The sequence below is a fragment of the Populus nigra genome, chromosome 16, assembly GCF_951802175.1.
Source record: "Populus nigra chromosome 16, ddPopNigr1.1, whole genome shotgun sequence".
Classification (NCBI taxonomy): domain Eukaryota; kingdom Viridiplantae; phylum Streptophyta; class Magnoliopsida; order Malpighiales; family Salicaceae; genus Populus; species Populus nigra.
In genome coordinates this window covers 10,422,598-10,484,011 of record NC_084867.1, presented here as the reverse complement: position 1 = coordinate 10,484,011, position 61,414 = coordinate 10,422,598, and the positions used below count along the sequence as shown (strand labels likewise).

At 36.1% G+C, this 61,414-nt stretch overlaps 3 protein-coding genes across 3 annotated transcripts; all 3 read right to left on the bottom strand.

Annotated features, from left to right (window-relative positions):
- Positions 1–38,029: 38,029 nt before the first annotated feature.
- LOC133676079 (sesquiterpene synthase 2-like) lies at positions 38,030–40,468 on the bottom strand. The gene is made up of 6 exons (XM_062097650.1): positions 40,201–40,468; positions 39,735–40,101; positions 39,338–39,556; positions 39,079–39,217; positions 38,718–38,966; positions 38,030–38,323 (listed from the first exon to the last, which is right to left on the bottom strand). Exons 1-6 carry the CDS (start codon positions 40,466–40,468, stop codon positions 38,030–38,032), a joined length of 1,536 nt encoding a protein of 511 aa, XP_061953634.1.
- Positions 40,469–48,942: 8,474 nt separating this feature from the next.
- LOC133675215 (sesquiterpene synthase 2-like) lies at positions 48,943–51,621 on the bottom strand. Its single transcript, XM_062096521.1, has 7 exons — positions 51,508–51,621; positions 51,100–51,367; positions 50,634–51,000; positions 50,238–50,456; positions 49,986–50,124; positions 49,608–49,856; positions 48,943–49,236 (listed from the first exon to the last, which is right to left on the bottom strand). Exons 1-7 carry the CDS (start codon positions 51,619–51,621, stop codon positions 48,943–48,945), a joined length of 1,650 nt encoding a protein of 549 aa, XP_061952505.1.
- Positions 51,622–54,624: 3,003 nt separating this feature from the next.
- On the bottom strand, positions 54,625–60,641 carry LOC133676078 (lysM domain receptor-like kinase 4). Its single transcript, XM_062097649.1, has 5 exons — positions 59,043–60,641; positions 58,137–58,271; positions 57,985–58,049; positions 54,933–55,126; positions 54,625–54,806 (listed from the first exon to the last, which is right to left on the bottom strand). Exons 1-5 carry the CDS (start codon positions 60,639–60,641, stop codon positions 54,625–54,627), a joined length of 2,175 nt encoding a protein of 724 aa, XP_061953633.1.
- Between the last annotated feature and the right edge of the window lie 773 nt (positions 60,642–61,414).

The window sequence follows — 61,414 nt, the reverse complement described above, 5'->3', positions numbered from 1 at the left end:
CAGTCCGGTTGTTAAGCTTGCAACTGTGAGGTTAGTACTTACTATTATTGTGTCCCGTGGGTGGTTTATTCATCAACTTGTTGTTCACAATGCTTTCTTAAATGAGATTCTTCAAGAAGAGGTGTATATAGAGCAACCACCTGGTTTTTCTCACCCTACTTTATCATCTCATGCTTGTCACTTGCATAAGTCTATCTATGGTTTAAAATAAGCTCCCCGGGCATGGTATACCAGACTCAGTGACTATCTCATTTCTCTTGGTTTTCATGCCTCTAATGCTGACACCTCTCTGTTTATTTACTCTGATGGCCATGATCTCATTTACTTGCTTGTGTATGTGGATGACCTTCTGCTTACTGGAACAATTCAACTCTACTATGCCACTTGATTACCTTACTGAATTCAGAATTCAAAATTAGGGATTTAAGCTTTGTGCATTATTTCTTGGGGATTGAAGTCACCAAGACTGCCATGGGACTTATGCTCTCACAACATAAATATACTCTCGATATCATTCAGCAAGTTCGTATGTCTTCGTGTAAAGTTGTCGACACGCCTGCTTCATCCTCATCTAAGATATTGTTGACCTCGGATACTCAGTATTCTGATCCTACCTGTTATCGATAGATTGTTGGTGCTTTACATTATCTCACTTTTACTCGCCCAAATATTTGTTATGCTGTTAATAAAGTCTGTCAATTTATGCACTCGCCTACCAATGGCCATTGGTCTCTTGTCAAAAGAATTGTCTGGTACCTCCAAGGAATGGCATCTTATGGTTTGCACATTACTTAGGGTTCCTCTCTTTCCTTACATGATTTTACAGATGCTGATTGGGCTGGTAGTCTTGATGACATAAAATCCACTGATGGCTACTTGGTATATCTCGGCTGAACACCTATTTCTTGGAAGTCTGGAAAACAACACACAGTGGCTCGTTCATCGACTGAAGCCGAATATAAGGCTCTTGCGGATGGTATTGCTGAGATTTTATGGATTCGGGCTCTGTTGTCAGATCTTTATTTTTCCTCTGATCCTATGAATATCCTTTGATGTGATAATTTGGGTGCTATCTACTTGTCTGTCAATCCTATCTTTCATGCTTGCACTATGCAAGCTGAAGTCGATTATCACTGTTGTTACTCAATTTTTGACCCACCTTTTTGATAAAATTTTCGGAAAATCCAAAAATAGCGAAAAACAATGAAAATCTAAAAAAATACATTTTTAATATATTTGCATCGTTTTTAGCATTTTCAACGTCGTCTAAAAAAGAATTTAAGTTTTCAAAGGTTTTTTGAATGCGTTCGACTTTTCACGCGTCATTTTTAAAATCATTGATTTTCCTCATTTAAGTCGACGTTGATATTGCTCGTTTTAAAAAAAATACAAAAAAATAAGAAAAATTAAAATTTACAAAAAAAAGAGAGAGTTGAGGACCAATTTTGAGGCCCAAGCAACATTTTGCCTATAAATAGCTGCCTTCAACACAAACCTAAAGGAGGGGGGTAATTTGGAATTTTAGGGGAGGCAACAGAAAGGGAGCAAACCCTAAAAAACTGAACATGACTGCTCCCTTACGAAAAGCAGGAGCCGCCAGCCCCCCACCATTTGATTTTTTCTCTTCTCCCTCAACTGGCCGCCAGCCCCCCCAACCCCCGTGGGTCTGATTTTTTTTCTCTTCTTCCTTCCCCCTCAGCCACGACCTCTCCCCTTTTCCAGCACCAGCTCCATTTTCCTTCTCCGACAACACACCCGAACACCCCCCCTCCAGAATTTTTCTTCTCTTCCCCTTTCAACCGCTGCTCCTTCTCACACCCACAGCCACAGCCCCCCGAGAGCCCCTCTCCCTCAAGCTCTCCGATTTCCCTCCATCAAGCCACACAGCAGCAGCAGGAGTCCCGTTCATAGCCTCCTCCCACCGAAGGATCCAGGGGCGGCTGATAGCAGCAGCATCCCCCACGGACCTAGATCGATCTGCCGCTCCTTCCTCCTCTACTCCTCCAGCCACTCACTGCACAGACCCGACGATCTCCTCCCAATCAGCACAAAACCCGCCAACCAGACAGCCTTCCCCAAGGGCAGCTTCAGCTGCCATGGATGACAGCACCACCGGCCGGATCTGCGACCAGCAGAGGGAAACAAACTAAAAGGAAGAAATAAAACAGAGGATAATCAGATCTAGAGAGGAAAGAAAAATTTGAACTGACTGCCTTGTGTGTATTTTTTGGGTTTTTGCAGGTGACAGTGACTCCACCGCCGGCGTGGGAAGACGGAGGGGAAGAGGACATTGTCGATCCCCTGTTCGTTTGAGCTTCTAGTGGCGGCGCGTGAGCCCACGCGCCGCTAGTGGCGCGTGGAAGGACGCGCCACCACTGTTCTTGCACTTGCAGAAGGGCTTCCCTGCAATTTCTGGAGTTTTAGGGACTGTTTTGTAATTTTTAGATTATGTTATTGTAATATTATTGTAATTTTTGTTTAGTTTGTTTAGAAATTGTATTTTGTATTGTGGATGTAAAAAAAAAAGAAAAGAAAGAGAAAATAATAATAGAAAAAAGATGTGTGTGTTTGTGTATTTTTTTATGTATGTTATTGAATCAAAAGAAAAAAAATAAATTTAATATTTTAATTTATATGCACAAATATCTAAAGGACAGATAAAAATTATGTTGTATTTTCCATAAAAATATAGAACATGTATCTACATATATTTTGGGAACTAATAACTGATTTATCAAAGCCTTAGAATTGGGCTAAAACTTTAATTTTTTAACACATCAAGTTCACGAAGCAGCTTACCTCAGGTAAGGTGCGTTAGGGGTGCTAATACCTTTCCTAACCACAACCAGTCCCTTACCCGTGAATTTCTGACAAGACCAGTACATCCGGTTTTCTAGTAGCCTTCAATTAAATACTAGGTGGCGACTCCCAACGATGTAATCAAAGCAAGAAAGAAACGAGAAATGGAAAAATCGCCAACCGATGCCGCGCGGATTTTAACGTGCGACAGAATGACGACTCCACTAGGGAAGGTATTGTTTTCAACATTATTGGACTAAGGTTTGTATATTTGATGTGTTTATGTTTTTGAATTGTTTTTTTATCCATTCATTTTGTAGAATTGTCTCATGCATCACATAGTGTAATTTTTTAAAAGCACACACAAGCTTCAGGTTAGGAGGGGGACTAGCAGCTTACTTTACGACTTTTAGTTAAGGTTTAAGTTTGTGTAAACCCCAACTCTTCGTTGAGTGCTTAGACTGGTAACAATTGGTACATGTGCCATCTCATTACCTACTGGGCCCCTATATTGCCTTCAAAAGGGTGATCACTGGGACAACAAGAGATCCTTTTTAGAGACCAAGTAGTAAACCTACCTTTTGTCTCACTTAAAAAGAGTAGAACCTGCCTTTAGGATTTGTGCTCCGTATACATTGTTTTGCATCAAGGCAAACTCTTCTTGAAGCATCTTGAACTCAAGACTTGTGGGTGACCCAATGGCTGTCACTCAGAAAATTATCATTGTAGAGTTTGGGCAAGAATCAAGATTCTTGTTTCATCATACAAGAGTTACGACCATATGTCACCCCTCAAAGGGCGAGTTCATCATATAGTTTACATGTTAATACATTTATCATACAAGTACCGGGTTGAAAGATAGGTTCCCCCACATAAGTTGTGCTACATGTGATTAAAAAAAACAAGATAATGGAAATGAAGAAAGATGTCAGATAGAGGCTCATTATCAAAATGAAGTTGAGAGCATCAAAGATGAAGTAGCCAGACTCAGATCTACTTGAACAAGTGTTGAGCATCAAATTGAAGTCTGCACAGTCTTCTGTGGGAACACTGTTTGTCCACGTCCGATGGAAGTTACACCTCCTCTTTTCAGTCATGAATAACTGCAGCAATGCCTTCAGTCATCAGCTAATGACAACCTTTGTTCTTGTTCAGTTGCACTGATAATTATTCATCGCCTCTGTATCTTCTAATGGAACCAAATAACTGCTAGCCTTTTGTGCATGGTGCATTAGCCTTCTTTGAGGTTACCCTTACTGTGAGCTTAATTCCAGTTCAGCAGCAAAAAAAAAAAACCATGATTAGACGCTGAACTTCAATGTGGCAGAGCTCTCTCTAAAAAACCCCGTTTATGGCTCTACAAGTGGAGAATGCATGAGGGGATGTAGTACTTTCATACGCTACAAAACTTTACCCCACCAGTTTCAGCACCGAAACATTGTAGTAGGCAGAAAAGCCAGGCCTGAGCTAGAAAACAAGAGCAGATATAGAACTTCACCGTGGCAGAGCTCTCTCTACAGAAATCTGTTTGTGGCTCTGCAAGTGGAGAATCCAAGAAGGAATGGAGTAGTTTCAGATCATCTGCAATTTTCTCCTACCAGTGTCAGCGTGAAAACGCAGAAGTAGAGAAAAGAGACATGTCTGGGCTGAAAAATGGAAAAAAACTGTAACTTCAACCGAGCAGAAATCCCCCCTATAGGTGTTTGTCTGCTGCATCGTCAGTGAGAAATCAAAGAGAAGACAAAAGGAGTTTTAGATTCATTAGGTTCTCTTCCAGTTGAGACAACGAGTGGTTTCACACATCGGTAGTGGCGGTGCTGCATGTTTCTGTGTGCTGCCAAGATTACCTAGATGTTGGAAGGTTTCCAACAATCCTAAAACAACAACCACAACATTGAAGGATTGACATGATGTTGTGAGGATTGCTGAAAGAACTAAACAAGCTAGAAAGAAGGGAAAGATTGAAGGTTCTGGCACGAATTCCAGAACAATGATGAGAGATGAATCAGATGATGACTTTGAAGGTGGGAAACCTTACTTATGAGGTCCAGTCAGATCTCGTTGTAGCATCAAGTGCTCAAGTACCTTTGTCAGGATTGACTTCCCTCTACCATTTGAGTTTATTTACCAGCATCTGCCAGATTCCAGACTTTTTGCCTGACTCCGTTAAATCCCACGCAACCACTGTTTCCTATGTGATATAATCCAAACAGGAGATTTGAATATCACGGGGGGGATTTCAGGCCATTCAGTTGAACAATTGCAAGAATCGAGTCTGGAAGTTGGTGAGCAAAAGACGAGAGGAATCTGTGAAGGAGGTTGTCATTGGCTATATTGTCCCTCGAACACCTTCAGAATGACATGTGATCGAAAGTGCTTGGAAAAACACAGATATTGCCAGAAAAGCTGATTCAAGAATGGTGATGAACTGTCAATCATATTGTTATGGAATTCTGCATTTTGTTTTGGGATCACATCTCATCCTTTACCGAAACATGTCTAATTTTTGTCTCTTTGTTGTTTTGAAATCCAAAGATGTTTAGCATTTCATTCTGACAAAATATTTTGATCAAACTCCAACATGCGATAAAGATTAATCAATCCTGAAGATTAGAGGTGTTTTGATTACAGAAATGACTCGATGATTGTTGAAATGACATGATAAACAACAAGAGGGGACCGAACAAATTTTGAGCTCACACACAAAATTGAACCACACATCATATAGCTAAGTTTTTAGCAGTATGCATAATGACATGTAATGGATTCAGTAGTTATGGACTCGTGAATCATGATTCTTACAAGCCCAAATCATTACACTGGACGAGGTCAAAATTTATCGTATCTAACCGACCTTGCTTGAAATGAGAAAAGGCCATCTTTGATATCCCTTCACTTTCTAAAAATTATATCCCTTGCAGTCCTATTTTGAGCTGGATAGAATATTTTTTTCATATAAAAAAACCTGACTAGGATCACACCCCACACTGGGGGAAAATGAGAGATATTTTGAAGACATTAATGGATAAAGGGAAGGCTTAGAACAAAAGTCCAATGATTGAGAGAAGGCTACAAGAAAACACATAGACTGGGGGCATATAAGAAAATTTTGAGGAAGGCTATAAGAAAGCAAAAAAAAAAAAAAGAACAGAAAGATTGAAAAAAGAAGATGAAATTGCCTTCACTTAAAGACAAGTCAAAGATAAAGAAAGGAGATCGCCTATCAAGTCTATGAAGAGCAAAAGAAATTTCAATCAAGGAAAGGCACAACAAAAGTCAAATAGCAGAAAAAGGACTAAGCTATAAACGTGACTTTTGGTATCCATTATAAAGCCTCTGATGTTATCAGGTGATTAAGGTTGGTTATTCATCAAGGAAAGTTGGATTTGCATTATAATCTATGTTAAGAGAATTCTGATCTTTGATATTAATAAGGTTATATGTCACTTTCTCTATAATGACAACAAGAGAAAGACAGTTGATGAATAATTGATGTTGATCCTACGTCTTTAAAACCCTCAAACACCTTTTGAGCCTGTGAATTTCCTTTCTTTCATAAGTCATGAACCATAGCCTGCATTACGTGCTTTTAAAAGCCCTTTTTAATCAAGTAAGCAAGCTGAACCGATAAATGGCGCTCTCAAAACTTGAAGAGCTTTTCCATAAGGGTCGTGACTTCATGAAATAAGCTATTGGTTATTATGCATGCTGATAAAATAAGTGCTAAGAAGAGAAACAATCTTTCTTGATAAAGCCAGAGTTTTGACTTGAGCATCTTGTTTTTTTTTTTGAAATTCACAAAAAAGGTCACCTCATCACAGACCATCAAAAGATATGCTCAAAATCAGAGTCTAAAATGGATACAATGAACCATGAAAAAAGAAAAGAAAAAAGCCATTTTAGTCTTACAACGGGTCAATTTCTGTTTTTAAAATACTTGATAATCAAAGGACTGTATATTTCGAAAAAAATGTGTGTTGGGTCTTTGATCAAAAAGCTTGATTTTCAAAAGGTCTTTTCAAAAAAAGACATCTCTGATTTCATTTCAACAAACTAGACTTTGAATAGACATGATCTTTGAAGTATGAGAGTTGATTCCAGAACAAAAAGATTGTCAAACAAGAAGAATATCGATCGAATTTGTAAAATCCTTGACAAGAATGACTTCAATACTTCTTGACACTCCTTGAAAAGTTGACCACCAAGGGCAATACAGTGGACCCTGAGAAGGAAAGCAAAAGGTATTCAGATCAGCTGGGGGCAAAGAAAGAATCGAACGATGAGTTGGCGAAGTCCATTAAAGTCATTCCTGGTGATCATAAAAACCATTTGGTTATAGATAGAAGAATGAGCATGTTCAGATCATACTGGGGGCAATGTGGTTCAAAGACAGTCCATGATCTAGTGAACCCCGTCAACAATCGAGAAAACAAAGATGTACTTGAAAGACATCTTCATACCGTCATCTTTTGAAACATGGCTAGCGATCGATGAGGATACACGAATGAATGTAATTGAATGGAAAAAGATGCACACCACCAAGAATGATTGTGGAACAATGCTGCACTTGAAGGACAATCTCATATTGTCATCCTTTGAAACATGGTTATCGACAGATGTTATCACACAACTGTATTGAATGAAGGTTGGAAAGGGCACCCACCACGAAGACTGATTGTGGGACAATTTGTTTTGAAGCTAAATGTGCACTTCATCGCATGAGTATGGGTGATAAAAGCAACATCATTGATGAGGCCAAGACATCTCTTTTCACAATCTGATTAGAAGAGCTGAGGTGAATCTACTGAGAATAACACTGAGCATACAACCATGAGCCTTTATACTGCAAGCTATGTGATGCATGTCTGGATGATTGGATAGTTTCCAAGAAGACTAATGATAACATATACTTGAAAAGTATTGTTTTTAACTGGAGGCAAGTTCATGACTGATTAACAATTTTGATGGATGTTGGCATGATGCACACAATCAATCAGAGGATAATTCTCAGAAGAATCCAGGAGAGAAAATCCTTTATGATGAATCAAGCAACACCACACTTGGGGGTAGAGTCAAGCTTGATAAACGAGAGTAGTAACCGTCGAAGACAGCCTAAGATAGGCACTGCATTTACAACTGAGTGGAAGGCTAGCACGCAAATGAGCCAATGCATCGAAAGAACAAAGAAAGCTTTGGAATGCAAATAAAGGCACCCTATGACGATGGATCATCAAAGAGGGGGGGACCTATATTTCAAATCAGGTAAGGATGCATGCATGTCATCTAACCTCAAAGCACTGCACATACTTGTGATTGTTACAGGAAGATCCTCAATGAAGTCCAGCAAGATTGTGGACAAAGAAAGAATCATTGAGTTGATGATAACAAAGAACCGATTTAGATCCTGGAACGAGAAGAGAATGGGATGAACCCTGCTAGTAGGAGAATCTCAAAGAAACGAGAAGATCAACCCTGTCATTAAGATGAGTCTTCAAGTCAACCCTGCAATCAGGAAGAGCTGTTTGTCAGCCTTATCCTGTCAGGACTTCGCCTGCCAAGTCTTTTTGCCACGTAAGTCATATTTTTCCATCTGGGTAGGTCACCCATCATAATGAGACCATCATCTTCCATTTGGGTAGGTCACCCATCATAATCAGACCATCATTTTTCATTTGGGTAGGTCACCCATAACAATGAGACCACTTCATTTTTTTTCTACCGGGTAGGTCACCCATCACAATGAGACCATCATTTTTTCCACTTGGGTAGGTCACCCATCATAATGAGACCATTTTTAACATTCTTTCATCTGGGTAGGTCACCCATTACAATGAGACCACTTTTTACATTTTTTGGTTTTGGTTAAAGGAGGTCGCTAGATGGGATCTCACGTAGCTTTGGTTAAAGGGAATCGCCAGATGGGATTTCAGGTTGACCGAGCTACATACACAGATTTTGGTTATGGTTAGAGGGGATTGGCGAAAGGAATCTCAGTCTATCCTAACCATACAAGAGTTTCGGTTCTGGTTAGAGGGGATTGGCGAAAGGAATCTCAGTCTATCCTAACCGCATACAGGAGTTTTGGTTTTGGTTGAAGGGGATCGGCGAAGGGGTCTCAGTTCAGCCCAACCACACAGATTTTGGTTCTGGTTAGAGGGGATTGGCGAAAGGAATCTTAGTCTATCCTAAACATAAAGGAGTTTCGATTCTGGTTAGAGGGGATTGGCGAAAGGAATCTCAGTCTATCCTAACCGCACACAGGAGTTTTGGTTCTGGTTGAAGGGGATCAACGAAGGGGTCTCGGTTCAGCCCAACCACAGATTTTGGTTCTGGTTTGAGGGGATTGGCGAAAAGAATCTCAGTCTATCCTAACCATAAAGGAGTTTCGGTTCTGGTTAGAGGGGATTGGCGAAAGGAATCTCAGTATATCCTAACCGCACACAGGAGTTTTGGTTCTGGTTGAAGGGGATTGGCGAAGGGGTCTCAGTTCAGCCTAACCACACAGATTTTGGTTCTGGTTAGAGGGGATTGACGAAAGGAATCTCAGTCTATCCTAACCATACAGGAGTTTTGGTTCTGGTTAGAGGGGATTGACGAAAGGAATCTCAGTCTATCCTAACCGCACAAGGAGTTTTGGTTCTGGTTGAAGGGGATCGGCGAAGGGGTCTCAGTTCAGCCCAACCACACAGATTTTGGTTCTAGTTAGAGGGATTGGCGAAAGGAATCTCAGTCTATCCTAACCATACAAGAGTTTCGATTCTGGTTAGAGGGGATTGGCGAAAGGAATCTCAGTCTATCCTAACCGCACACAGGAGTTTTGGTTCTGGTTGAAGGGGATCAGCGAAGGGGTCTCGGTTCAGCCCAACCACACAGATTTTGGTTCTGGTTAGAGGGGATTGACGAAAGGAATCTCAGTCTATCCTAACCGTACACATGATTTTGGTTCTGGTTAAAGGGGATCGGCAAAGGGATCTCAGTTTAGCCTAACCACGCAGAATTTAGCTTTGGTTAAAGGGAATTGCTAGATGGGATTTCAGGTTGACTGAACTGCACACCGATTTTGGTTGTTAGATCGCCAGATGGGATCTCATGTAAACCAAATCAAAAGGGCAGGTCGCCCTTGAAAATAGACCACTTGGAGTATGTGTGGGCAGGTCGCCCGTGAAAATAGACCAGTGTGAGTGTGTGGGTAGGTCACCCGTGAAAATAGACCACTTTGAGTATGTGTGGGCTGGCCGCCCTTGAAAATAGACCACTGTGAGCGTGTGTGGGCAGGTCGCCCTTGAAATCATCCAAGATAATGAGATTATTTTCGTTTTGTTTTCTTTACAAAGCTTACTATGCGAAACATCGAGGAGTTTTGCTTCGTAAGCATTGTAAAGAGGGGGCATCTGTTGTTACCCAATTTTTGACCCACCTTTTTGATAAAAATTTCGGAAAATTCAAAAATAGCGAAAAACAACGAAAATCCAAAAAAATACGTTTTTAATATATTTGCATCGTTTTTAGCATTTTCAACGTCGTCTAAAAAAGAATTTAAGTTTTCAAAGGTTTTTTGAACGCGTTCGACTTTTCACGCGTCATTTTTAAAATCATTGATTTTCCTTATTTAAGTCGACGTTGATATTGCTCGTTTTAAAAAAAATACAAAAAGATAAGAAAAATCAAAATTTACAAAAAAAAGAGAGAGTTGAGGGACCAATTTTGAGGCCCAAGCAACATTTTGCCTATAAATAGCTGCCTTCAACACAAACCTAAAGGAGGGGGGTAATTTGGAATTTTTGGGGAGGCAACAGAAAGGGAGCAAACCTTAAAAAACTGAACATGGCTGCTCCCTTACGAAAAGCAGGAGCTGCCAGCCCCCCAACATTTGATTTTTTCTCTTCTCCCTCAATTAGCCGCCAGCCCCCCCAGCCCCCGTGGGTCTGATTTTTTTTCTCTTCTTCCTTCCCCCTCAGCCACGGCCTCTCCCCTTTTCCAGCACCAGCTCCATTTTCCTTCTCCGGCAACACACCCGAACACCCCCCCTCCAGAATTTTTCTTCTCTTCCCCTTTCAACCGCTGCTCCTTCTCACACCCACAGCCACAGCCCCCCGAGAGCCCCTCTCCCTCAAGCTCTCCGATTTCCCTCCATCAAGCCACACAGCAGCAGCACGAGTCCCGTTCATAGCCTCCTCCCACTGAAGGATCCAGCGGCGGCCGACAGCAGCAGCATCCCCCACGGACCCAGATCAGACAGCCTTCCCCAAGGGCAGCTTCAGCTGCCATGGATGACAGCACCACCGGCCGGATCTGCGACCAGCAGAGGGAAACAAACTAAAAGGAAGAAATAAAACAGAGGATAATCAGATATGGAGAGGAAAGAAAAATTTGCACCGACTTCCTTGTGTGTATTTTTTGGGTTTTTGCAGGTGACGGTGACTCCACCGTCGGCGTGGGAAGACGGAGGGGAAGAGGACATTGCCGATCCCCTGTTCGTTTGAGCTTCCAGCGGCGGCGCGTGAGCCCACGCGCCGCTAGTGGCGGTGGCGCGTGGAAGGACGCGCCACCACTGTTCCTGCGCTAGCAAAAGGGCTTCCCTGCAATTTCTGGAGTTTTAGGGACTGTTTTGTAATTTTTAGATTATGTTATTGTAATATTATTGTAATTTTTGTTTAGTTTGTTTTGGAAATTGTATTTTGTATTGTGGATGTAAAAAGAAAAGAAAAGAAAAGAAAGAGAAAATAATAATAGAAAAAAGATGTGTGTGTTTGTGTATTTTTTTTATGCATGTTATTGAATCAAAAGAAAAAAAATGAATTTAATATTTTAATTTATATGCACAAATATCTAAAGGACAGATAAAAATCATATTGTATTTTCCATAAAAATGTAGAACATGTATCTACATATATTTTGAGAACTAATAACTGATTTATCAAAGCCTTAGAATTGGGCTAAAACTTTATTTTTTTTACACATCAAGTTCACGAAGCAGCTTACCTCAGGTAGGGTGCGTTAGGGGTGCTAATACCTTTCCTAACCACAACCAGTCCCTTACCCGTGAATTTCTGACAAGACCAGTACATCCGGTTTCCTAGTAGCTTTCAATTAAATACTAGGTGGCGACTCCTAACGATGTAATCAAAGCAAGAAAGAAACGAGAAATGGAAAAATCGCCAACCGATGCCGCGCGGATTTTGACGTGCGACAATCACTTCGTTCGTGATCGAGTTTCTAAAAAGTAAATTGCAATTTTGTTCATCTCCTCCAAGGATCAACTTGTTGATGTTCTTACTAAACCTCTTCCTCATGTGTCCTTCATTTATTTTCAGTCCAATTTTCATGTGGATTCTGCTAATCCTTCAGCTTGAGGGAGCATATTATAGTATGTTTATTATGTATATTTATATTTATTTTGTATTTATCTTATATAGGTTTCTGATGATATGTAATATACTACATGATTAGTATTATGTACAACCCTATTATGCCAGTGTGTGTGTGTGTGTGTTTTGGTGAACAGAAGATATTAATTTGCCAAATTTATTGGTTGTAATATAATTTACTTTTCCTTCCAATGCAAGTAACCGATCTAGCCTAATATTTAATATCATTTACTTTTCCTGGCCTAATATAATTTACTTTTCCTTCCAATGCTAGTAACCGATCTAGCCTAATATTTAGTATCATTTACTTTTCCTGGCCTAATATAATTTACTTTTCCTTCCAATGCTAGTAACTGATCTAGCCTAATATTTAATATCATTTACTTTTCCTGGCCTAATATAATTTACTTTTCCTTCCAATGCTAGTAACCGATCTAGCCTAATATTTATTTAATACATCAGCATTATTTAATATCATTATTGGGACCATTGTTTGTTTAGCTGCGATATCAGTACCTGCGATGATTTTTAACTTTAATTATTTCACTCATGAGTTTACTTTCTTTTTTAATTTTCAGGTCTTAAAAAGTTTTGAAATACTCTAACGCTAATACCATAAAAACAAGTGTAATTTTAGATTTAATTGTTGAATTAGGCTGAAATTTTATCAAATTATTCTAATTACTTATTTATTAATTTTGGGGCAACTAGCTTGCCATTTGTTTTCCTTTACATGCATAAATTAGGTCCGAAGCTGCTACTATTTCAAAATCATCTTTATTTTCCTTGTTTTTGGATTTTTTTTCTTATTTATATTAGAATTTTTAATTTAATTAATATTCTTCTAATTAGAATGCTTTTCTTATATATATTTAAATAGCCTTGGAGGCTACATCTTAGAAGAGAATTAATGAAAAAAACTTTTATAAATATACTAGAGTTCTCTTTATAATTTTCTCTATAATTAAGGGTTGTTATCTTAAACTTGAGTACTGTCATAACCTAATTTTTGACCATTTTATTTTAATTATTATTATTATTAGTTTATTTACTGAAAAGGATAAAAAAATGATGAAAAAACAAGTAAAATAAAATAAATGAAGAATGAATTAAATTTTGGGTTAAAGGCAACATGATTGGAAGTTTTGGGGTTTAATTAAACTTTGGAATTAATCTAATTAATCCAATCAAGTGTTTAATTGGAGAATTGATAAGTTTTGAGACTTAATTAAGCTTGGAATTAATTTAATTAATCCAATTAAGGGTTTAATTGGAGAATTGATAAGTTTTGAGACTTAATTGGACTTGGATTTAATTAAATTAATGAAATCAGGGACTTAATTGCAGAAATAGCAAAGTTTGGGGTTTAATTGGGGTCCAAATTGCAAAAATTAAAATCCAAGGACCGACTTGAAAATCGCGCAGAAATGTAAGGATCCAATTATATTTTAAGCAGGGGTTTGATTGCAAAATTAGAAAAATCACAAGGACCAAATTCGTAGCCAGCAAAACGGGGTCGTTTTGCAACGACTGTTCACCGTCTCTCTACTCTGCAACGGCTCTGCCATTAAAGGCAGAGGCGCTTCGTCCGTTGGCAATGATGGCAGACGTTTTCTTCATTCAAATGCGTTGGTTACGGATCATTTAGGAGGGGGGCAGCCGTTACCACCGAGGCTGCCGCTGGTTCTATAAAAGCGGAGCAAAGGCGACCTCGCGAAAGGGGACCAAAACAAAAAGAGAGAAGAAAAACCCAGAAAACAAAGCAGACACAGGGGACGAAAACGATCACCAAAGGAAGAAAAACTGAGGCCAAGGGGGGAAGGAACCACAGAACCGGGAGAGACTAGAGAAAAAAACGGACTTTCATTCCTCTGTTTCTTCTCAAAGAAACAGAGGAGGCTAAAGAAAAAAGCCACGAACAGGAGGAAGAAAAACTGGGGAAAAAGGGTAGAACCGAGGGGAACTGAAAAAAAAAAAACCGAGGAGCAGAGACGAAGAACCAGAAAAAAGAGCAAAAAATATACACAGTAATATAGGAGAAAAAACAGAAAAAACCGGGGTGAAGACCAGAGAACGACAAGAACGAACTCAGAGGAACAAAACACAGACGCAAACGGGAGGGCTTGGAAGCTGAGAGAAGTCAGAAGCAAACACAAAAAAAACCAGCGAGGGACAGAAGACAGAGAGAAAAGAAACCAAGACCAGGAGAAAAAGCAAAGGAAGACAGAAGGAAGGAACGAGGCGTTGCCTAACCAGTGCACTAATCACCCGCAGCTTCGTCTTCGTGGTCAAGCACGCCAGACCAGGTAAGTCCATCCTTTCCCATGCTGCAATTTAATTCACTTGACACTGTGGCTTTGCATTGTAATTAACCTTCACTGTACCGCACGTGGCATGCGTGCTGTGATTTTGCCCAGCCGGGTCACTGGCTTGAGCCAGTGACCGGGCCGGGCTGGCTGGGTCCAGCCCAGCCCAAAAAATAAAAAAAATAAAATAAAAAATAAAAAAATAGAAAAGTAAAAAAAATAAAAAAATGTGTATGCATAAATAAAAATAATATAAATTTATTGGTTTATTCACTGACGTAAGAATCAGGAATAAAAAATATCGGTTTAAATTTATATTATTTTTATTCATTGTATTTTATTTTATTTAGCTAGAAAAATAAAAAAATATGTGCATGTGTAAAAAAAAATTTATGTGAATATTCACCAACGCCAGAGTCAGGAATATTATAAGCAAATTATCATAGCATAAACTAATATTTGACCTGAATTTTCAACACCTTTTGTGTTAAACAAGGTTGCTGATGTTGTTGTATTGAAAAACATTTTAAATTGCAAAATATCGACCACATATTTTGTTGATATTTTCCAATGCCAACAGAATAATGTTATTGAAAATTTGTTTTCAATTATGTGGGCAATGAAAAGAATATTCCATTAGCAACGTCAATAAAAGATAAATTCACAATCTAAAAATATCATGACATAAATGATAAACACAAATGAAATTGACAAAAAAACTCAAGCCTAAAAAAAATATTATGCAAGGCCAAACACATCAGCAATATTATTTAAAAATAAATATTTTTTATTTTTAAAAATAAACTGTATTTGTATAAAACACAAAAAAATTGTTATAACATCTTAAAAAAACATATTTAAAAAAACAATATTAAAAAAAATGCAAAGCGATAAGATCATATGAAGCAAAATCTCTAAGAAATCATATGTCAAAAGATGAAATCAATAAAAAAAAAATGAATTACACAAAATGATCTAAAAAATAAGAGAAAAAAAACATTAATTAGAGGGCAACTAAAAATTTGATTTGATATGCTCTTCGTAGCGGGTCGTAATTTTTCTTTCTCAAAAACAACTTGAGTATATAGACTATTTTGTTATGTTTTTCTTATTTAATATAAATTATAAGTGTAAATCGAAAAGTTTATCAAAACATCTAACAATCATCTCTATAAATAAATAAATAAAATTTGTTAATAATGACTAAAAGATAAAGTGATAAAAATGAGAGATGGACGTTATTAAACCTTCCTTTTATGTTCAATATATCAACACATAGTTATAGGGCTTTACTTGGAAGAAAACAAAATTTTGTTCTAATGTTTAAGGTTAACTTCCTTAAGTTTGGATTATTATCTTTCTTTTTTCTTTTTTCTTTCTTTTTTTCAATATATATAGATATAACTTAAAACACAATGCATCTTTAGCCAATGTAATGAGCTTTAGGCTAATGAATTCCAGACCAGTTGGTCTTAAGGCATTAGATGTTGAGACACCCCTTAGAGCTTAGTAACTCGGATTGCAGATACTGATACGTAAATAGAGCAATGATTGATTCCCTTAAACTTTTCTCCCCAACCCATGTAATAAGCACTGAGCCAATAGCTCCCAAGTCAGTTGACTTTAGGGTATTAGGTGTTAAAACACCCCTTCGGGCTTAATTGCTTAGGTTAGGGAGGCTACGAAACCAAACTTATCTACGTTTTTATTATCATCAATATTATCAATTTGTTTTTGTTTTTGTTTTTTGTTTTTGTTTTTAAAATTATATACTATCTATTTCCCTTAGTTGTTACCTTTAACAAAAGAACATAAATAATGTAATAATCCAATGTGCAACCCTTAATCATATGTTAAAGTGTGTATGTGTGAAAATGAAGATTTAAGAATACTTGTTCAATGAGAATATGAGCAGAATCAAGTGATAACAATGCGAGAATTTGTAAACTTGAATATTTCAAGAAGTGTTATGATAGACCTTGATAAGAATGTTTACTAAGATGCGTCTCAAGAGTCAATAAACTTCTTTCTTACTCTGTCATCCTAATAACAGTTTTGTCAAATGGTTTTAATAATAGTAAAAACAGTTAGTTAGTTTTTTTTAATGTCAACTACTATCCCCTCGCCCCAACCAAAACAAGACATTATCCTCAATGTCCTAAGATAGAAGGATAGAGTATAGAAGACATCACCTGAAACAACGAACACTGACAAACCTGAAACACACTTAAACAAATAAAAGAAATAACAAAACAACATAATATGCTATTAATAAAACCAAAAGACACCAGGTTTCACAAACAAATGATTAAATCCAATCTAAGCTTTTTACGGTTATCTATGGTTGACCAGTTTATGCGACTCATGGAAGGATCAATTATAGGGATGAAAAACTATAGTTGATCAATCAATTGTTCAGCAGTAGCAGCAGAGATTATGATTTGTCATGCCAGAGATGTTAAAAATTTATGTTCCACAGCATGATCAAGAAAAGACAACAAATTATCATAAAAACCGTTAACATTTAACAAACCTATAGGTTTATGGTGAATGTGAAGTTGGGCCCAAAAGAAAATATGAAACATATCTTCCAATGTGCCCAGAACACCTGGTGTCGATACACGGCGTCACGCGACGGCTCCACTTTTGTTATTTAACAAAATGATTACTCAATTGGGGGAAATGAAGATTTTATTGGAGTTGTCATCTAGTAATTTGAGGGAACTAGAAATCCCAAATTAGACACTGGTCCCAAAGATTTAGGAACGGAGTTAGTTATGATTAAGGGAAGGTAGTCACCACCCTTGTCGCACGTCGTAAAATCCGCGCGGCGTCGGCTGGCGATTTTTCGTTTCTCGTTTGATTTGATTTGTTCATTGGAGTCGCCACCTAGTAATTGATTGTGGGCTACTAGGAAACCGGATATACTGGTCTTGTCAGAGATTCATAGGTAAGGGACTGGTTGTGGTTAGGAAAGGTATTAGCACCCCTAGCACACCCTACCTGAGGTAAGCTGCTTCATGGACTTAATGTGTTTTTAAAAATAAAAATTTTAGCCCAATTCTAAGGCTTTGATAAATCAGTTATTAGTTCCCAAAATATATGTAGATACATGTTCTACATTTTCATGGAAAATACAACATGATTTTATCTGTCCTTTAGATATTTATGCATATAAATTAAAATATTAAATTCATTTTTTTTATTCAATAACATACATAAAAAAAAAAACAAACACACACATTAACTTTCACTATATTTTTCTTTTTCTTTTCTTTTGTTTTTTTTTCATCCACACTACAAATGATAAAAATTCAATACTAAAAATAAAAATTACATCAAACAATTTAAAATTACAAAACAACCCCTAAAACAGAATCAGGAATAGTGTAGCCACGGGTGAACAGTGCCGGAGGCTTCTGGGAGCCGGAATAGTGGCGGCGCGTCTCCTCCATGTGCCTCAGCCACTGGAGGTGCGTGGGTTCACGCGTCGCCGTGAAAACACAACAGCGAAACAGGGGGTTTGTAACAGCCTCCTCCCCTCTTCCCTTCCCTGCCGGCGGTGACACCCACCGTCACCTGCAAAAAGCCAAACACAAGCAGTCGTTTTCAATTTTTTTACTTCCACATCTGTTTTTTCTTCTTCTTTAGATCTGCTTCTTTCTTGGTTTCGCCTTCTTCTTCGTTTCAGGCGGGTCCGTTTGGTATGGGTTTCGTCTTTTTCTCCTCTGCTTCAGGTGGCGGATTAGGCGGTACTACAGTGTGCAGAGGGCGACGGCGCTGCACGGGGAGAGGGATGTCGTGGTTGGTCCGTCGTTGAGGTCGACGATGAGGGAATAGACGAAGTCCGTAAGCTACTGGGTCTCCAGTGATGGCAGCGTTGTTGTGGTTGTTGCTTTGGCCGCTGTTACTGGAGGCCGACTGGAGGGAGGACCTGGTTCGGTCGCTGATGGAGAAGAAAAGGTTGAAGTCAGTGGGGACGGCCGACCTGGTTTATGTGACAGGGAGCTACTGCGGCTGTTGTTGAAGATCAGAGGAAAGGGAGGGGGGGCTGCCCCGGTTTGGTTTTGAAAGAGAGGGAGTTGTCCCTTGTTGCCGGCTGTTGAGGAAGGAAGCAAAAAATCCCAGGAGAGGGGGGTGGTTGTTTGGGTTCCTTCTGTGTTTTGGCCAAAGAGTGAGCAAAGACGGTGGGGGAGTGTTGGCTTTTTGAGTGAGGGAGAGGAAGACTTGCCCGGCTGAAGGGAGAAGAAACTGAAAATCAGGACCCCCTTCAGCCAGGGGTTTCTCTGGTTTTGGTCCCCAAGGCCAAAAATGGGGAAGGTGGCGGCTTGTCTTGGTTTCAAGGGTGGCCGCTGCAGAGAAGATGAAAGCTTGGTTTTTTTACCTTTTTGGGTGGCTGCAGGGGGAGAAGTGAGGCTTGTGTGCCAGGGGAAGGAAGAGGGACAGGAGACCGTGGGTCTCTGCCCACTGCTGTGGGGAAGAAGCAAATGGAAAATCCCCCCTCTCTGGTGTAGCTGGGGATGAGAAGAAATAGGGGTTCTCCCTCGTGAGGAGCCTCCATTGTCGGCTGGAAAAAAAAGAAGTGGGGGGCTGAGTTCCTGATTTTCAGTCGAAAGAGAGGGATCAAATGGTCTTGGGCCAGGGGGAGCGGCTGCTTTCGGGTGAAGAAAAAAAGTTTTTAGGTTTCCTCTTTCTTTGTGTTGTCTCTCCCTCCAACATTCAAAATTCCCTATGCATAGGCAAAATATTGTTTGAGCCTCAAAATTGATTCCTCAATTTTCTTTTTTTTGTAAATTTGATTTTTCTTAATTTTTTTGTATTTTTGAAAACGAGCAATATCAACGTCGACTCAATGAGGAAAATCAATGATTTTAAAATTAACGCGTTAAAAGTTGAACGCGTTCGAAAGACCTTTGAAAATTTAAATTCTTTTTAGACGACGCTGAAAATGCTAAAAACGATGCAAATGTATTAAAAATGTATTTTTTGGGTTTTCAATGCTTTTCGCTATTTTTGGATTTTTTCTGAAAATTTATTAAAACATGGGTCAAAAATTGGGTAGCAACAGATGCCCCCTCTTTACAATGCTTACGAAGCAAAACTCCTCAATGTTTTGCGTAGTAAGCTTTGTAAAGAAAAAACTTGTCTTTCTGTCTGCTTAACTTGCTCAATATCCACTCATTTAAAGACCTTGCTCCTTTTTTTTTCTGTTCTCTCTTCCTTCTCTTTTCTTCCTCTTCTTTCTTTCTTTCTTTCTTTCTTTATCTCTCTTTTTTTTTCTTTTTTTTCCGTTAACCTGAGATCCCATCTAGCGACCTCATTCAACTGGAACTTAAAAATGTGTGTAGCTCGGTCAACCTGAAATCCCATCTGGTGATTCCCTTTAACCAAAGCTACATGAGATCCCATCTGGCGACCTCATTCAATTGGAACTTAAAAAAAATGTGTAGCTCGGTCAACCTGAAATCCCATCTGGCAATTCCTTTTAACCAAAGCTACATGAGATCCCATCTGGCAACCTCATTCAACTAGAACTAAAAAAAGTGTACCTCAGTCAACCTGAAATCTCATCTGGCGATTCCCTTTAACCAAAGCTACATGAGATCCCATCTAGCGACCTCATTCAACTGGAACTTAAAAATGTGTGTAGCTCGGTCAACCTGAAATCCCATCTGGTGATTCCCTTTAACCAAAGCTACATGAGATCCCATCTGGCGACCTCATTCAACTGGAACTTAAAAAAAATGTGTAGCTCGGTCAACCTGAAATCCCATCTGGCGATTCCCTTTAACCAAAGCTACATGAGATCCCATCTAGCGACCTCATTAAACTGGAACTAAAAAAAAAGTGTGTAGCTCGGTCAACCTGAAATCCCATCTGGCGATTCCCTTTAACCAAAGCTACATGAGATCCCATCTGGCGACCTCATTAAACTGGAACTAAAAAAATGTGTGTAGCTCGGTCAACCTGAAATCCCATCTGGCGATTCCCTTTAACCAAAGCTACATGAGATGCCATCTGGCAACCTCATTCAACTGGAACTTAAATAATATGTGTAGCTCGGTCAACCTGAAATCCCATCTGACGATTCCCTTTAACCAAAGCTACATGAGATCCCATCTGGCGACCTCATTAAATCAAAACTAAAAAATGTGTGTAACAAATGGTCTCATTGTAATGAGTGACCTACCCAGGTGGAAAGAATGTGGAAAACGGTCTCATTATGATGGGTGACCTACCCAAATGGAAAGAATGTGAAGTGCGGTCTCATTATAATGGGTGACCTACCCAGGTGGAAGATAGAAAAAATATGAAGTGGTCGCGTTATAATGGGTGACCTACCCAGGTGGAAGATAGAAAAAATGTGAAGTGGTCTCATTGTAATGGGTGACCTACCCAAATGGAAGATGATGGTCTCATTGTGATGGGTGACCTACCCAGAAAAAATGATGTTTTTTTTGTTTTTGTTTTTTTTTGTTGTTTTTTTTTCAAAAAAAAATGATCTCATTGTTACGGGTGACCTACCCAAAAAATAAAATAAAATAAAATAATGGTCTCATTGTTACGGGTGACCTACCCAAAGAAAAAAGAAAGAGTGGTTTCCTTGTAATGGGTGACCTACCCAAGTGGAAGAATGGCCTCATTGTAATGGGTAACCTACCCAGATAAAAAAAACATGGAGAATGGTCTCATTGTAATGGGTGACCTATCCAAATGAAAGATGTGATGTGACAAGTGTGAAAAATGGGACTTACCTGGCGAAGTCCTGAAGGGATGATAAAAGAAGGCCCGAAAAACTTGGTGCTTCTTGATAATTCCTGATCGCAGGACTTCGAAAACTCAATGCTTCCTGATTGCATAATTGATCTTTTCATTTCTTTGAGATTTTCCTAACAGTAAGGTTTATCTCCTTTTCTTCCCGTTCCAAGGTCACAACCATGATTCTCTGTTATTATCAGCTCAATGATTTCCCTTTTTTTTTTCTTTTGTTCCCCAATCTTGCTAAACTACATTGAGGATTTTTCCCGCAACAAAATAAATAAAAAATATGTACAATGTTTTAACGTTAGCTGACATGCATGTATCTTTACCTGATTCGAAATATAGGTCCCCCCTCTTCAATGTTCCATCATCACAGGGTGCCTTTGTTTGCATTCCCAAGCTTTCTTTGTTCTTTCGATGCATTGGCTTATTCATGTGCTAGCCATCCACTCAGCTGTAAGTGCAGCGCCCATCCTAGGTTGTCCATGACGATTACTGCTCTCGATGTTTATCAAGCTTGACTCTGCCCCCTAGTGTGGTGTTGCTTGATTCATTATGAAGATCTTAATAGATCATTCATCCTCTGTATTATCCTGAGAATTGTTCTCTCATTGATTGTGCGCATCGTGCCAACACCATCTCGATTATCAATCAGTCATAAACTTGCCTCAAGCTAAAACAAATACTCTTCAAGTTTATGTTATCACTAGTCTTCATGGAAATCATCCAGTTGTCCAGACATGCATCTCATAGCTTGTAGTGAAAGACTAATTGTTATATGCTCAATGTTCTTTCTCATGGATTCCTCTCAGCTTGTCAAATCAGATAATGGAAAGAAATGTCTTGACATCATCAATGATGTTCATGTTATCACCCATATTCATACGGTGAAGTGCACATTTGAGCTTCAAAACAAATTGTCCCACGGTCAGTCTTCAGGGTGGGTGCCGTTTCCGACATTCATTCAATGCAGTTATGTGATAACATCTGTTGATAACCATGTTTCAAAAGATGACAATATGAGATTGTCCTTTAAGTGCAGCTTTGATCCACCATCAGTCTTGGTGGTGTGCACATCTTTTCAATATTCATTCAAATACAACTGTATGCCCACATCGGTCGATAGCCATGTTTCAAAAGATGACGATATAAAGATGTCCTTTAGATGCATCTTTGGTCCATCGTTAGTCTTGGTGGTGTGCAGATGTTAGATGTTCATTCAAATGCACTCACTTGATAACATTTGTCAGGACTCATAACCATGTTTTAAAGGGTAACCCAAGCGATGGTATGAAAATGTCCTTCAGGTACATCTTTACTCCCAATTGCTGTCGGGGTTTACAGACTATTCTTAAACATCATTGCCCTTAACTGCTCTGAGTGCGTTTGTTCACTGATTCATCATTTGATCATCTTTCTTTGCCCCCAGATGATCTGAATACTGTTTGTTTTCCTACTGAGGATCCACTGTATTGCCCCCAGGTGGTCAACTTTTCAAGGAGTGTCGAGAAATGTTGATGTCATTCTTGTTCTGGAATCAAATCTCATATTTCAACGGTCATGTTAATTCAAGTCTAATTATTGAAATGAAATCAAAGAGATATCAGTTTTGGAAAAGATCTTTTGAAAATCAAGCTTTTTGGTCAAAGACCCAACACACACTATTCAATATAGTCCTTTGATTGTCTTGTATTTTGAAAACAGAAATGACCCATTGTAAGTTTAAAATGACTCTTTTCATGGTTCTTTATGTCAGTTTTAATCTTTGATCTTGGGTATGTATATCTTTTCACGGTCTGCAATGAGGTGACCTTCTGTGAATTTCAAGGAAAACAAAAGGCTCAAGTCAAAACTTGAGGATTCATCAAGAAAGATTGTTTTCTTTTTTAGCACCAATTTTATCAGCATGCATAATAACAAGTAGCTTAATCCATAAAGCCACGACTCTGATGGAAAAGCTCTTCAAGTTTTAAGAGCGCCATTTATCGGTTCAAATTGCTTACTTGATTAAAAAAGGCTTTTAAAAACACGTAATGCAGGCTATGGTTCATGGCTTATGCAAGAAAGGAAAATCACAAGCTCAAAAGGTGTTTGAGGGTTTTAAAGACCTAGGATCAACGTCAACTATTCATCAACTCCTTTTCTATTGTTGTCTTTGTGGAGAAAGTGACATATAACCTTATTAATATCAAAGATCAGACTTCTCTTAACATAACTCATAGTGCTAATCCAACTTTTCTTTGATGAATAATCAATCTAATCCTTTTGAAGACACTAAAGGCTTTATCCTAGACACACCAAAAGACATGAAACTTGATTTTTTGTGTTGACTTTTGGCATTTGTTGTGTCTTTCTTCAATTGAAACCTATTTTGCCCCTCTTAGAATTGATATGCATTCTCCTTTCATTCCACTCTTTTTTGTTTTTACGTAGCCTTCCTCAAAGTTTTCTTGGATGGCCCTCAATCAATGGCTTTTCTTATTCTAGTAATTTCTCAATCATTGGACTTTTGTTCGAAGCCTTTCTTTTATCCATTAATTCTATCAGTGTCTTCAAAATATATATTATTTGCCCCCAGTGTGGGGTGTGATCCTGGTCAGGGTTTCTTGAAAGAAATATTCTATCAGGCTCAAATGGGGACTACAAGGGATATTATTCCAAGAAATGTGAAAGGATAACAAAGATGGCCTTTTCTCATTTCAAGCAATGTTGGTTGGAACCGATAAATTTTGACCTCATCCAGTGTAATGATTTAGATTTATAAGAATCATGATTCACGAGTCCATAACTATTGAATCCACTACATGTCATTATGCATACTGCTAAAACTTAGCTATATGATGTGTGGTTCAGTTTCAGGAGGTGTGAGTTCAAAATTGTTTGGTCACCTCATGTCATTTTCAAGCATCGAGTCATTTTTGCAATCAAAATACTTTTAATCTTCAAGATTAATTAATCTTAATCGTATGTTCGAGCTTGATCAAAATTTTTTGTCAAAATAGTCTTTGAAAGAAGCATCGCTTGATTTTAAAACAACAAGAAGACAAAGAGAAGACATGTTTCGTTGAAGGGTGAGATGTGACCCCAAAACAAAATGCAGAAGGGCAAAAATCCAAAACAAAGATGATTGACAGTTTAACCCCTTCTTAGATCAGCTTCTCTAGCAATATCTGTGTTTTGCCAAGCAATTCCGATCACTCGTCATTCTGAGGATGTTCTGGCGACAAAATGATCAATGACAAGCTCCTTCACAGATTCCTCTCGTCTTTTGCTCACCAACTTGCGGACTCAATTCTTATAATTATTCAACTGAATGGCCTGAAATCCCCCCCATGATATTCAAATCTCCTGTTTGGATTATATCACATAGGAAACAGTGGTTGCATGGGATTTAACAGAGTCAGGCAAAAAGTCTGGAATCTAGCAGATGTTGGTAAATAAACTCAAATGGTAGAGGGAAGTCAATCCTGACAAAGGTACTTGAGTAGTTGATGCTACAGTGAGATCTGGCTAAACCACATGAATAAGGTTTTCCACCTTCAGAGTTATCTTCTTATTCATCTCTCTTCATTGTTCTGAAATCCATGGTGGAGCCTTCAATCTTTCTCATCTTGATAGTTAGCTCTATTCTTTTGGTAATCCTCACAACATCATGTCAATCTTCCAATGTTGTTGCGGTTGTATGAGAATGTTTGGAAACCCTCTACTAGCTAGGTAATCTTGGCAGCATACAGAAACATGCAGTACGACCACTACTGACGTGTGGAATCACGCGTTGTCTCAATTGGAAGAGAACTTGACGAATCTAAAACTCTTTTGTCTCATCTTCGATTGCTCACAGATAGTGCAACAAACAGACACATGTAAAGGGAGTTCTGCTCTGTTGAAGTTTTAGTTTTCTTCATGTATTTCAGTCTAGTCATGTCTTTTCTCCCTACTTATGTAATTCAATGCTGACACTAGTGGGAGAAAATTATAGATGATCTGAAACTACTGCATCTCTTCTTGGATTTCCCACTTGCAGATCCACAAATAGATTCCTGCTGATAGAGCTCTGCTACATTGAAGTTTGATGTCTGCTCATATTTTTCAGACCAGGTCTGGCTCTTCAACCTATCACAGTGTCTTTGTGCTGAAACTGATGAGAGAGATTTTTATAGCTTATGCAACTAATAAATCCCCTCTTGCATTCCCACTTACAGAGCCACAAACAGGTTTTTGTGGAGAGAGCTCTGCCACGTCAAAGTTCGATGACTGCTCATGTTTTCAGACTAGGTCTAACTCTTCGGCCTACTCTAGTGTTTCGTTGCTGAAACTGATGAGACAAAGTTTTGTAGCGTATGAAAGTACTACATCCCCTCTTGCATTCCTCACTTGCAGAGCCACAAACAGGTTTTTGTAGAGAGAGCTCTGCCATGTCAAAGTTCGATGACTGCTCATGTTTTCAGACTAGGTCTGACTTTCGACCTATTCCAATGTTTTGTTGGTGCCACTGGTGGGAGAAAGTTTCAAAGCATATGAAACTATTACACCCCCTCTTGCATTCCCCACTGGCAGATCCACAAACAAATCTCTACAGAGAGAGCTCTGCCACATAGAAATTCAGTGTATGATCATGGTTCTTGTGCCGCTGAACTGGAATTGAGCTCAAAGTGGGGTAACTTCAAAGAAGACTAATGCACCATGCACCGAAGGCTAAATTTATTTGGTGTCATTAGAAGATGTGGAGGCGATGAACAATTAACAGGGCAACTGACCAAGAACACAAGTTGTCATTAGTTGATGATTGAAGGCATTGTTGCAGTTATTCATGACTGAAAAGAGGAGGTGTAACTTCAATGGGACATGGACAAGCAATGTTCCCACCGAAGACTATGTAGACATTCCCTTTCCCTTTGATGCTCTACACTTGTTCAAGCAGATCTGATTCTAGCTACTTCACCTCTGATGCTCTCAACTTCCTTTTGACAATGAGCCTCCCTCCAACAACTTTCTTCGCTTCTATCATCTTTCTTCATTCGCGTGTAGCACAGCTTGTGTGGGGAACCTATCTTTCAACCCGGTACATGCATGATAAATGTATGAACATGTAAACTATATGATGAACTCGCCCTTAGAGGGGTGACATATGGTCGTAACTCTTGAATGATGAAACAAGAATCTTGATTCTTGCCCAAACTCTACAATGAAAATTTTTTAAGTGACGACCATTGGGTCACCCAAAAGTCTTGAGTTCAAGATGCTTCAAGAAGGGTTTGCCCTGATGCAAAACAATGTATTACGGAGCACACATCCTAAAGGCAGGTTCTAATCTTTTTAAGTAAGACAAAAGGTAGGTTTACTACTTGGTCTCTAAAAAGGGTTTCTTGTTGTCCTAGTGATCACCCTCTTGAAGGCAATATAGGGGCCTAGTAGGTAATGAGATGGCACATGTACCAACTGTTACCAGTCTAAGCACTCAACGAAGAGTTGGGGTTTACACAAAATTAAATCTTGACTAAAAGTCATAAGGTAAGCTGCTAGTCCCCCTCCTAACCTGAAGTTTGTCTGTGCTTTCAAAAATTAAAGCTTGTGATGCATGAGAGAATTCTATACAATGCATGGAAACAAATATTGAAAAAAAAAGAGATAAAATTGCAAAAACTTATACACATCAAAAACACAAAGCTTAGTCCAATATTGTCAGAAACAATACCTTCCCTAATGGAGTCGTCATTCTGTCGCACGTCAAAAAAATCTGAGCGGCGTCGACTGGCGATTTTTCGTTTCTTGTTTGATTTGATTTGTTCATTGGAGTCGCCACCTAGTAATTGATTGCGGGCTACTAGGAAACCGGATATACTGGTCTTGTCAGAGATTCATGGGTAAGGGACTGGTTGTGGTTAGGAAAGGTATTAGCACCCCTAGCACACCCTACCTGAGGTAAGCTGCTTCATGGACTTAATGTGTTTTTAAAAATAAAAATTTTAGCCCAATTCTAAGGCTTTGATAAATCAGTTATTAGTTCCCAAAATATATGTAGATACATGTTCTACATTTTCATGGAAAATACAACATGATTTTATCTGTCCTTTAGATATTTATGCATATAAATTAAAATATTAAATTCATTTTTTTTATTCAATAACATACATAAAAAAAAAAACAAACACACACATTAACTTTCACTATATTTTTCTTTTTCTTTTCTTTTGTTTTTTTTTCATCCACACTACAAATGATAAAAATTCAATACTAAAAATTAAAATTACATCAAACAATTTAAAATTACAAAACAACCCCTAAAACAGAATCAGGAACAGTGTAGCCACGGGTGAACAGTGCCGGAGGCTTCTGGGCGCCGGAACAGTGGTGACGCGTCTCCTCCATGCGCCTCAGCCACTGGAGGCGCGTGGGTTCACGCGCCGCCGCGAAAACACAACAGCGAAACAGGGGGTCTGTAACAACCTCCTCCCCTCTTCCCTTCCCTGCCGGCGGTGACACCCATTGTCACCTGCAGAAAGCCAAACACAAGCAGTCGTTTTCAATTTTTTTACCTCCACATCTGTTTTTTCTTCTTCTTTAGATCTGCTTCTTTCTTGGTTTCGCCTTCTTCTTCGTTTCAGGCGGGTCCGTTTGGTATGGGTTTCGTCTTCTTCTCCTATGCTTCGGGTGGCGGATCAGGCGGTACTGCAGTGTGCAGAGGGCGACGGCGCTGCACGGGGAGAGGGATGTCGTGGCTGGTCCGTTGTTGAGGTCAACGATGAGGGAATAGACGGAGTCCGTAAGCTACTGGGTCTCCAGTGATGGCAGCGCTGTTGTGGCTGTTGCTTTGGCCGCTGTTACTGGAGGCCGACTGGAGGGAGGACCTGGTTCGGTCGCTGATGGAGAAGAAGAGGCTGAAGTCAGTGGGGACGGCCGGCTTGGTTTCTATGACAGGGAGCTGCTGCGGCTGTTGTTGAAGATCAGAGGAAAGGGAGGGGGGCTGCCCCGGTTTGGTTTTGAAAGAGAGGAGTTGTCCCTTGTTGCCGGCTGCTGAGGAAGGAAGCAAAAAATCCCAGGAGAGGGGGCCGGCTCTTTGGGTTCCTTCTGTGTTTTGGCCAAAGAGTGAGCAGAGACGGTGGGGGAGTGTTGGCTTTTTGAGTGAGGGAGAGGAAGACTTGCCCGGCTGAAGGGAGAAGAAACTGAAAATCAGGACCCCCTTCAGCCAGGGGTTTCTCTGGTTTTGGTCCCCAAGGCCAAAAGTGGGGAAGGTGGCGGCTTGTCTTGGTTTCAAGGGTGGCCGCTGCAGAGAAGATGAAAGCTTGGTTTTTTTACCTTTTTGGGTGGCTGTAGGGGGAGAAGTGAGGCTTGTGTGCCAGGGGAAGGAAGATGCTGTGGGGAAGAAGCAAATGGAAAATCCCCCCTCTCTGGTGTAGTTGGGGATGAGAAGAAATAGGGATTCTCCCTCGTGAGGAGCCTCCATTGTTGGCTGGAAAAAAAAAAGAAGTGGGGGGTTGAGTTCCTGATTTTCAGCTGAAAGAGAGGGATCAAATGGTCTTGGGCCAGGGGGAGCGGCTGGTTTCGGGTGAAGAAAAAAAGTTTTTAGGTTTCCTCTTTTTTTGTGTTGTCTCTCCCTCCAACATTCAAAATTCCCTATGCATAGGCAAAATATTGTTTGAGCCTCAAAATTGATTCCTCAACTTTCTTTTTTTTGTAAATTTGATTTTTCTTAATTTTTTTGTATTTTTAAAAACGAGCAATATCAACATCGACTCAATGAGGAAAATCAATGATTTTAAAATTAACGCGTTAAAAGTTGAACGTGTTCGAAAGACCTTTGAAAATTTAAATTCTTTTTAGACGATGCTGAAAATGCTAAAAATGATGTAAATGTATTAAAAATGTATTTTTTGGGTTTTTAATGCTTTTCGCTATTTTTGGATTTTTTCTGAAAATTTATTAAAACATAGGTCAAAAATTGGGTAGCAACAACCCTTAAAACATCCTTTTAAGAGAAAGGTTACCTTTACTTGTGTGTTTTTTATTTGATTCAAATGCTATTAGATTTTGAGCTTATTTGCAATTTATTTTTTGAAGATGATTAACGTCGGTCCCTAAAAATAGGAGACACATCAAAAAATGACATCAGTCCCTAAAAATAGAAGACTCGTCTAAAATGTCGATGTTTAACCATAAAAAGGAGAGTTACGTCCGAGTTACCAAAAAAAGACATGGACATAATCCATATTTTGTATTTAAACTTTTGACATCAGTCCTTTTTGTAAAAAAAAAAAAAGAGACACGTGTCGACAAACAATGTTCATAGGAGATACGTCAAAAAAATAACATCAATCCCTAAAAAATAAGAGACTTGTCTAAAATGTTGATGTTTAACCCTAAAAAGGAGAGTTATGTCTGAGTTGCCAAAAAGAAATAATGGACATAATTCATATTTGGTATTTAAACTTTTGATATCAGTCCTTTTATGTAAAAAGAGACGTGTCGACAAATAAATATTCATTCATAAAAAAAAACATTATGTTGGTATCGTTGAGAAATGGGTATAACTATCGCACGTCACCCATGCGGCGTTTGATGGCGATTTTTCATTTGATTTTGGGTTTATTTGTTTCTGTGAATAAAGGAGTCGCCACCTAGTATTATGGTTACTAGAAAACCTAATTGGTTTTTCAAAGATTCTAAGGCATGGGACTAGTTGCGTAAAGGAAAGGTATTAGCACCCCCAGTATGCCTTACCTAAGGTAAGCTGCTTGGTGTTTGGTTTGCCTTATAATTGCTATAGTGTCGGTGTTTTTCTAAGATACATTTTGCTATGATAAACAAACTTGGACTTGAAAGTCTAAAAAGAAAGAACCCTTGGTCAATGTGGATCACATCCTTATATATGTCTACAAAGTACCAAGGAGAACTAATGTAGATCTCTTGAAATCTGTGTTTGATTTAAATTAAATTTATTAAGATAGAAATCCAAGGAGATTCCATGTGCTGTAAAAGCTCATTTTTCCCTTAATATTTCATACTCTCACGGCTCGTAAACTGTGGAGTCAAAAATTAAAATGTCCTCAATTATAATTAAGGCTTCTTTCAAGGATGTGTGATGACTTATTATTCCTAGAAAAATATTTTGGATATTAACCACTTGGGGTTTCTTTATCCAAACATTAACAGCGAATAATAACAAGTTATTCCCAATAATATTTTGGATATTCATCCCTTTGGGATTTCTTTATCCAAAAATTAACGGTGAATAATAGATAAACTATTCCCAATAATATTTTGGATATTCATCCCTATGGGATTTCTTTATCCAAACATTAACGGTGAATAATAGATGCATTCTCCCTAAAAAGTTTTTATATTTTATATTTTTTGGAATATTGGCCAATACCCTTTGGAGTTTTACAAACATGTTGTAAAATCCAGAAATGCAAGAAAATAATTTTTTATTGTGTTTAAGAAATCCATGCGAAAACACATTTTTGAAACTTCAAATATTTGTTTCTTTTTTAAAAAAGGAAATTCAGAAAGATGTTAAGGTATTGGTCATATGCATGAAAACATTTTTTTTATATATATATGTATATTTGTCACATTGCGTTAAAAACCAGGTATACTAAATACAAGATTTGCATTTTTACAATATAAAAATATAAAAAAACCATAAAATAAATACACAAAAAAAACAACGATATTGCTCGATTTTTTTTAGGGGCTGAGTCCAGCTCGGCCCATGTGATGGACTGAACCCAACCGGCCTAGCCGGGTCACTTGCCCAAACCAGTGACCCGGCTGGGCAAACAAGTGCATCATTAGTTACTGTTCAAGTGAATTATAATTCACTTGAACAGTAACAAAAGCATGCATAGTAACGGTGTAATTAAATTTGCCAAAGTGGAAAGAATGCAGGGAGCTTACCTGATAGCTGACGGGCGAAGACGATGATGTTGTAGTTCTTACGCATGACCGGTTATCACATTTCTGGAGACAATGACGAATGCTGGTAACACTGGTGCTGGTCTCTGTCTTTCTCTTCTTGCCGATGCTCTCTCTGGAGACGGCGAAGACGATGATGCAGGTGTGATGTGCTGGTGTAATGGATGTTCTTCCCTCTGTGTTTTCTTGCAATTTCTCTGTTTTCCTGTGGGCTGCTGCTTCGGCTAATACCTGCTCCCGATGGTTAAGGGGTTGCGAGTTAGTGATGGTTGTCGGGGCTGAAAATGACTCCATGGTTGTAGCCGGTGCAAGATGATTGTCCGACTGTTGAGAAGCGTCAGTGAAGAGACTGTTGTGCTGGCGAAGAAGAAGTTATACCATTGGTCAAACTGGTGTGAACACCGCTGGTGCAGATGAAGGAGGTGTTGTTATTGCTTTCCATAGCTCACCGTGCCTATGGAAGAAAAGGTTGCACCGCTAGAGGAGAAGAAACTGGAGACAGAAATGAAAGGACGAAGGCGATGGGGAAGGCATGTTGGTTGGTCTCTCTGTGTTTTCGTCTGTTTATGTTGTTTCCTTCTATTCGTCCATGTCTTGCTCTCATGTTCGTCATGTCTCTACTGAGAAGACATGGTTGCTGCTGCTGTGGGGCTCGGTGGAGGCTGGTCTAGGGCTACGTTGACATAGAGGGCTGCTTTGGGTGCAGGGGACTGAAACGACTGTTGTGGTCCAAAGGCAAAATAAAAATGAGGGCTGAGCCGGGAGGTCAGGAGAGAACGACGATGGTTAAGAAGAAAGATGAGTGGCGGCTCTTTAGGGGGTTATGGGAATGGCGGGGCTGTGTAGCAGGGGAGAATGGAAGGTTTGTGGAAATGGGGGGAGGGAGAAACCAAAGGAAAAAAGAAAGAAAGAAAGAAAAAAGCTAGAATCGGGGAGAAGGGAGTGTTGGTGCTGTGGTCAGGTCTCTGTGGGGGTGCAGTGGCTGAGATGGAGAAAATGGAGGGGCTTGTGTCGGCTGAGAGGAGACTATTGATCTATGGCCGACTGAAGAGGGAAACCGAAAATTCTTCAAGGCTAAAGCAGAGTTTTCTCTCATTTGGCTAAAGGGAGGAGAGGTCATAAGGGAGAGTCAGCCAGATGAAGGGGAGGGAGGCTGGTCTCCGTGTAAAAAAAATCAAAGGCTAAGGGTGGGGGCGCGACTTGGTTACGGCTGAATACAAAGAAATTAGGTTTACGTTTTTTTTTATTGCCCTAAATTTCTCTCTTTAAATATTGTCCTATGTCAATTTTTCTCCCTCTTTAGGCATATGGCTGGATGTTCACTTATATAGAAAATCTCTACACGTTTTATTTAAGGAAATATTGCAATAATTATTGTAGAAATTGTCTTTTGTAACCAGTACCAACAAATCCTATATATATGGTATTTTTTTATTGCAGTGATTATTTTCCATAACCAGTACGAATCAAATCATAAAGCTATGGTATTTTAATTGCAATAATTATATATGATTTAGTAATTATCTCCTTGACATATTGCTTCTTTAATATTAGCTCTGATGCTCTATGTTGTCGCCACATGTAAACCCTTAATTTTTTTTATTTTTTTTTGAAAAATTATTAAAACATGGGTCAAAAATTGGGTAGCAACAATAACCATACTTGAGAATTGAGCTTTGGACCCACGCATGATGACATGATAAGATAGGTGTTGGACCCGCGTCGTTATTTTTTTATCTTTATTTTTTTTATTTTTTTTTATTTTACAACATACAAAGAAAATTTTACAAGTACTTATATATAAAAAAACAAATTAAAAATGCCATTAGGGATCCCAAAAATTACCTGAGTGCCACCTTATAGGTAAAAAAACTGAAATATCCTTGAATTTCTTTGAAAATTACAAAAATATCCTTGGTGGTGCATGTAGCTCACGCGCGGTCACTGTTGGAGGGGGTGAAATTCTTCGGTGAGATTCTCGACCAAAAAGGGTTGATTCTGGTAGATATGAGGGCAAGGATTCTAATGACGGTGGTTTCGATGGCCGTTGATGGCTAATGAGAGAGAATCGATGGTTTGAAGCTTCGAGTGGTCAAAGAAATCGCGACCATTTTCCGGCCAGATGAGGCGGAGAAGGTGATGAAAACCGCATGGGTTCTGCTTTAAAGGAGGCGATGAACCTTTCTGTGGTGGTTCGGAGGCTTTAAGCGGCCGAAGGTGAGAGATCGGATGAGAGAGAGAATCACTGGCAGGAGAGGAGAGAGAGCCTCCGAGATTTGCTAAAGTGTGAACATTAGCATGGTAAACCAATGCAGCTGAAAGTTGTTAACCGTTGGATGACGGATGAACTGATCCTTCGGTTGTGGTTGGCTTGATGTGCAAGGTGATCGAATGGTCCGGATGGACTGAGCTATGTTGTAGTGTGGTGAGATCACCGATAACTCGATACACCTGGTGACGTGGCAAGACAGAATCGAAGGGCAGATTGTTTTAAAGGCCAAGATGGATTTGGGTTTTAATCTAGTGTGGTAAGCCCTATTAAATCCTTTTAAATCAAAGGTCCAGAACTAAATACTATTAGATCTAATGGTTATGATATTTTTTGCATTTTCAAATTGTTTTTTTTTTAATCAATATCTTACTAATGCGAAGGAATAGCATAAAAAAAAAAAAACTTAATAGTAATCACAAATCTCTTTCTTTTTTTCTTTTTCTTCTCCTTATTGGCTATTTATAGTCAATGACGAGGGGACATAAAAATCTCATTACGGTGACACAAATCTATTTTAAAGATAAATTGCATCTCCCAACTACACCGCTTACTATCGCCCCAACTGCCCCGCCTATTATGAAAAAAAATTTTGAATTATTGATTTTGTTTTATTTATATATAATAGAGGTGTTTATTTTCAGTTCGGTTCAGTTTTTATAAAGAAAAAAGTAACCAAATCAAATTTTTTTAAAAATAAACCGAAACCGGTTCAAACCGAAACCGGTTCAAACCGACCGGTTTCGGTTCGGTTCGGTTTTTTAGAGCAAAAACCAGTTCAAACCAGTTTGGTTCGATTTTTTCGGTTTGGTTCGGTTTTGGCTCGGTGTTTTTCCGGTTTGGCTCGATTTTGGCTTGATTTTTTCAATTTTTTATCCGGTTTTTTTTGGTATGGTTCGGTTTTTTCGGTTTCAGGCTTAAAAAACCGAAACCGAACCGGTCGGTTTTTTCAAAATTTTAATCGGTTTTTTTTCACGGTTCGGTTTTTTGGTTATTTTTTTCCGGTTTTCTCAGTTTAATCGGTTTTTCAGTTTTTTTTAACACCCTTAATATATACTAATAAATATTTATATGGGTAAAACTAAAAACTCAAATCAGTATTACAAAAAGTCTGTTTCAACTGCTAAAAATCAATTTTATTTACCGAAAATTATGTTGAAACACTAGAAAAAAAACTATCAATGGGTATCAACCCGGTGGACTGGGTTTTGACCAAAAATAACAGATTTGACCCAAAATGGCCTGAAACTCATTTTTTTATCCCGGTCGACATGGTTGGACCTGTATTGACCCGGTGGACTTAGTTTTGATCGAAAATGACGGTTTTGACCCGTAACGGCCTGAAAACTTATCTTTTACCCAGGTCGACATGATTTGACCTGTATTGACCCGATGGAATCTGTTTTGACCGAAAATGACGGTTTTGACCTGAAACGGTCTGAAAACTCATTTTTTACCCTGGTCAACATGGTTTGACCCGTATTGACCCGGTGGACTCGGTTTTGATAGAAAATGATGGTTTTGACCCGAAACGGCCTAAAAACTTATTTTTTACCCTAGTCGACATGGTTTGACCTATATTGACCCGGTGGAATCGGTTTTTATGGAAAGATGAGGTTGACTTGAGAAAAATATATTTTTTAATTTTGAAACTTTTTCTTAATTTTTTTTAATTTTTATAAATAATAATAGATATAAAATATCATTCAAGAAAATCTTGGTGAATCCAAAATTGGGTTACAACACCTGGTAAGGCAATAAAGGCTGACGTTAATATGGTCAAACATTGTATTCATTCGATCAAACATTGTGGAGACATGTAGTTCCTCTCCAATTATTTTTCCAACGATGTCCCCTTTTGCTAAAGCTTTAGGGACAATACCCAAAACTTAACTGCCTCCTAAAAATGCAATTGTTAACACACTACCCATTAACCCAAGGTTGCCTCCCCCATACACTAAATGAATCTTTCTCTTAGCTAGTACCCGACCAAGATGATTTGCTGATTCTAAAAACTCATTTTCTTTCCCAGGACTGGATCCACTAAAAACACAAATATTTTTTATTTGATGACTTGAGGAACCTGTCATTTCTACACACTTCTATATCTGTTGAATGTATGGGTTGAGTAGAAATGAAGGGAAGAAAGAGATGATTTTATAGATAAAAAATTGAAAATGCAATCATGTCACCTATATATAGGTCAATTGGAGTCTCACTCTCTCTCTTTCTTTCTCTTTTTTTTTAGAACATGTGTATGTACAAGTAGTTGTGATTATGGTTCACATCTTCCCTTGGTTTTAAGTCCAAGAACGGCTTAAATGCCCTCTATGGGTCGGGGATAAGCTTTCCATTCAGTTTTAAAAAAAACTGACAAATAGGGTTTTTTTTAGTTAAATTCTCAAGACTAAGTCGATCATGTTATTTATGAAAATGGGGTCATAAATCATGAATTGCACAATGCACATCTCCACTAGGATGCGTCTCAAAAGTTAATAGAAGATTATCTAAAGACTTTTTACTCGGGTCATCCTTAATGAATTGTATTTTATCTTCACGGTTTATAGATATCATTCCTAAAGAACAACATTGTGTATTACAAGTCCATTTAGCACATCGGTGACAGACTTTCAGTTGTTTTGCACGACATTTCTTTACAAAAGTGCTTTTACCTGTCCCAGGCATGTATGAAATGAAAGAATTGGAAGACTCACTTGATAATCAGACCTTTGCTTCAATCATCCAACGAATATCTTTAGGAATTCCATGGTTCATCAACAACCTTAATCTTTCATACCTAGCACGGTAAATGTTTGCAATCGCATTCGGAGGCAAAGCGGGAAAATACTTTTTCAATTTTTCAAGAGTGGTGTCCATTTTTTAGATGAGAGGAAAAGAGATGCAAAGAAAATAGAATGAACAAGGAATTGAACAAATATATACACAGATATCAGTTATCATGGGAAACTGAAAGAACCGACATAAGAGTCACAGAGTACCGTTATCCACCATTTGACTAGGGTTGGAGAAAGACTAGCAAAACAAGAGTCACACCAAAAAGAAACACAACAACAAAGTTAGAAAAACAAAATAATCAACATTTATATATAGGATCATTCAAACCAATGGATGCATTTTCACTACGAAAATTATCAAAGTAAGCTTTCAAATGATGTTCATTTACCTTAAAAACATTGTCATTCTTGCTTTATGAATTTTTGAATTCTCATATGCATCATTTCTTATTTCCTCAAGCTCATTTATTTGTAACTTACACAGCTGACTAGCATCATTAAGGTTTGAATTGAAAGCTTTGATAGCCCAATAAGCTTTATGTTCAAGTTCCACATACCTTTGAGAATAAGAAGATATGCAAGCATATGGTAGATCATTTATATTGGAATAAATTTTAGTGAAACACATACCTTTCAACCACATGAGAATTGAGTGTTTAGTTCTGTTAGGGTCTATGTATTTAACTTATTCTATCTTCGAGTGAAAATGAAAATGCTTATTAATAATTATAAGTTGTTTAAGAATATTTATTCATGATATGTTATGATTTTTGAAGAGTTTGATTGTTTTTTTTGTTGATGGCATTGCAACCTTTATTTTGTTTTTCATGGAAAGTTAATTTGAGTTTTGCCCGAGCACGAGCAAAAGTTAAGTCTAGGAAAATTTGATGAGAATGCAAAATATCATACTCTTCTCCCGTAATGTTTATTATTTTATACTTATTTGATTCCTAAATGTATTCATTATTTTTATAATTCAATTTCGAATGTAAATGGAGGCGTTAATGGTGAAACGAAGTTATTTTAACCATTCTGAACAATTTCAATAATGTTTTGTAATTGGGGCATATCTCTCTCGCCAAGCTTTGCTTGAGGTGATCCAAAATGCTATGAAACCCTAAGGAACAAATATACGACTTTCATGTTTTTATTTTTGAGAGTTGCTCACTGCATCAAGGTCTAGATTGGTTATAAAGACATTGCACCTATGTTGCCAACGTGCTGGAACGTCTTTGAGCATGCAAATCTAATATCATGTGATTTATTTTTGGAAGCTTCTAGACTTGGTGCATAAATTTCAACTAAAAACATCACTTTTCTTGTTATATTCCACTTGTGGTTGTGTTGTTTAGCTCCATCAATCTCTCTAATTTTTAACGCTGCTACTAGATTAAATTTTAAGGCTTGTCTTAAATTGTTTAGTAGCTAGGATTAATTAGATTTCTTGTTTTCTAATTGACTATAGTTGAGGAGAGATAGGAAAATAGTTCTAATGATAACTATTCAAAGTGCAAATTGATATACATGCATTGATGATCAGTTATAAATGACCCGATGATGAATGTTGACTTGGACTAAGAATTATTTTTCATACCCGATGATGAATTATTTTTTTGTTAAACAGTCTTGGTTTTATTTTTAGTTGCATGTTGCAGCACACCAACTATATATATCAAACTAAAATAGAAAAAGGTACAAATTAAGAAAAATAAGTCTCCTTATTCTATTAGAAAGTCTCCTTCGCTCCTCGTTAGCATGGGGCTATAATAGGCAGGCATTTGTTTCCTCCGCAAGCGGAAATCCGCAACCTAGCAGTTATATTGGCACTGAATCTATAAGCAATGACGCAACATTGTTTTTCATTACTTGTCCAGCATGGGTATACCCATCTTCCTCCTTGTAAATGACATCTATGACTCTCGAAAGATTGAGAATGCGTTCAAGCAGAGGCATAGGCACAGCGGTAGGTTTGAGACACTCTTCATTTATATCCTTCCAAGCATTGACGACTTGCATGTGAAACTCTTTATACACTTCTTGATCCGAGAGACCATATTGCCTTATGTAACATTCGACTCCTGAGGCAGCATATCCTCTCTCCTGTTCAAACTGAAAAGTATACATAATAAGATTAAAAGAAGCTCAGAGACCTTTATGACATGTAGGGTGGAGTTTTTGTATTGGTTTGGAAATAAAGGGAAAAGGTTTGGGAATTAATCCATACTTTCAGTAAAAAATCTAGAAGCTATAATTAGTAAAGCAATCATGCATGGAGCACAATTATATTTGGTCTATAATAAATTGACATAAAAATAAATGTATCAAACTTCTACCATATTTATGGCATCAATGTAATTAGTTGTTTATTTCCTCCTCAATAAATCCATGCAGTTCATCCATTTCCAGACTATCATGTTATCCTAACTCCAACAGCTATTACTTTCAATGAATTTCAAACAATCTTTACTTAAATGTTTTTTAACAAATTAAAATAAGCTCATACCTTATGTGATTTTACATCATCCATGAGTCTGCTAATTGTTTCCGAGGCTCTAACAATTTTAGGGCGATTGAACACCCAGACAAATGCTTGCTCGGTCACCATGTCGCCCATGCCAATGAAAGACACGGTTGCGAGCAAGGAATAACCCGACGATACTAGAGCCACCTGCATATATTCTTCTATCGTTGGGATATGATTTTCATGGAACCATTTGGCTTCGTTAAAGTAGGCATGGACTAGAGCTTTCATCTGTTATACATCGTAGATATAAAAATCATTACTAAGTTAAACATAATAGAGTAATTTCTACAACATAGTATATTAGTATTTGATAGGAGAGAGTCGAGAGTGTGGTGCATACTGCTTCTTTTCCAAAGTGGACTCTGTAGGACCATCCCTTCTTCGCCACTTCTTCCTCAATTTCACTATAAACATTCAATACTGCCTCATAACATATTTTCATGTAATCTGGAAGCTGGTGCATGCTTTTTGTGTCCCACCTGAAAATTAAGTTTCCAGGTTTTTGTAATCGCATTGTAACCGTTATTTGTCTCTTAATTAAGGTCTACTTCAAAAAAAAAAATCAAATAAAATAAAAGAGCCGTTTCCAGGCAACAAACCTGTCAATTGCTTCTGTGAAATGTTCCAGCTCTTCAAGGGTGCCATAAACATCATAGATGTCATCAATAGTCGATGCCATGGCTATTACTTTGGTAAGTATTTTCCTAGCGAGGGAGTACTGAGGCTCAAAATATACACCTACTATCCAAAAGAAGCACTCGACCACCCTGTCCCTTGCAAAAGGAAGCCTTCTAACAAAGTCCAAACCCTTCCACCACCTGAACACAAATAAAATATTGAGCACTATCTGAACAAGTAAATAGCTTCGCAAGTAATCCTCAAAAAAGGAAAAAGAAAGAAAAGGCGCTTATGCACGCATTACAACTGGCTCTCTGCGTCAATATTCATTTTAACATGTCAACGTGCATTCATTCTAAATTTGGATACAAGTATCACCTTGTAATTTCTGCAAGCTCTTCTTTATGTAATTCTTGCACGAGATTGAAATTCAACTTTGCAAGCCTTAGTAAAGTTTTGTTACATGACGGCTCGTCCTGATATATAGAAATGTAGCGCCTGCTCTCCAGTCTTGGAACGCCCCTTTGGATGGGCTGCTTTAGGGCATGAGAAACTTTTGCTGTTAGTGGACAGTCTGGACTAGTTGCCATGGACTTGAGGTGGATGGTTGTGAAAGCAAGGGCCTCATCAAGAATATCTTCTCCATGCACCGCTAGATGTGCTGCTTCATAGAGACCTAGGATGCCTCGAGCATCATTGGATTGCTTGAAATAACCTTTGTCATCTTTGAACTTGTTGAATATATCTGAATTAAATCACCAAACAAATGGACTTGAAAATTTGTATGAAGATTGTGTCGTGCACATTTCTTATAACAAATGGCCATACATATACTTATAATTACCACATGAAACGTTGTAGCCATGTTGTCTTAGTAGTCGAAAACCAAGAGCAGTGTTGTAAAGGTCATCATCTTCCATACCAATACGGTTATTGTAGATATGCTGTAGTGCTTCTTCTATCTCTGTTTCAAAGTGGTAAGCCACACCTAGGCGCTGGATTGCATCTATAAGATCCAGCTGTTGTGATGAATTACTAGCTGCAGCCACGAGTTCCCTCTTAAATTGTTCCCTCAGCTTTTCAATTTCTTGCAATTCAATGGTTTCATGCATTTACAATATCTAAAAATGTAAACCATGTAAAACTAATTGCCTATATATCCATCAATCTTTTTAGATCAAGCTCCCTAAATTAAAAAGTTTCGTGTCAATCAATCTTCCTTTATCAAGATATTACAGCTGACATGCCCCTTAAATTGATATTAGTTGATCACAAAGTATCAATTTATCAACCATTAATTGATGTTATTGATAGGAGAAAACCTTGGTAAACGCATAGATTTCTAGAACTTAATGAAAATATAAGGGAGAGTAATTATATATTAATCAAATGCTTCACAAATAGAATAACAATTTATTTCAATGTGATTGGTGCACTTATAAAAAACTAGATTGGTAGCAATTAGAATAACATTTGGTGTTATCAATATGAAGAGGAATAAGAATAAGCTAAGGAATATCGAGTTCACCCAACAAACCTAAAAGCCAAACAATCTTAGAGCATGCAAATGACATAACACAATATTCAAACTCATTTGAGAATTTAGAAACTAGATCATGCTTCTCACTATTCTAAGAAATAAAAGCATGATCAAGAAACATGCATTAACCAGTAACTGAATGACGAGTATGAGGACACCCAGCTCAATTCGCATCATTAAAACCAATCAACTATAAAGAAGTCATATCGAGAAAGAATAACCCTTGACCATAAGTACCCATGATATAATAAAGGATACATTGCACAATGGCCAAGTAAGAATTGCAAGGAGCCTGCATAAACTAACTTGCTATACAATAAAAGAAATATTACGCTGAGTAATTATCAAATAATTCAAACTCCCTACTAGTTGCCTATATGATGGTAGCATTAAGTTGACCTCCACTGGTGTAAGCACCACATAACTAGAATGAAGACCAACTAGGATGAGAAGCTCTTAAGAATACTTGTGTTGATACAAAAGTGTGCTAGTCAATAAACAATATACCTCAATACTAAGAAAATATTGCAGGGTATCGAGATCTTTCATATGAAATGATGTATTAAAATGGATTAATAAATGCTCAATCAACTAAGAATCAGGCCCTTTAATAACAATACCATTCTTATATACAAGAAGTACAATAATGAAACAGAATCTAAATAAAATAAAATAAAAAAGAGTAGATACATGGTGTTTGCTTTAATTCATATATAGATCACTTCAAAATGACAAACCTCAAAGGAGGAGTGAGTGAACATGCTAAGTGAAGCAGTCATATATGTTTTTTTCTTTAAGGTTTCCATGCAGAAATGCATTTATCACATTTATATGTCGAATTGACCATCCTTTTAAGTCAGTGATAACCATAACAATGTAAGTAGTACTAATCTTAGCCACAAACAGCTCCTTAGAATCAAACCTTACTCTTGTTGATTTTCAATTAAAAGCCACAAGACGAGAGATACTTATTAACAATTAAAAGTTGTTTGAGAATGTTCATGATATGTTATGCTTTTTGAAGAGCTTGATTGTTTTTTGTTGATGGCATTGCAACCTTTATTTTGTTTTTCATGGAAAGTTAATTTGAGTTTTGTCCAAGGACAAGCAAAAGTTAAGTGTGAGGGAATTTCATGAGAATGCAAAACATCATATTTTTCTCCCTTAATGTTTATTACTTTATACTTTATACTTAATGTTTATTCGATATTTTTCTCCCTTAAGTGTGAGGGAAGTTAACATAAAGCTAAAGTGATTGCACGGTTTCCTCGTTTTCATCCTTTGCCACCCCCCTGCATCCAGCTTTATCGATCGCTCCGACTTCTCTAGTTGAATACCATATGGATATAGTTCTCACTAGCAGTGGACACCTAAAATACTTTAATTATGTTATTGGAAATCAATTATTTATTTTTTTAATATAAAAAAGAGATGGTTAAGTGACAATAGTTTTATAAAAAGAACAAAAAAAAATCCCAACATTCGGCTTATTAACTTAACTATATCTAATAAGATCGGTTAATTTAATAATTTGATTTAAATCACAGGCAACAATAGTAAATGAACCGTAAAAAAACCTAGCAATAATTAACTAAAAAAATGAGTCCTCAATATCATATTTGTAAGGAGAAGAAAGAAAAGATCGTTAGAGACCCATCGCCACTCCATCATGGACATTGCCCACAACTAAAAGAGTTTGTTGAGATGGTTCAAAGTATACTGTAAAAGGATGCAAGACGACATCTAAAGAATCCACATGGTTTGTTAGAGCAATGCCCTGAAAAAGCAAAAAAAACAAAACACAATGAAGTGAGTATATGTCTATATTCAATCAATTAATTCTATTTAATTTAAGAAAAAAATTATTTTAAGAAAATATATCTAACAAAGAACAAAAAATAAAAATATGCTAGATAACCTAACCTAACCAAATAAAAAAAATAAAGGATAAAACAAATGATGTAGAAAGAACACACACACACACACATACACACACATATAACACCAAGCTCAATCTCATTTTACCCAATAACAACAAAAAACCCAATAGTGAAATAATAAAATTATCATTGGATCCAAGGCATAAAAAAATAAACCTCAAGGGCAAGAAGGTATTTTGACTTTGAAAATAAAAAGGATAAGATGAAAATACCCCTTTTTTATAGTCAAAGTATTTTTGTATATACAAATTTGATAAACTTCAATAGGTTAGAAAGCATAAAGCTTATGATGCATTTAATGGCTATAAATTTATAAGATCAAACTTTGATGCATTTCTAGTTTTAATTCACTCTAAGATTGTGATATTTATGGGTGTGAAAAGATATCGTTGTGGTCTTGACGAGACATTCTCTTGCTTATAATAAGTTTATTTTGACAAATCTTACCCTTGTATTCTTAGAAATATTATAGCAGTCAAAGAATTGATTCATGTCACGAATTCACTTGTAGTTACCCATTTTTTGGGGATCCCCACACAAAATATAAGAGAAAATTAAAAAATTAAAAAATTGTCGGAAGAAAAAATAAAAATATATCAGATAGAAAAGGACACCGGGGCATCTAGAAAATAGTCAAAGATTGGTCAAGGAAGATATGAAATACAAAGATTAAAATTTGATAATATATTTTCAATTGATGAAGGTCCTATTAGTAAAGAAAATTCAATTAGAGGAAGAAAAATTCAAAATTGGATGTTTAAGGACCCAATTAGATTTTTTTGAAAGTTTAATTGAATTTATAGAGGGTTTAATTGCAAGAAACTTGATTTTTTAAGTCAATTTAGGCTTTAATTGAAAGAAATTAAAGTTTAGAGGTTGAATTACAATTTGTAAGAGTTAATTTGGTCAAATCAGGGGCTTAATTGCATAAATATTGAAGTTTAATGGGCAATTAGGGATTTGATCGAAGAAATTCAAAATCAAAGACCAAACTGGAAAAGACACATGAATATAGGCGCTGAAATTAACCGAATCAGGGGTCAAATTGAAGAAATTGAAAGTTTGTTGATCAATTAAGGGTCAAAATGCACAAATTCAAAACCAATGACCAAAATAAAAAGACAACAAACTTTAGGGCTAACATATGAGTTTGGCAATGATGCAATTGAATTGATTCTTAAAATCAAAATCTCATTTGAGGACTTGATTAAACAAATATAAAAAATTAAGAATTGATTTGGAAATAAAGACTTCTTGGCCACCATTTTCATTTAAATGAAATGATGTGTTTTGTACAACAATGCTATTTTTTTAACTATTACAAGAAAAAGACAGAACTACAAAACAATGTTATTTTGATGGCACTATTTGCATGTTCTTCCCCTTAACGTGCATTGCAGGTAGGGGAAGAAGGTTTTCTCTCCCTCCTTTGCAAAGCCTCTCTCGCCTCTCTCTCCCTCTCTCTCATGTGCCCAAAACCCCTACACAACCCATGTCCCTTCCATGGCCTACCACTATGATGAAAAGGGTAGAGGGGAAAAGCCTTGCGGGCGGCTGCACAATGCAGGCTTAGTCCATATAATTAGGTTGAGCCCAACCCAATATATTATTATATAATATAATAAAAATATATAATAAAATATTATATTAAATAAAAACAAAAACATAAAAAATTCAAAAACAATTCAAAAATCCTTTCAAAAAAAAATATGTGATTTTCTCATGAATTTTTCTACTATTCTTGCTTAATATTGGTTTGTACTTTTATAATGTAAAGATACAAATCCAGTATTAAAATGTCTGGTTTTCTCCGATGTTGCAAAAAAGTCTAAAAATACAATAATTTTTTTTTGTTTTCATGCATACGACCAAACAATAATTTTTTTTTGTTTTCATGCATACGACCAAACAATAATTTTTTTTTGTTTTCATGCATACGACCAAGTCTAAAAAAAAAGAATATATAAAAAATCATATTGTATTTTCATATAAAATTAAGAGAAATGAAAAAAAAAATATGTATTAGCATGTATTTTAGGCTTTAATAACCAGTTTATTAAAGCCATGAGAACTAGGTCCATATTTCAAAAATACCAAAAAAAATATTTTGTTTTCTTTTAGTATGTCAGATGACAAACTTATATGTAAAACGTATTCCTGATATTAAATAAAAAGGTAGTTTTATGTTGACATTAAAACAATTAGGTTTTTTACTTAATAAGATAAGGATCTTCTTATCGAAGAGGACTTTTTTAAAACCTTAAACAGACCAACAATTAGAAAGTACAGCAATACATTAGTTTATATCATATAATTAAATAATACAGTTTATCTCAAGTAAGGCGTATTGAGGGTGCTAATACCTTCCCTTTTTGCAACCAGTCCGCTCGCCCGATCTCTTAGACTAGTTAAGGTTCCTAATGACCAAAATACTAGGTGGCGACTCCCATTCCCTCTTTTCACTAATAAAGGGCAATAATTTCTTGTCATTTCCATTTCCCGATCCAAGAGGATGTTCACTACGACGCCATATACGTGCGACACCACCTATTAAAGATCCATGAGTCAAGTTAGCCCTCAAAAGTCAAGGCTTCTACCTTGTTATGTTTCATGACTTGATCATCAAGGTCATCATAGTTGTGGTGACCTTGATTGTGGTTGTAATGATGGTTAATAGGGTGAACTGACCTCTAACGGTAATTGTTTGAATGCTTACTATTGTTAAGGTCATCAAATTCATTATGACCCTAGTGGTGGTCATTTTGGCAGTTTCTACAAAGAAAAAGTATTCAAGGATTCCTATGCTTGTCATTAGAATGCTTTCTCTCATTAGCTTGCCTTGTTTGTAAAGTTTTTATAAATTCCACTCTCTTAGAAAGATTGTTCATCTGAATGGACATGTTGTTCACATCAGGTTGTATAAGTTGTGATTGCTCTTGAATATCCCTAAGAGCATTACTAGTCTATGGGTACTTGGTAACCATGAGTTTTGGATTGTGTACTAGATGACTACTTTGTAAAAGCATGCAATATTAATCTAAGAATGATAACTGATATCACAAACAACACTTGCAAGTAAAATACAATATAAAATTAAAGTTAATATTTGATTATTTGTTCATCTTGAAGACTAAGTAATAACAAATTAAATCAAGAAAAATAACAAGCAAGCAATGTGGATCCTCTATATGTACAAGAGTAATCCAAATACAATGTTTCAATTTTTCCAATAAATTTAACCAAGCTCCGTAATTAATTAAGAGGATCAAATATTCAATATAAGTAAATAAATAAGCCAAAATTTGAGGTAACTCAAATTAAGTGCAAGACGATTATATATTTAACCAAGCTCCATAATTAATTAAGAGGATCAGTTATTTTTCTTTAAACTATTTTTTCATACTCAAAACCCCATCTTTGTTTGCGTATCACAATATTATGGTTGATATTCTTTGTGGAAACAACAAATACTCGCACTACTATTTTTTTGCTAAACAGTCTTGGTTTTATTTTTAGTTTCATGTGACAGCACACCAACTATAAACATCAAACTAAGATAGAAAACGTACAAAATAAGAAAAATAAGTCTCCTTTGCTCCTCATTAGCATGAGGCTATAATAGGTAGGCATTTGTTTCCATAATTGTACTCGCAAGCGGAAATCTGCAACCTAGCAGTTATATTGGCACTGAATCTATAAATAATGACGCAACATTGTTTTGTATACTATTTTATTTACTCAAATCATCATGATTTCTAAACTAATTCACTGAAGACTCTCATCCATGATCATCATAAAAATTTCCTCAAAGTCTTCACCACTTTTAATCAAATAGCGTGATCATATGGTTTTTTATACCAACAATCAATGTTTGTTGTGCGTAAGGTCACACATTAATTTATTTGGAATTCCCTTCCATATTTTCTCTAAATGTTTGCACTCCAAATTTATAAAAACTCTTTCTTTAAAATAATTATTTTACCTGATCGGGAAGTTTACACAATTTATCACTAATTAACATGTTGTGTATTGATTTTATTACTTCTTTTCATCCAAAATTTAAGTTGAATTACTAAAAGTTCTTTATCCTCGTCTGTAACAATTTTCCTTTTTAATTATCATTTCTCAATAAAAACTTTATCATTTTTACCACTGATTTATCAATTTTAGGTTGAGGTTTACATTATAATTCTTGTTATGCATGTGATCCTAGCGGTGGAGAATAAGAAGATATGCAAGCCTATGGTAGATCATTTATATTGGAATAAATTTTAGTGAAACACATACATTTCAAACACATGAGAGTCGACCGTTAGGGTCTACGTATTTAACTTATTCTATCTTCGAGTGAAAATGCTTATTAATAATTATAAGTTGTTTAAGAATGTTTATTCATGATATGTATTGATTTTTGAAGAGATTGATTGTTTTTTGTTGATGGCATTGCAACTTTTATTTTGTTTTTCATGGTAAGTTAATTTGAGTTTTGCCCGAGCACGAGCACGAGCAAAAGTTAAGTTTAGGGAAATTTGATGAAAACGCAAAATGTCATACTTTTCTCCCTAAATGTGTTCATTATTTTTATATTTCAATTTCAGATGTAAATGGAGGTGTTAATGGTGAAACAAAGTTATTTGGGCGATTCTGAACAATTTCATCACAGTTTTGTAATTAAGGCATATCTCTCTCACCGAGCTTTGCTTGAGGTGATCCAAAATGCTATGAAACCCTAAGGAACAAATATACAACTTTCAAGTTTTGATTTTTGAGAGTTGCTCACTGCATCAAGGTCTAAATTGGTTATAAAGACCACCTGTGTTGCCAACGTGCTGGAACGTCTTTGAGCATGCAAATCTAATATCATGTGATTTATTTTTGGAAGCTTCTAGACTTGGTGCATGAATTCTAGCTAAAGACATCACTTTTCTTGTTATATTATGACTCTATTTTATTATATAATAATTTCATTGAATATTCAAATTTGATGGTTATTATTGGATAGTATTTTTAGAGATTTTGTAGGCAGAAAAAGATGAAAAAAAAACATGAAAAGGAGAAAAAAGAGATCAGATCAGATTTCATCTCCCCTCTCTATTCTTTCTTCCTCTTTCTTATTTTCTTTGTCTTCTTTGTTATTTTTGTGATAGTACTATGTAACTAAATTTGACTTAGTCGAAGGAAACGGAAGCCTCTGAATTAAAAAAACTGTGAGATCTATTTTATTTTCATTTTTTAATCTATGCTTTGAGTATTGAGTGCTCTTCGATGTCTATTTTTCATGATTGTCTCGTTTAATTACTAGGAAGCCTCTAGTTTATTATTTGTTGCATCTACTGCTAGGTTAGATGTCAAATCTATAATTGTTTAATCTCACTAATCTACGAAGTAACTAAAAATTAATGATTTGCTGCATCAGAAATTAGTAAATCCTAGAAAGAACTTTCAACTAAATTAAATGCAACTGCTTGTAGCTGCTTGTATTTGTGTTGTTTAGCTTCATCAATCTCTCTAATTTTTAAGGCAACTACTAGATTAAATTTTAAGGCTTGTTTTAAGTTGTTTAGTAGTTAGGATTAATTAGATTTCTTTTTTTCTAATTGACTATAGTTGAGAAGAGATAGAAAAATAGTTCTAATGTTAACTATTCAAAGTGCGAATTGATATATATATCCATCGATAATCAATTGTAAAAGACCCGATGATGAATGTTGGCTTGAAGCAAGGATTATTCTTTTGATTGATTTTGATATTTTAATTTGAGTTATTTCTTAGTTATTTTTTTAAATTGTTTTTGTTATACTTAAACCCTCCATCTTTATTTGTGTAGCACAATATTAATTAGGCTAAATATTCTTTATGAAAACGACAAAAACTCGCACTCTTATTTTTTTTGTTAAATAATCTTTGTTTTATTTTTAGTTGCATGTGACAGCACACCAACTATATATATCGAACTAAAATAGAAAAAAGGTACAAAATAAGAAAAATAAGTCTCCTTATTCTATTAGAAAGTCTCCTTTCCTCCTCCTTAGAATTTATAGTAATAAAAAGGCTATAATAGGCAGGCATTTGTTTCCTCCGCAAGCGGAAATCTGCAACCTAGCAGTTATATTGGCACTGAATCTATAAACAATGACGCAACATTGTTTTTCATTGCTTGTCCAACATGGGTATACCCATCTTCCTCCTTGTAAATGACATCCATGACTCTCGAAAGATTGAGAATGCGTTCAAGCAGAGGCATAGGCACAGCGGTAGGTTTGAGACACTCTTCATTTATATCCTTCCAAGCATTGACGACTTGCATGTGAAACTCTTTATACACTTCTTGTTCCGAGAGACCATATTGCCTTATGTAACATTCAACTCCTGAGGCAGCATGTCCTCTCTCCTGTTCAAACTGAAAAGTACACATAATAAGATTAAAAGAAGCTCAGACCTTTATGACATGACATGTAGAGGGTGGATTTTTTGTATTGGTTGGAAATAAAGGGAAAAGGTTTGGGAATTAATCCATACTTTCAGTAAAAACCGTAGAAGCTATAATTAATTAGTAAAGCAATCCATAAATTGACGTAAAAATAAATGTATCAAACTTCTACCATATTTATGGCATCAATGTAATTAGTTGTTTATTTCCTCCTCAACAATCCAAGCAGTTCATCCATTTCCAAACTATCAAGTTATCCTAACTCCAGCAGCTATTACTTTCAAGGAATGTCAAACAATCTTTACTTAAATGTTTTTTAACAAATTAAAATAAGCTCATACCTTATGTGATTTTACATCATCCATGAGTCTGCAAATTGTTTCTGAGGCTCTAACAATTTTAGGGCGATTGAACACCCAGTCAAATGCTTGCTCGGTCACCATGTCGGCCATGCCAATGAAAGACACAGTTGCGAGCATGGAATAACCAGTCGTTACTAGAGCCAGCGGCATATATTCTTCCATCGTTGGGATATGATTTTCATGGAACCATTTGGCTTCGTTAAAGTAGGCATGGACTAGAACTTTCATCTGTTATGCATCGTACATATAAAAGTCTTTACTAAGTTCAACATAATAGAGTAATTTCTACTAGGTAAACTACAACATATAGTATATTAGTATTTGATTTAAGGAGATTGTCAAGAGTGTGGTGCGTACTACTTCTTTTCCATAGTGGACTCTGTAGGACCATCCCTCCTTCGCCACCTTTTCCTCAATTTCACTATAAACATTCAATAGTGCCTCATAACATATTTTCATGTAATCTGGAAGCTGGTCCATGCTTTTAGTGTCCCACCTGAAAATTAAGTGTCCAGGTTTTTGTAATCGCATTGTAACAGTTATTTGTCTCTTAATCAAGCTCTACTTTTTTAAAAAATAAAACAAAAGAGCCGTTTCCATGCAACAAACCTGTCAATTGCTTCTGTGAAATGTTCCAGCTCTTCAAGGGTGCCATAAACATCATAGATGTCATCAATAATCGATGTCATGGCTATTACTTTGGTAAGTATTTTCCTCGCGAGGGAGTACTGAGGCTCAAAATATACACCTACTATCCAAAAGTAGCACTCTACCACCCTGTCCCTCGCAAAAGGAAGCCTTCTAGCAAAGTCCAAACCCTTCCACCACCTAAAACAAATAAAATATTGAGCACTATCTGAAGAAGTAAATAGCTTCACAAGTAATCCTCAAAAAAAGAAAAAGAAGAAAAAGGCGCTGATGCACGCATTATAACTTGCTCTCTGCGTCAATATTCATTTAAACATGTCAACGTGCATTCATTCTAAATTTGGATACAAGTATCACCTTGTAATTTCTGCAAGCTCTTCTTTATGTAATTCTTGCACGAGATTGAAATTCAACTTTGCAAGCCTTAGTAAAGTTTTGTTACATGACGGCTCGTCCTGATAGATAGAAATGTAGCGCCTGCTCTCCAGTCTTGGAACGCCCCTTCTGATGGGCTGCTTTAGGGCATGAGAAACTTTTGCTGTTAGTGGACAGTGTGGACTAGTTGCCATGGACTTGAGGTGGATGGTTGTGAAAGCTAGGGCCTCATCAAGAATATCTTCTCCATGCACCGCTAGATGTGCTGCTTCATAGAGACCTAGGATGCCTCGAGCATCATTGGATTGCTTGAAATAACCTTTGTCATCTTTGAGCTTGTTGAATATATCTGAATTAAATCACCAAAGAAATGGACTTGAAAATTTGTATGAAGATTATGTTATGCACATTTCTTATAACAAATGGCCATACATATACTTATAATTACCACATGAAACGTTGTAGCCATGTTGTCTTAGCAGTCGAAAACCAAGAGCAGTGTTGTAAAGGTCATCATCTTCCATATCAATACGGTTATTGTAGATATGCTGTAGTGCTTCTTCTATCTCTGTTTCAAAGTGGTAAGCCACACCTATGCGCTGGATTGCATCTATAAGATCCAGCTGTTGTGATGAATTACTAGCTGCAGCCAAGAGTTCCCTCTTAAATTGTTCCCTCAGCTTTTCAATTTCTTGCAATTCAATGGCTTCACGCACCTGCATTAGTTACCATAATATTAAACGCATCATTAAATTTCTCAAAGGGAGAAGAAAATAACAAAGAATATATATATATATATATATATATATATATATATATATATATATATAGTTTTGTCCTTTTTGCATGCAATGACCTTGTCTTTGGGGAGATGGGAAATGAATTGATCACCCCAAATGCTTGGATGAAAATTGGCTGTCCGGCGAATAATCTCATTATGATGAGCTTCTTTGGAGACTTGGGTAGACATTTTGCTTCGGCAAGGATGCTCAATAGATGGCAAGTTTTTTATCGGTTAGGGAAATAGAGCAGTGAACAACATCTGCATAGATCACTTGTATTTATAGGCAGCTGAGAGGTGCAGTGGCGGAGCCATATGGGTGCAAAAAGGGCAATTGCTTCTTTTTTTTTCAAAATAATTTTTTGTTAGCTTCTTTTTTCTATACTAATTAGTTATTAAAAATATTAGAGTGTATACTCATTTATGGGTTAGTTGAATTAATATATGTATGAGTAATATTATATGCTAATGGATATGAATTGAAATGAATTTTAATGAATTAATAAGTATTTTGAAATGAATTTTATATGAAAAATTATGGTGATGAATTTACTAGTGATTAAAAGTGAAGTACATGACAACTAAAAAAATTAAGGACATAATAGATAAATTAAAAGAAAACATTTAATATTTATGTTTGTCATAGAACCATCTCAACCTAAAAGCTTAAGTTGTTAGGTGAGGTTCCAGGATATGATTTATATTATTCTCTTACTCACCCCCTCAAGTGAAAGCTCTTTGGGCTTGAAACTTACACATGCCCACTTTACCTTGTGCTTAATTTTTATCAAATAAATGGGGATGGTAAGATTCGAACTCGTAACCGCTTGGTCATCAAGGCTCTGATACCATGTTATAGAACCATCTCAACCCAAAACCTTAAGCTGTTAGGTGAGGTTCCAGGATATGATTTATATTATTCTCTAACTATATTTAATCCACTTGTACAAAACAACAAGTAAGCAAGAACACCATCAATTTGTGACAATCCCTTTAAGCTATGATTTTAGATGCTATGTATCATATGTCAGTATAGAATTATTTCCAAGAATTTTTGTGGTCCTTGGAAGATTTAGAAATAGATAAATAAAAGTTTGTTGTATATATTGAGAAAGATATTTTTATTGAGAAAAAAAATAAAATCATTATAAAGCAGTTTTAAAATATAAAATCTCGAAGAGAATAATTATAATGTAATTTTTTTTATTTTAAAAATTCTTAAATTAATTTTGCTTGACTTGAGTTGGTACATTTCTTTATATAACACATATTTATATAATATATAATATCAAATATTTATTAGTAATTTATCTTTTTATTTAAAAAATTCTAGCTCTATCGTTGGAGGCGGCTTGGGTGTTTATTAAGAACGTGAGAATATATATAATATTTGACCTGAATTTTTCAACACAAGTCTCAGGTTGGCTAGAATTATCAACAACGAATACCTCTTCATCTGCCCTACGTATACCTACACAGACAAAACTTTCTCACTCGGAAACAATGACTTCTAAAACGTTCTCTTCACCAACCCAGGATATAATCCATCCATCACCAATTTCCACACCAAAGACTGGTCCATTGCTTTCCTTTACAAGACTCTTATCATCACACGATAATTAATCTATTTCTTGACGGCGAGTAATATTATATATTAATGAATATGAATTGAAATGAATTTTAATGAATTAATAAGTATTTTGTTATGAATTTTACATGAAAAATGATAATGATGAATTTATTACTTCCGCTTCCCCTCTTGCACTTCTCTCCGCCGTCTCTTTCTAAGACAGAAAAACCACCTTGACAACTTCAAGCCTTCAAGTCACAGTACTTCTTGGATTGCCAAACATCTTTCACTACTAAATTCCCTTCCTTGCCGAAATTAATATTCGTCCGAGTAATATTATATATTAATAGATATGAATTAAAATGAATTTTGATGAATTAATAAGTATTTTGTTATGAATTTTATATGAAAAATGATGGTGATGAATTTATTAGTGATTAAAAGTGAAGTACAGGACTGCTAAAAAAATTAAGGACATAATAGATAAATTAAAAAAAAAACATTTAATATTTGTATTTAATCCACTTGTACAAAACAACAAGTAAGCAAGAACAACATCAATTTTTGATAATCCCTTTAAGCTATGATTTTAAATGTTATGTATCATATGTCAGCATAGAATTATTACCAAGAACTTTTGTAATCCTTTGAAGATTTAGAAATAGATAAATAAAAGTTTGTTGTATATATTGAGAAAGATATTTTAATGAGATTAAAAATAAAATCATTATGAAGCAGTTTTAAAATATAAAATCTCGAAGAGAACAATTATAATGTAATTTTTTTTATTTTAAAAATTCTTAAATTAATTTTGCTTGACTTGAGTTGGTACATTTCTTTATATAACACATATTTGTATAATATATGTTGTTACCCATTTTTGGGTTTCTAAAAAAATATTAGAAAATACAAGAAAAAGATATATATATATAAAAAAAAATATTCGGATGAAATTCAAAAATAATAGGAGCGAGAAAAAGGATCCTGGAATGCCGAAAAAAGATCAAAATTGGTTGAGGAGGTTCAAAAATGTTATTATTCTACTTGTTGCAAGTCAGAAAATCCGCGCGGCATCGGCTGTCGATTTTATCGTTGTTCGTTTGCTTGATTTTGTTGGGAGTCACCACTTAGTATTTAATCGAGGGCTACTAGGAAACCGAATGTACTGGTCTTGTCAGAGATTCGCGGGTAAGGAACTGGTTTTGGTTAGGGAAGGTATTAGCACCCCTAACGCACCCTACCTGAGGTAAGCTGCTTCGTGGCTTTGATGTGTTAAAGAAGTTTTAAAAATTGTCTTTTCATCGGATATTAGAAATACAACTTACGTATAAGTTAATAATTCTGGACCGTGAGCAAATTAAAATATTAAATTCTTCTTTAATCTTTGCAATTTTATCATAAATAAATGACTAAAAAATAACATCCATAAAAAAAAACTTACAAACACACACATACACTTTTACTCTATTTTTTCTTTTCTTTTCTTTTTCTTCTTTTTGTTTTTTTTTTCCTTTCATCTACACTTCAAATTATAAAAATTCAACAACTAAACAAAATTACATTAAACAATCTAAAATTTACAATATAACCCCAAAACAATCTGGAATTACAAGAAAGGACTTCTAAGCCATGGAACAGTGCTGCAAAGCCTCAGGAACAGTGGCGGCGTGTCTGCCCCACGAGCCACAACCACTGGCGGTGCGTGGGTTCACGCGCCGCCGCAAGCAGTGCCTGAAAATGGACGGATCTGGTCGGCTATCTTCTTCTCTTCCCTTCCTTGCCGGGCTGTGAGGAACGCCACTACCTGCAATAACAGAAAACGCACAACAGAGTCGATTTTAGTTTTTTGGTTTTCTTCTGTTTTGTAGATCTGCTTCTCTCTTAGCAAGCTCAGTTTCTTTTTGTTTCCCCTTTGTTCTCTGTTTCAAACGGTCGACAGTGTGACCATAGGGCTGCTGGCCTTTGAGTTTTGTCCGGTCTGCAGCTGTCGGTGGCCGGTGAATCTGTGGACGGCGCGGCTCCATGGGTGCTGCTTCTCTGTTGCTGTTGGTAGGCGGCTGAGGAAGAAAGGAGCCGCTGCGGGGCTGCTCTCGGTTATGGAGAAGCTGGGTTTGTTGCCGGTTGCTGTGGGGGAGAAGAAAATCAAAAGGTTTAATTTCTTCCAATAAAGCCTAAATTGACTTAAAAAATCAATTTCCTTGCAATCAAACCCTCCATAAATTCAATTAAACCTTGAATAAAATTGAATTGAGTCCATAAACATCTGATTTTGGACTTTTCTTTCCTAAATTAAATTTTCCTTATCAACAGGGCTCTCACTGTCGAATTTCAACCTTTTGTATTTTTTGAATCTCCTCAACCAATTTTGGCATTTTTTTCGACCTTCTAGCATCCTTTTCTAGCTCCTATTATTTTTGGATTTTTTCTGAATATTTTTTTGATATTTTTTTGTATTTTCTCATTATTTTTGTGGGAACCAAAAAATGGGTAACAACACTACTAATCAAGTATTAAAAAGTTTTGAAATACTCTAACGCTAATACCATAAAAACAAGTGTAATTTTAGATTTAATTGTTGAATTAGGGGGAAATTTTATCAAATTATTCTAATTACTTATTTATTAATTTTGGGGCAACTAGCTTGCCATTTGTTTTCCTTTACATGCATAAATTAGGTCCGAAGCTGCTACTATTTCAAAATCATCTTTATTTTATTCCTTGTTTTTGGATTTTTTTTCATATTTATATTAGAATTTTCAATTTAATTAATATTCTACTAATTAGAATGCTTTTCTTATATATATTTAAATAGCCTTGGAGGCTACTTCTTAGAAGAGAACTAATGAAAAAAACTTCTATGAATATATCAAAGTTCTCTTTATAATATTTTTCTCTATAATTAAGGGTTGTTATCTTAAACTTGAGTACTTGATGTAAAATAATATTTGACCTGAATTTTCAACACCTTCTGTTTTCTACACCTCCTGTGTTAAACATGGTTGCTGATGTTGTTGTATGGAAAACCATTTTGAATTGCAAAACATCGACCCCATATTTTGTTGATATATTCCAATGCCGACAGAATACTGTCGTTGAAAATTTGTTTGTCAATTATGTGGAATGCGTGCTGTGATATTTTCCAATGCCACATACCTAAACATGGTTTTCATTTCTGTGGGCAATGAAATGAATATTCCATTAGCAACGTAAACAAACTGAAAATAAAAATGTTAATAATAACCAAAATAAAAATTGATAAAATTAAAAGAGATAAATCAAGATATTCAATCATATAAAATAAAACTTTCATCTGATTGTGTTTACTTAACTTGTTTATTAAAATCAATAAAAGATAAATCTACAATCTAAAAAACTTGTGACTTAAAAGATAAACACAAATAAAATTGATAAATAAACTTATGCCTAAAAATAAAATTATCAAGGCCAAACATATCAACAATATTATTTAAAAATAAATATTTTTTATTTTTTAAAATAAATTGCATTTGTATAAAACACAAAAAAGTAAATTCTAAATGAATTAGTATAAAACCTTGAAAAAAAAACACATTTAAAAAAACAATATTAAAAAAAAAAACAGAGAGATAAGATAATATGAAGCATAATCTCTAACAAATCAAATGTCAAATGAAATCAATAAAAACAAATCAATTACACAAAAAACATTAATTAAAAGGCAACTAGAAATTTGATTTGATATGAGTTTTGTAGAGGGCTGCAATTTTTCTTTCTTAAAAACAGCTTGAGTGTACATACTATTTTGATATGTTTTTTTTACTTAATATAAATTATAAGTGTAAATCAAAAAGTTTATCCAAACATCTAATAATCATCTCTATAAATAAATAAAAAATTGTTAATAATAAGATAAAAGAGAAACTCAGAAAAATAAAATATAGATGTAGATCAAGATATTTGATCTCGCAAAATAACCAGTTTGAAAACTCATTTTTAGTTCATGAGTAGAAAATACAACTTCTTAATCGAAATGAGTATCATGGAGATTTCGGTGATCTAGTTTATGATGAGATAAATGTGAAATAGTATTCTACATCAATTTATGATGTTTATTTTGATGTAATTATGTTGATAATGATAACATAAACAATAACAGTAATGTCTAAGATGATAGTAGTAATGGTGTCCTTGTTGATAAGTTAGAGATTCAATGCAAATAAAATATGGAAGGAGTTCAACAAAATAAAATTGTTGATTTAAACTATTTTGATTCTTTTAATTACAAGTTCATTGCTATTACAAAAGTAAATGTATTCAAGGGTTATATGGAATAGAATTGATGAAGTTTGAGTTTTCTAACTTATTACTCTGTAAGCAAATGGAAGAGGAACAATTTTTTCAATGGTTGTTTCTTATACAAATTTTAAAATCAAGACAAGAGCAATTCAAACTTGACAAACACGAGAACACGTTTTCTCTAATCCCGAAAGACTAATATAAAAGATTTTTTCTAATATGTAATTTTATGTTTACCAATATAAATTTTAATCTAAACTTCCGATGAGGCAAAAAATTATCTAGGAAGTTTTAGACGTTTTATTGCCTACAACATTAAAATTTCATAACCATAGAAGATGAGGAAGGTCTTCAAATAAGACTAGAATGTATTGTTCATGATTTTCTATATTTTCAAAGTTAATTTAGAATATTTTTTTATTATTATTTGATTTAGAACTCTTGTATTAGTTTTTTATTTTTGTTTACTACTTTTTTTCTAATATATAAACAGCCTAGAAGAGCAGTAATGTAGACTTTTGATTAGAATATTTGTCTGATGAAATATTCAGCAGTAAAATTTTGAATTTAGGTTATTGGTGACCTTATTCAATAGAATTTTGCATTGCTTCTTGCTATCTTTTTATTTTCATCTACGTAAATTTGTCAACATTAGTTATTAGAATACGAAGCTTCACTGCCTACTGACATAAGACTAGTTAATCTACCACAAGATGGTTGCAGCAACATTACCAGTTCCCTTGTTGCAGATAGGGACATCATTTGCATCCCTCTTCATTATATTTCAGTATGTCAATCTCCAACAAAGCGTTAGACACAACATATGGCTTGATAAACCGACACTAGGTGATCATGTGACCTCAAAGGTGTCAATCCACGACTGTATCTCATCTTCCTGCTTGGAAATCACATGTCTGATCTTTCCAAGAAGCGTATGGTTATGAGAGAACAATGAAGCAGCATTATTCAGTCCTCGTTTAAATTTAAAGGTTAACTAGATTGGCACAGAATAACCACTTGAAAGAGGAAAACCTTTTCTGGTATTGAAGAGATCAAGCATATGTCTTATTCATCGTACTATTCAAGGCCTGATGATGAAAATAGCTACAAAGAGCTGAAAGCCTGAGTATCCTTTCAGTTTATATATAATAGGAGATGCAGTCTTAGAACATGTCCTGCTTCTGTTCCAGTATTTTCTACCATTCAGATTTTTCTCTCTAGCCTTCTGAAAATATCGAGATTTTTTTTCTTTTTTTCTTTCTTTTTTTTTGATGAATTAGTTCAATTTTTTTTTGTTCAAATCAGTACTTCCACGCAGCCCACTTGTAAGTAATTCACTTATATCATCCAAAGAGCAGAAAACAAACTGTCATATTCAGTAATAGGACCAAGAACATTATGCATATATATGATGCTCGATAATTAGGGAATAGAAACCGTGACTTCTCGTGTACAACTGTCAAGGAAAACAACATTCAAGCACATCTATCGAACATATGTTTTAATGCTTTGCCAAATGCCAACAGCTTAAAGCAGCTTCTGTTTGTCGGTTGACAAACATTGCATCATCAGTATCCTAAGCATTCATCGAAAAAATAGAAATTACTTCCAATTACTCATACAGAAAAAACTGAAGTGATTGCATTTTTTTTTTCATTTTAGAAGTTTCAAAGTACCTTCAGTATGCCATAGTTATATTTACAGTTTGATCAGAAGTACAATATGCGAAAAAAATAATTTTAAGAAAATATGAACTATACTATACGATTCTTGAAAGAGCTTTCAAAACATGATTCATGGTGGGTAGATGATGAGGATCCTCCTCCATGCAACACTTGGCCAGGAATGCCAAGCACATAGCATCACCCAATGAATAATCTCCTCCCAAAACAGGATCCATGAATTCCTTCAACTTTTCCAAGCAATGAGAAGAATCTTCAAACGCTCCATCAAATAAAAAACGGACTGAATCCTTCAAGATTTTCCCATCCCTAGACAAATCTTTTCCTGATATTAACTCAAGCAAAACAACTCCAAATGCAAATACGTCCACCTGTAGAGAGGCCTGACCATTAGTAAGGTATTCAGGTGTCCAATGGGCCTCTCTGCCTGGAGTCATATGTTTAATATTCCAGACAATGTCTTCCTTTTCTTCGTCAGAAATGACAGGTTTTGCAAGTCTAAACCCAGAAATCTTGGCTCTCCAATTGGCAGTTATAAGCACATTTCTAGTGTTTATATTTTGATGAACAAAGGCTGGTGCTGTGCAGAAGTGTAAGTAGTGAAGGGCATCTGCCAGATCAAAAGCAATCTGCATCCTTCTTAACCATGTAAGCTGCCTATCCAATTTCTTATTTGACAAGCAGTCCCTTAAGCTACCATTCTCAGCGAATTCGTATACAAGATAAGGATTAGCTCCATTGTATATTCCTTCAAGCTGTACAATGTTTAGATGATTGATCTTTGTCAAAATGTAAATGACACGGCGAGCACCTTCCTCTGACTCCATTTGTTCAATTGCTAGATAGTAACCTCCAATTCTACCTCTATACACTTCCACACCGATCTTATAAGCCTCGTTGAAATCTTCTGTCGCAGTCCTTAGCTCCTCCAAGCTGAAATTAATCAATGATTGCTTTAACTTGGACATTCCATCAAGAAAATCAGGTGAGACATTCGATGACACTGAACTTCTAGGAGTTAAAGGTTGGAACCTCCTAGGATGACACCGAATGCATATAAGAAGCCCACAAGCTACCATCATCATAACAACTGCCGCAGAAACACCTACGCCAAGAAATACATGTAAATTCCATTTTGTTGATTTGGTACCAGGTACAACTTTTTCCAGGGGAATCACTGCTCTAGGAGCAGGTGAGCTTCCTGGAAGAGAACCAGCACGCCACCTCACTTCCGGGACATCCTTTGCGGGAACAAGCAAAGTTGTTAGAGGAAAAATTGCTTCATATTGTCTTAGATTATTTGCATCCCTGATGTCTTTTTCGGGTAATCCAAATTTACTAGCGATGCCTTCAATGATATCCTTCTCTAAAATGGGGTATGTCACAAGATATTTCACTCCGTTTCTTCTTTGAGGCGAACCAGGACAAGCGCATCGAATTGGTACATTGATCAGAGAACCAACAGGGACATCATGGCCATCGAAATCTGCATTCTCCTCAATCAGACTTTGCACTTTCACCAAACCTGCAAAAACTTTGCAGGCAACTGATGCAAAAGAATCTTGCTTGGACATATTATGCATGAAAATAAACTTAGAGAACCCCCCAAGGCAATGGCATGTAATGGGGATGATGATATCTTTCCCAAGCGGGAGACTCCAGTTAGAATCATCTTCAGCCATTTTGTTGACAAAGAGAAGAATGGATTGATTTAAATTGAATAGGGAAGATATTAAAGAGATTGTGTCGAAATTCTCTTGAGCTCTATAGACTATATAAGCACCACAGTCTGAAATTCTTGGGCTGCAAAGGTAGTTTGATCCTTGAACTTGTGAAAGGGAGTCGCAGTTGGAGCTATCATAGGATTGTTGAGACAAGGTGGGCTTGACAAGAAAGATAATAATGCAAGAAAAGATGAATTTGGGAAGGGAAATCATGATAGACGTAAGCTTGTGTAGTGAAGCTGGTTCTTGGAGGAGAAATGGAGGGAATGAAAGTAGATGTTTGAAGTACGCAGTCCAGGTAAAAAAAAAAAATGATCAATAAAATGGCCGCCTGGCCGGCCTTACAACATGAAATCTTCAGCTTAATTTCTAGCATATGTACTTATGCATTAGTCTCACCATACAACACCCCTACTCTCTAGATTGTACACCCCGCTAATGTTTAAGATTCTGGATTTTTTAAAGTATATTTTATTTAGAAATATATTAAAATAATATTTTTTATTTAAAAAATATTATCAATATATTAATATGAACAAAAATCATAAAAAAATTAATTAAAAATTAAAAAATTGAAAATTAATTTTTAAACACAAAAACAAATACACTCCCTATCAAAAACCAAACCTCAAAGGAATTTAGTCTAGCGAAAATTATTCTAGAAATTAATACGAAAAAAATATGATGGATTTGATGTATAATTTATATTATCTGAATTCAATTACGATTTG

What these genes read in the sequence shown, in the direction of transcription:
- LOC133676079 (XM_062097650.1), bottom strand. Translation starts at nt 40,468, where the DNA reads ATGCATGAAACCATTGAATTGCAAGAAATTGAAAAGCTGAGGGAACAA. An exon ending in GAGCTTGCAGAAATTACAAG is followed by an intron (nt 39,557 to 39,734) that starts GTGATACTTGTA and finishes ATTTGTGTTCAG; the next exon opens with GTGGTGGAAGGGTTTGGACT. An exon ending in TCCACTTTGGAAAAGAAGCA is followed by an intron (nt 38,967 to 39,078) that starts GTATGCACCACA and finishes GATGTATAACAG; the next exon opens with ATGAAAGCTCTAGTCCATGC.
- LOC133675215 (XM_062096521.1), bottom strand. Translation starts at nt 51,621, where the DNA reads ATGTCTACCCAAGTCTCCAAAGAAGCTCATCATAATGAGATTATTCGC. An exon ending in TGGCTACAACGTTTCATGTG is followed by an intron (nt 51,001 to 51,099) that starts GTAATTATAAGT and finishes GATTTAATTCAG; the next exon opens with ATATATTCAACAAGCTCAAA. An exon ending in GAGCTTGCAGAAATTACAAG is followed by an intron (nt 50,457 to 50,633) that starts GTGATACTTGTA and finishes TATTTGTTTTAG; the next exon opens with GTGGTGGAAGGGTTTGGACT.
- LOC133676078 (XM_062097649.1), bottom strand. Translation starts at nt 60,641, where the DNA reads ATGGCTGAAGATGATTCTAACTGGAGTCTCCCGCTTGGGAAAGATATC. An exon ending in CGTGGATTGACACCTTTGAG is followed by an intron (nt 58,050 to 58,136) that starts GTCACATGATCA and finishes AATATAATGAAG; the next exon opens with AGGGATGCAAATGATGTCCC. An exon ending in CTATGGTCACACTGTCGACC is followed by an intron (nt 54,807 to 54,932) that starts GTTTGAAACAGA and finishes CTGTTATTGCAG; the next exon opens with GTAGTGGCGTTCCTCACAGC.